We start from the raw sequence: 72,089 nt of genomic DNA on the forward strand, positions 1-72,089 counted from the left end.
AGTTCTCAAAATACCGTAAGTTAAATATTCCATCTTTTCTCCCATTATTTGTAAAGTCATCTTTGCTTTGTGCTAAACATTATACTAAATCTGCTTCAACAATCTGTATGTTAGTTCTCAAGCCTGTGGTCTCTTAAGTCTTAGAAATTTATAATATCTCTTCATTTTGGGTTGGCCAGTAACCCCTCATCATACATTTGATTCAGGAAGTTTACTGAGAAGCTTGACCTTTCTTCCGTATTCATTTGTCCACACAAATGTTAGGTTTTTGCGGGGGGGGGACAAATTTTGTGAATTTTGATTGATATTGTATTAGAGTTATAGATTTATTTCTTGACAGAACACTGGAAGTCAATAAATTGCTGAATAATTATTGAATTTCACGGGAAGAAGAACGCCATCCAGGCATTATTTCCCATGAAGATCATCTTCCGAGGGTGAGGGAAACACAGAAACATTCTCAAATGTGCAAAAATTCAGAAACAGTAACTATGTGTGTTTGTTTCAAGAAGCTCTGGAGTCTACAGGGAGGGAGCAGAATGAGAAGCTCTCGAGCAAATACGGAGGTTGCCACAAACTGGCAGTGACGTGGGAGCTCAAGCCGGTTCAACACAGCGTGCGTCCAAAGAGGAACAAAGGAAATGGGAATGCTGAAAGAATGTGGGTTTCCAAAATCGTTCTTCAAACACAGACCCCGCCACATTTGAACTATGACTTATTAGTAATGATTAGAATTTAAAACTTGAGGTTCTATGAACAAAGACAAAGGAATAGGAGGGGACGTGGGGAAACAGAAGCAGCATCACACACCACTCTTAACTAAGAGGAACACAAGATACAGACAAGTCTGCTGCAAGTGTTTTCAAAAATTCTAAATTGATAGCAAATAGAACTTTTAAAACACTATCAAAGAAAAGAGCTCTTCTAGAAGAGATGGAAACCATATTTAACACACCTTGAGAAAACCAACATGGAACCAGATAACAAAATTCAGTATTAGAATAGATGCTGTGCTCAGAAACAGTCAGTGTATCTTCATGACGGAACTGCTTTACACGGGTTCGAGCTTCCTGTTAAAAGACAACTTCCTGCAGATATGATAGAAAAATTATCTGTCTATGCACTTTATGAGAAAGACAACTAAACCAGAGAGGCAGGGGAAAGTAAAATACAAGGACAGGTAAGGGTTATTTTAAACAGATGAACATAAAAGGAATAGACTTGGAACCACAGGAATGGGGAGTTAAAACAAAGACTGTTATCTAAGACAAAGATGGTTGTTTTATATATTGATGTAGGTTCGTCCACTCCATAAAAGGAAGAGGGAGATGGATGGACTGATAACCTATGGAAATCCCCACGGGAGACCCGATGGGAGGGAAGGGTGTCTAGAGACACAGAAGAGGGCTGAGAGGCAGACGGCTGTCCTGGAGGAGAATGTGGGGTTGCTCAGACATACCCCTAAGGAGAGAGAAAAACAACAGCACAAGCCCAGCACAAGATCACCCCAGAAAGCAAGGTGATCACAACCATGGGAGACAAACCATAGAGCATTTGGTCTGGGAAAGGGCAGAGACAGGAAGATATATGACAGAGAAGGTGGCCTAGAATGACAGCGTGGCTAACCTCACACTGTCCTCTCTGCGTCCATCGCCCAGACTTTCCTGCCTGAGAAATTTGGCCCTGGGCACCCACGATCTGCCCGGAGAGCTGCTCTCTGTAGTGCAACAGGAGCTCAAGGGGGAAAACGTCAAGCTCTCTGAGCCAACCTGCATGCAAGGAAGGCTGTGAACTGTCGAGATTTTATGGAGAAGAGAAAAGCAGGAGTGTAAAATAAAGGTAGGAATGAGGCTTAACTCATGGAGAATTTTGGTTGCATGAAATGGGAACACGTGTGGGTAACAAAGGATCGGTTACAGATCGTGGACAGGGACAACAGAGGAACTGGGATAAAGGACACGGCCGGTGAGTGGAACAGCAAATCGGTGCAGCTGAAGAGTGACTCGGCACCAGAACAGGGGAAGACGCTCTGGAAGGCAGGAGCAAAGGGCAGGGCAACGGAAGCACTAAGAGAAACGCTGACAGATGGAAGAGGCTGTGGGAATGTCAGCATCTGCGTAACGAAGCTGTGGAGAGGAGGGGAAATGGAAGCAAAAGAGAGGAAACCGGAGAAATATTTAAAAGAATATCTCAAAATTGGAAAAAAAAATAACTTGCATTGAAAAACTAGTAAAGAAGGGAGAACAGTTCCAGGTTCAAAATGTTTCAGAGCTGTATCAGCCAAATGTGAGGTTTTGATTTGGTTTGTATCCTCGTTTGAGTAAGTGTAAAAAGGCATCTTTCTGATTATTTAATCAGAAAAATCTAACACAGATTAGATATTAAATGATGTTAAGGAATTAATGGAATATTTTAGGTGTAGTAACAGTATGGTGGGTATGTTAGAAAGGTGAGCTCTTGGGGCACCTGGGTGGCTCAGTCATTATGCAGCTGCCTTCGGCTCAGGTCATGATCCCAGGGTCCTGGGATCCAGCCCCACATGGGGCTCCCTGCTCAGCGGGGAATCTGCTTCCCCGTCTCCCACTGTCCCTCCCCTCACTCACGCTCTCTTGCTCTCTTTCTCTCTTACTCATGCTCTCTTTTACAAATAAAATCTTTTAAAAATTTAAATTTTTTTTTAAAAATACTGAATTTATTATGAATGTAAAGTTATGATGCTTGGGGACAGAGGACATGGTGTGGGGGGGGGCGAAGCGGGAAGAGTACAGATGAGGCTATTATAAAATTGGCTATTTGTTGGTATTTGTTCAAACCATGTGGTGGACATGGGTCTTCATTGTAATACTGTCTCTATTTTGTGTAGTGGAAAATTCCTATGAGAAATAATTTTTTTAATGAATGAACCCCCCTTTTTTTTAGGATTTTATTTATTTATTCATTTGACAGACAGAGACCACAAGCAGGCAGAGAGGCAGGCAGAAACAGAGAGGGGGAAGCAGGCTCCCTACTGAGCAGAGAGCTTGATGGGGGCCCGATCCCAGGACCTGATCATGACCTGAGCCAAAGGCAGAAGCTTAACCCACTGAGCCACCCAGGTGCCCCTATGAGAAATAATTTTTTAAATAAATTTTTAAAAAGAAATGACTTGCAGTGTGAATACCAGAATGAGTGACACACACTTACACAGACATGTGTACACACTACCTCACACTACCCCACAACTACTCACAACACAGTGAAATTTAAGAAGATTAAAGTCAAACAAATCTCTACAGGGTTCCAGAGAGAAACAAGACCACCTACAAAGGAAGAAAATCCAGACTGACTTCATACTTCTCAGTAGAGGCGTCAGATACCAGAATTCAATGGAATAGTATCTCCAGTTGTGGAATAACGGTAACTTAGAGCTTAGAATGATGTATCAAACCAAGATATCTTTTTAAGGTAAGTACAAAAATCAAGATATTTTTAGACAGGACAAACTTTAGAAAGTTTCTTTGAGAGGTCATCAGAAGGAATACATTAACAAAGGGAAAACTAAATTGAAGACCTTGTGAGATATATGTAAGGAAAGAGTAAGTTTACTCCTATCCAAATAAATAATTATCCTACACCTCCAAGTTGATTATAATAGTTAGTCAATAAAATTAAAATGAACACTATGGCTTGGGATTTGAGGTGGGGCAGTAAGCAGAAAAGGGAGAAACCAGAGGGAGATGAGCACTCACTAATGTATTTTTTTCCTATTTGATGGAAATATTTGAAAAATTTAAAATACTTGAAAAATATTATCTATCAGTGAGCCTTAAAAATAGACTGGAAAAATTAGGTATGAATTTTAACACGTTATGAAAAAGCACCAGAAAGATAGCAATGTGTAACTTTCGAACCAATGGAAAACAGAAAAAGAATGTAAAAAGACAGCGTGATGGCAGGAAAAAAGTTTTAATTAACCATGGATTACCATAAATATTTCAGATAAGAGATGCTCAGAATAAAAAAAAAAAGCATCATGTTTTCTTCAATAGGCAGGCTGGAAAAGATAGAAAAAGATTGAAAACAATAAGATGGGGAAAAAAATCTCATGCCAGTCCGAACCAAAAGAAAACCAGGGTAATAACTTTAATATGACATAAAAATAATTATAGGCAAAATCATCGTAATGAACAAAAAGAGACAATAAATACTGGGGAAAAAACACTATGCCCCGAACCATAAGCACATATACAGTTAACAATATTGTTCCAAAATGTACGTAACAACTGCAGAAATATAGAGGGGTAGGGAACGTCAGCTTCTGTGCGCCAGTCAGAAACCAATGGATCCAATGGGGGAAAAATAATTAAGTTTACCAAGGATTTGAATAACACAATTAAATAAGCTTGAATGAAAAAGGGAATTTTTTGAATTCCACATATAAAACTCAAATCCTTCATGTGTGATTAAAAATTATACCAGTAGATTAGGAAAAGAAGACTTCCTTAATATGACAATGGGTATCATCAATCTTTCTCCAAAATAACAATAAACTTCAAGTGAGGAACCCCCATTAAGCATTATCCTAGATGAGAAAATATTATGGAAGCATTCCCTTTAAAATGTGGAATTACATAAAGATACCCCCGTTTATTACTTTTTTCTTGCACATTGTGATGGCAGGCATAGCCAGGACAGAACCCAAAGAAAAAGAAAGGAAAGGCATCCAGCATTAGAAAGGAGATAATACAATTTGTCTACATAGAACATCATTCGGAAAACATCTACAAATTATTAGAAATAACAGGAGACTTTCGCAAGGTAGTTAAGTATAAGATCCATATTGAAAACGTAATCGCACCTCTGTAGAGTGGCGACAACAGATGGAAAATGTGATTTATGTAGAACACCACTTATAGCAGCAACCAAAGCCACACAATACTTGGTAATGAATCTAACAAAAGTTATGTAGAGAAGGTGTACATATCACTTATAAAGGTTCACTGAAAGGCATTAACAAGACCTATGTAAATGGAGAAATGTCCCATGCTCATGGATGGGAAGATTTCATGTAAATATCACGTTGAATTTTGATTTAGTATCCCAATTTCACACAATTTCACACTCCGTTAATAGAGTTTCTCATGGAACTCAACAAGATGATACTAAGTAGCCAGACACATCTGAGAAAGAAGAAGAAGGAGGGGAGATGGGCATACATAGAGATTAGGACCGACAGTGGGGTCGGCATGTCTAAAGCATGTGTGATTACATGGGGACACGTACATCACCCAGTGGAACACAAGAGTGAGCTCAGAAACGAACCCCTGTGTTATGGGACTTTGATAAATGACAAAGACACTGTAACAAATCAATGGGAAAAGATCACTTAATAAATTGAGCTGGAGAACATATTTATCCCAGGGGGGTTGGGAGAAGGAGGGCAGGTTGGGGTTGGGGAATTAAGCTGTATGCCTACTTTACATGAAAAACCAAAATCAATTCCAGAAGGATTAAAAGCTTTAAATATCGAAAGAAGACTGTAAAATTTTAGTAGAAAGTATTGATGAATATCTTTCTGTCCTTGCAGTTGGAAAAGATTTCTTGAACAGGAACAGGAAGCGTTAAGTATAAAAGAAAAGATTGCTAAATTTGGCTGTCTTAAAATCTTAATCTTACAAAAATGAAAAGCTGTTACAGGCTGGGAGGAGCTATTGGCCACGCACATTTAGAAGAAGCTAGACTATTCCGTAACTATTGCTGGGGTGGGGGGTGGTTCACTCAGTGAAGGGAAGTAAGTTTGAATTCCTATCGCATGATGTCTGCAAATTTCAAATGGAGATGGATTCATACAAATGACAGAGACTGATTTTTTTTTAACCTTTAAATGGCAAAGGTCTTTTTAAGCTTCCAAAAGCATGAAACTTTATAAGGCAAAATTTTATATAAGCCTCCATCAAAATTGAGGATTTCTGCTTCATAAAGGACGCCCCAGATAAAGTTAACAGAGCTGACTGGGAAGACAGACAAATGCACGGTACACAATTAAGATAGTGGGCAAAGAATAGAACAAGACATTTCACAGACAGACCGGAACTCGAAATACTGCTAGTCCACAAAGCCATGTTCAGGATCACTGGTAAGGTTATTATTAATCAATGAGGTTTCTCATCACAGCCACCAGATTCATCCCATAAGAAAGTTGAAGGCTCTATTGTTGGCAGAAATGTTAAGGGCAAAAACCTCTCCCTGCTGCGGAGAGAAATTTTGCCACCCTCCATGAACTTCTGCAGCTACAAGTACCCACCAGTTCCCTTCCTGAATGTGTGCCCTAGAGCAGTGTGCTGACCTAGGGTGGTTTTGTCCCCTCCCCGCCCCACACACCCGGGAGACATCTAGCCATGTCCGGAGATTTGTTCCGGGTACACGATTGGGAGGATGCCGCTGGCTTCCGGTGGGGAGAGACCAGGAATGCAGTTCAACATCCTAGCCCGCCCAGGACAGTCCCCCAACAGCCAAAAGCTAACTATCCAACCCCAAAGAGTCTGTCACTCCTAGGTTGGGAAACCCTGTCCTCCAGAAGCTCTCCCCCCGATGTGGAGAGGTCTCCTGTGAGGTCGGGGTTATGTGTCAGTAAGCCTTAGAAATCACAGTGCTGTTTGCAGAAGTGGGGGGGCCGGGACCCACAAGGACCAAATATGAAATGAAGTAAAGGTAGAATATGCCGGAAGCCCCCTCCAGCAGGTAGATGTGATAGAAAACAACCACCAGTACCACCACCACAACACAGAACGGATAGATCTTAAAGGAGTGTTGAGGGGAAAGGGTAGGGGCTGAAGCCGGATCCTGGCATGAGAAGATTTATAGAGACTAAAGACACACAGACACAAAGCAACATCCTGGTTTACCGCGATTTCTCATTTCAGAAGACAGCAGCAGATGCATTAGAGAAGCTGACTGTGGAGAAAGAGGGGAATGGGGGTGGGGGGGAACCAACTAGATTAAAACAAGTCAACTTCAAGGAAAAAGAATCTTGGCTTGAAGGAAGGATGGCGAAGCCTCAGGCGTGGCTGATTTGACTCTCGGAAGCTGAGGCAAAATAAACAAATAACCAGTGAATATCTTACTACGTAGTTTTTACTCACTAGGGAATATACCTTATGTTCAGATGCCCATGGGGCATTTATAAAGAATTGATGATGCATTATGTCAGGAAGAAAGCCTCAATACTTTTCAAGAATCAGAATTTATAAAAACCGCATTCATAGACATTAAGAACGTTAAAAAAGATTTGGAATAGAAACCCCATTTGCTTTTAAATTCAAAAGCGCTCTCAAGCCATTCTGGGTCAGAAAGGACTAGAAAAGCAATTACAGGCTGCATGGACCAGGAGGACAGAGCACGTGTGCATCAAATCTTATTACATGTGCTCCAAGTTTTATTCAGTATGAAACTCATAAGGCCTCGATGACTTTTATTATTAAATGAGAAAGAATATAAATATGGATCTAAACATTCACCTCAAAATGTTATTGAAAAACACCAAAATAAACCCGAGGAAAGTAGGAAGAGAGAATCTATGATAATAAATTTAATATGAAAGCATCAGAAAGGAGAAAGTACTGGTTCTTTGAAAATGAAGAAGGAGGAGGAGGAGGGTGGCAAAGAGGGAGAGGAGGAGGGAAAATGAGGAGGGGGAGGGAGAAAGAGGAGGGAGAGGAGGAAGGGGGGAGGAAGGAAAGAAAATAGACAAATCCCTGCAGATTTAGTTGGCAATGACACGACGAGAAAATCCTTCTCTGACCGGTACAGCTGGAGACTGAGGAGTGCTCACCCAGTCCTCGGTGGGAAGGGGACAGAAGCTGGTCCAGGGCTCTAGCTCATGAGACCTGGCATGGGAATCCACTCTATGCGGTTTCTCTGGGTTTGCTTGGGCTCCCAAGCAAGCACCAGGGGATGCACGCTTGGTGTCCCGTCCAGTGTCAACGTTCCTCCGAAGTCTCCTTCCGATCTCCTGCTCGGGGGTCCTGGGCGGTGAGATGCCCCCCATCTTCATTCAGCATCCTGCTTTTGAGGTTTTGCTTGTCCCTCTCTCGGGGCTCAAGCTACAGCTTCGGAGTGAGATGATCCCCGTGTTTGTATCCGTGCGGACAGCCTCTCAGCCGACTCAGGGCTGACTCTGGTCCAGTCTGTCTCCTCTGCCCACTCCCAGGATGAGAGCCCCCGATCTCAGGAAGGCAGCATGGGTGCTCTTCCGACGGGCCCCCCAGGCAGTGCCCGGCTGACTCCCTCTGAATGCCAGTCCCCCCCGGTGAGCACCGGTGCTGGCTTCCCTTCCTTGGTACAGGACCATGATGGCCTCCACAGGGTCTGGGAGGGGCAGGCAGAATTAGACCCTGCCCACCCACCCGATCACCTGCTTCCTCTCCGGTTCTTCTGATTTTCCTTGAAGGAACCTGCAGCCTGCGCTCCCGGGGAGGCCATCCCATACACCCTCCACCGTTTTATTTGGACCCAGTTTTTTAGTATTCATACCAGATACATATTCACGGATTAAGGGGAAAAAAATGCCATCAATTTTCTTTAAAAGTAATAATTTACCTACGTCACTACCGAAATCATGCATCCATACTGTAAAGAGCCAACAACAGAGAGATACGGAGAGGAAAGGACAAGCTCCCTGCAGCTCCCCCGAGGTCATCCGCCACTCCCCTCCCTCCCTGTAAGATAACAACGTGAACAACCCGGAACATGTCCTCACAGCTTCCTCCCTGTCCGCTCATACAAGTGATCGGTTGAGGTTAAATATTTAAATGCGCAGGACCATCTTTGTGGGTTGACAGAAAACCGCAGCTCCCGTCTGGTGGCCTTCGGCTTCATGCCCACCTTGCGTGGTGAAGCAGTGAGTAAAGGCCCAAAGGAATGTGCGGTCGAATCGCCAGCAGAGCCACCGAACTGGGTCCCAGGGAGCTCACCCCTGCCCGGTTTTGATGCAGAGTTTCCATCTAGTAAGCAGAGCTCACTGGGCGGGTGGCTTGGAATGCTGGGTTCTAGCAGGTGGGTCAAGTCAGAAGACTCGCGTATAACTCACTACCCCATCAGCACCTCTCCCGAATGAAGAGAATAACTTTTCATAAGATGCTAGTAAGTGGGGCGCCTGGGTGGCTCAGTGGGTTAAAGCCTCTGCCTTCGGCTCGGGTCATGGTCTCAGGGTCCTGGGATCGAGCCCCACATCGGGCTCTCTGCTCAGCAGGGAGCCTGCTTCCCCCTCTCTCTCTGCCTGCCTCTCTGCCTACTTGTGATCTCCGTCTGTCAAAAAAAAAAAAATGCTAGTAAGTCACCTCTGGTTTCTAAATGCTGTGACACCATAAGCCAGTTACCCACTGCCCCAAAACTGTCACGTGTTGGATGTTCATGACATGCCTTTGTACGACTCCATGGGCCATCCCCCTCTCCCCTGTCAACCCTAGGGAGAAGCGGAGGGATGTGACCTCCCCTTGAGTGGGAGTGGGTCAAGTACTGTCCGATGACAAGGACCAGACTTCACGGGGAGCCTTTGCTCCCGTTGCTCTGCTCATTGCTGCGTGAGCGCTCCAGTCCAGGCCTGATGTTTGCTGAGGCTTACTTACTCCCCACGGCCTGAAGCCATGCTCCAGAAAGACGGCCTCGCTCCACGCTGGTTTGGACCAGCGCAAATATTTGCAAGGCCCTGTGTATGCCGTCTCCTCGCAGGTGAAATGGATGGGAGCTTGTGAGGTTTGGAAATGTCAATGAATAGAATTGTCGGATCACCCAAAGGACTTGCTCTGTGGGCGTGTTGAGAAGTGGAGTGGGGCCGTGTGACTTACCAGCCAAGGGAGTGTCCATGGCAACCAGCTCCGGGTTTCCTTGGAGACCTTGTGCTTTGGCGGGAAGCCAGGGCAAGAAGTGCCTTGGAATGGAGTCTGGGAAGGAACAATGACACCACCTTTGCACAGGAACCCGCGGCTCCAGACGTGGATTTCACGCTCTAAATGGACGTGAGACTCTGTGGATAGAACGGGCGATAAACACATCCGAACGGAAGATTCTGGAAAAAGAGAGTCTTAAAACAGAAGCTTTCTTCACCCTCATCCCCGCTGAGCCAAGGAAGCTCTGTGATTAAACCTTTTCAGCAGTTCCTCCAAAGATCACCATGTACCAGCGAAACAAACACAAATATTTCCAAAAACTAAAGATGTGGAGTCTGGGCACAAAATTAGAGAGCCCGGACAAAATGAGCATGACGACTTCGACACCAAAGCCTGTACATCCCGTTAGACCACCCTCTCTTCCACGGAAGACACCTGTTGACACTCTCGGGTCTCTCTTATTTCTCTTTTTACCTTTGCTAGCTCCCGAACTTTGGAAACAAAAAGAGGAGAGAGAGAGAGTGCAACTGAGATCTGCGATGTCGGAATAGTGGGCAAGGCCCTGGGGAGTACGCAGGGAAATCCAGATGGGACTTGAATAGCAGCGTGGGGTTTGGCTGGTTGTGCCTTGCATGCCGTTATCCTCGCGACTAGTATCGGTGCTAAACCGAGCCAGTGTTTGTACAGTGCAGACGTGCCGGGAGACCCGGGGGCAAATCCCTTTACATAGGCCTGCAGCCCCACTGGCATTCGCTCTATATTCTGTGATGCTGTGTGTGTGTGTGTGTGTGTGTGTGTGTGTGTGTGTCCTCTCGGGGGGAAAGGGAAGAAAACAAATTTTGGTTGTTAGCTATTATTCTCAACTTGAGACCCATAATGATCTGTGTTCCTTGTTCTCAGAAAGATCAATTTTACATTTGAGGAACAAATGGACATGAAGCAACTGGAAATGCTTCTGGAAGGAAACCACAGAAAATATGCACCCACCGGCTCTTTACGGCAGCTATGAGACAAGAGAAAAAGACCTGCCCATTAATGTCACTTCAATGGAGGGCATGATGTTCCAGCTGAATGGTGTTGCTGCCCGTCATTTTTGCCCTCCGAGGGGCATTAGGAGGAAAAGAACCCTTTCTCCTATTTGAATTAAGATGCCCCATTCCCCTGTCTCTGTCCCAGACACAAAAAGAAGAGGTTTTAGCTCGGCTCAGAGAGAGGAACTAAGAATCTATCTCAAGAGCAGAGGCTGAATTCCCAGGCAGAGTGTTTGGCTGTATGAGGTGTGTGCATGTGTGTATTGTCTATTGAAAATAAATGCGAGCTACACTATGACCCAGCAATCGCACTACTGGGTATTTACTCCAAAGATACAGATGTAGTGACAAGAAGGGCCATATGCACCCCAGTGTTCATAGCAGCAATGTCCAAAATAGCCAAACTGTAGGAAGAGCCAAGATGCCCTCCATCAGATGAATGGATGAGGAAGATGTGGTCCAAATACACTAAGGAGTATTATGCCTCCATCAGAAAGGATGAACACCCAACTTTTGTATCAACATGGACGGTACTGGAGGAGATTATGCTGAGTGAAATAAATCAAGCAGAGAGAGTCAATTATCATATGGTTTCACTTACTTGTGGAGCATAAGGAATAGCATGGAGGACATTAGGAGAAGGAAAGGAAAAGTTAAGCGGGGGAGATTGGAGGGGGAGATGAACCATGGGAGACTGTGGACTCTGAGAAAAAAATCTGAGGGTAGTATTGGGGAGGAGGGTGGGGGGATGGGTGAGCCCAGTGATGGGTACTAAGGAGGGCATGGATTGCATGGAGCACTAGGTGTTATACGTAAATAATGAATCATGGAACACAACATCAAACTAATGCTGAACTGTATGGTGACTAACAGAACACAATAAAATAAAAAGAAAATAAATGTGAAGTTGTACAACCATTTGATGGGTCTCTAAGCTTCTTGGCATCTTGAAATTTTGCCTTGTTATTTATTAAAATAATCAGCTCTGTCTAGTCTACTGAAGGAAGTCCCTTCTGACTTCGTCAAGCACCTAAATATAATAAAGCATTCATAGAGCGGGGCAGCATTCCAGATTCTCTCTTGGCTAACCAAACACATGAAGGATTAGGTTCCTCGGTGTTTCAGGCTGTGGCTTTAAACTACCCAGGGGATCCCCCGTAGTTCAAGCCTGCTTGAATGCTGTTCAATGTTAACTGGCAGCTCCCTCGGGGGAACAATACCCTGATTTGTAGCATTTGCCAATTTCCATGGTGTAAAACTTCTACCATGGCTGATTTCAAGCTACTGAGGGTTTCACAAATGGCTTGCAAAATTCCTGAAAATATGACCTTCAACTCCCACAAACTGGCATGTTGTGGCTCCAGCATACCACCGCGCATGGGTATCCCAGTGAATGCTGAAGTCACGGCCGCACAGTCTCACTGCAGACACGTTCACTAAAGGCAAAGAAATGAAGATCCCCTTAGAGCTGGAGTTTAAGTCCAAAATTTAAATAACCTTTTGTGGATCTGGATTCCACAAAAGGTCCCAAGTTCGTGAAGAGCCATTCTATTTTAGTTAACTTTTTCTTTTTAATCAAGAAAAAATAGCATGATCATTATAAAACAACTGGAAAATGTCGAAAATCATGTTCTGCGGAACCCCACAACAGTGTCCTTTGGGAACGGATTTGAAAGTCACTGATAGGGACTGAGAAATGACCTGGGAAATGGAAAATCCAATGCACACTTTCTTGTCTGTCCCATGTACTGTAAATCGATCACACCAACCCTTCTTGTCTTGGAGTATCACTTTGCCTCTAACACTGGCATACAAACCTCTGTGCCTCCCAGAATGTATGTGAGTCCTGGTTCTGCAGGACCAGAAGAAATGTGAGGTGTAACAAGGTATGACCCTATCCTAGCCTCGTCATGTTGACGGTTCCCCATTTACTAAACAAAGGAGTTCCTGCAGCTGATGAACAATGAACTCGGTAACAGAGTTAGCTTCAGATCACTTTCTGTATGATTATGCAAATTCGTATCTAAGATACACATCCTCCATTTATTCAATTTTTTAAAAAGTTTTGGAGATAAAATGATCATCAAAACACAGTCTCTGTCCACATGGAATTTAGACACCCGTAGAGAAAAGAGACAGCATATAATTTCCCACAAATACATCATTATGAATTCTACCAAATGCCATCATGGAAAAAGGACAGAGTATCAGGGTATGCAGAGGGGATGCTTGACTTGAGATACAAAGGATGAGTAGGAATGTAATTAGAAGAGGAGGAAGAAAGGGAAGAATGTCCCAGGCAGAGAGTACTCTGCCTATGCAAGGACCCTGAGGTGGGGAAGCACATGGCCCTCTGGCAGAACCAGCCGTTGGCTGATGTGGTTGGAGACTGAGCACCTCGGGGAGAGCAGAGCAGGAGTGGAGGCAGGGCCAGGTCACGAGGGTCTTGAAACGAAAGCCTCAGAAGTAAGTAAAAAAAAAAAAAAAAAAAAAAAAGAGTTAATTTTGATCATAGATCTCTAGCGTTCCATATTTCAGCCACAAAGGAACGGCTATGTAGAACAAAAGGTAAGACAGAAAGGAGTTAAATTCTGCTTAATGCTTCACTTTTAGAGGGGGATCAATAGATACTAATTAATTTTTGACATTAATTGAAAAGTGGTTTTTAAAAATATTGAAATTACCAGTGACAACCACTTTAAAGTAGAAATAAAGGGTGTAATTTTCAAATGCATGAGAAAAAAAGAGAAATGGATCAAGAAAAATGATACAAAAACAAATAAACTAGAAAGCAGCCATTCTTGTCTTCTGACATAAGCCTTTGTATCTTTAAATAGAGTATCACCCTTTGGGCTGACATTTTTTCAAATTAAATATAATAGGAATGTGTTTCTAATCTTGGCTTTAAATTTAGAGAGAGGTTAAATTTTATTAAATCTTTTTTTTTTTTTTTTGCCAATTGCCATTTCTCTATGACCTACCAATGTTATTGAATGTGTTAATAAATTTTATGACATCGAATTAACCTTTCATTCCTAAAATAAAACCTACTGGTGATTTTTTTTAATATACTTTCTGGTATGACTGAAAATACTTATCATTTTACTGACGAGGCTAGCCAAGATAATAAATAAAAAATAAATCAAATAAAGACATGTTATTAATGTAGGTCATAGGAGTATGTATTTGGCTTAAAAAGCCAAAATGACCAACTAAAGAAAGTCATTGTAGTAAAAAACGAATTGGTCTAGAAAGAAAAAAGATAATCAATTTCATCTGGTATAATGCTTATGCAAGAATGCCTCTCTGTGTCTGTCTCTGTCTCTCTCTCAGCATGGGATGGACTGGATCTGTCAGATTTTTGCATAAGCTTAGAGACAACTGGGTAATCACACATTCACATAAGTTAGCTCTGGACCTCAGTCACTAAAACAAATTTCAAGTGGTTTAGAGGTAAATGTTAAAATGGAACCACAAATGAATGAGAAGAAACCATAAGCACGTGTGTGTGTGTGTGTGTGTGTGTGTGTGTGCATGAAGGGTTTTCTGACATAAATATCAGAAAGAATTTCAGAAAAACCAATTGACTCAATTTGATTATATAAAACCAAAACCTTGCATACATTTAAAAATGTAAGATACACTATTGAAGAGCAGAGAAAAATGGAGGGAGATGTGACAAACAGGCAATGGGTGCATATCCAGGTCGAGGGAGCCCAGAGAGTTCCAAACAAGATGAACTCAAAGAGATCCACACCAAGACACATTCTAATAAAGTGGTGAAAGTTAAGGATGAAGAGAGAATCTTAAAAGAAACAGGAGAAAAACAACTTGTTAGATACAAGGGAACTCCCAGAAGGCTATTGGCAGAGCCTTCAGCAGAAACATTATAAGTCAGAAAAGAGGGGCATGAAATATTCCAAGTGATGAAAGAAAAAGAAACTTCCAAACGAGAATTTTCTGCGCAGCACGGTTATTTCGAGAATTGAAGATGAGATAAAAAGCTTCCCAGATAAGCAAAAAATAAAAAGCCGTCTCATTTGCAATTGCATCAAAAAAATGAAAATATCTTGAAATAAATTGAACCAAGGAGGTGAAAGACCTGTACTCTGAAGACCGTAAGACACTCTGAGAGAAACTGAGGAACCCACAAATAAGTGGAGAGATATACTGTGCTCGTAGATCTGAAGAATTAACATTGGTAAAACATCCATAGTACCCAAACCAATCTCTAGATTCAACGCAATACCCATTAAGTTCCAATGACATACTCCACAGAACCGAACAAATAGTTCTAAAATTTATATAGAACCACAAAAGACCTCCAATAGCCAAAGCAATCTTAAACAAAGGAGAGCAGAGCTGGAGGTATCATGCTCCCTGATTTCAAACTATACTACAAAGAGATAGCAATCAAAACAGTATCATATCAGTGAAAAACAGACACAGGGCTCAATGGGAAAAAATCCAGAGCACAGATAAACCTGCACATATATGGATGATTAAGGGAGCCAAGAATGTGCAGGAAAAAGAACGGTCTCTTTAATAAATGGTGTTGGAAAAATCAGACAGCCACACACAGAAGGATACAACTACAACAGGATTTTACACCATACACAAGAATTAACTCAAAATGGATTAAGCACTTGAATGTAAGATCTGAAACCGTAAAATTTCTGAAAGAAAACATAGACGGTAAGCTCCTTGACATCAGTCTTCATGATGTCTTTGTGGATCTGACCCCAAAGACAAGAACAACACAAGCGGAAACAAACAAGTGGGACTACATGACATTAAGGGCTTCTGCACCACACAGGAAACCACTGTCACAAGGAGAAGGCAACCTACTGAATGGGAGAAGATATATGCAAACCATTTATCTGATGAGGCAGTCAATATCCAAAACAAATAAAGAACACCTTCCACTCAACCATAAAAACACGAACAACCTGATTAAAAAGTGGACAGAGGATCTGAAGAGACATTTCTCCAAAGAAGACTCCCAGGAGATGAAAAGATGCTCCACGGCACTCATCCCCAGGGAAATGCAACTCAAAACCACAGTGAGATACCTCCTCATACCTGTTAGGATGACTAGTGTCAAAAAGTCAGGAGACAGCAGGCGAGTGTGCATGCGGTAAAGGTGAGGTCCAAGGACTGAGCCTGGAAGCACTCCCTTACCGGAGGTCAGGAAATGAGGAGTAATATAGGACAGGAACCCGGAAGCCAAATGAGGACAGTGTCTCAGAAGGAGGGCATGACCGTTGTGTCTAATTCTGCCAAAAAGTCAAAAAGAGAAGGGCCAAGAAGTGACCCTGGTGAAATGTGGAAGTTCTCAGTGACCTTGACTAGAACATCAGGTGTTGCTGATCACAAGACTCGGAATTTTGACACCATTAAGGTAAAAGTGATTATTCCAAGTCTGTGGTTCTCAGAGTGGGGTCCCAGGACCAGCCACATCAGCATCACCAAAGACCCCGTTAGAAATGCAAATTGGCAGATTCTACCCGGATCAAGGAATCAGACACTTCAACAGAGTCCAGCACTTTGTTTGAAGGAGCCCAGGGGACAGCTCTGATGGAGAGTCAAGTTCGAGAACCATCACTTTAGGGGATGGGATGATTACAGATTTTTATTTTCTTCTATTTTCCTATTCACCATATATATTCTTGCCTTGTGTGTAAAGCTTCCGTAATAATAGCCTCCATTTTTAGAAGTCCTTTATCTGGGTTGAAACTGCCAAATGGTACCATTGAAATATTGTTGTATTCTTTATAGGTGAGCTGGGATACTGCAAACAGTGCATTTTGTAGTTCATGAAAATACTCCCATGAAGGCTGAAAGCCTTTATTCACAGCACCACGTACAGGTTCTAGAATTCACCCTTCCATCACAGCCCATGGATATTGTTCTGCTAAACAGGGACAGGTATATCTGACACGCTTGAAGCCATTAGCAGGAAAGGCAAACCATTTTTAAGTGCCTTTGTTACCTTTCCGTGTGTCAGTGTGACTTATCACAAGGCAGTCTGTGTCCCCGAAGCTGGTGAGCGAGGTTTGCAATGCTATGTTCTTTTCATTGAGATCGGAGGCAGAGTGCAGGCCTTTCATACTTTGGGTGTTAGTCCACATTTTGGTTTTGTAGTTCATTCATCTTGAACTTCTAAAAAGCCATCCAGAAGCTCTGATTTTTATTACATAAACCATACGGGAATGTTAAAACTCCAAGACATCATTTCTGGGCCTCCTTCCAGCCTCCCCACTCCCAAAGAGAAATAATGAAGAAATAGCTTTGGTTTCAGCAAAACTAAAAACATTTGTTTTTCTCCACCAGGAAGGAAAAAAAAAAAAGGATTTGGGTTCAGATTCTTCCTTTGTAAGATTTTACTACGAGTTAGGATTATATTTGACTGTGACGAGGGAAAAAAGTAAGCAAAACCAATGTGTCTCTAACAAGGTAATAAGTTCTGTCTCATATAAACTGGAGAGAGACTGTCCAGGGCTGAGTCATGCCTCTTGAAGCAGGATCCCAGGCTTCCTCCTTGTGTCCGACTGGACATGGTCTCCCGCCCCAGGGCCTCCTTGTGGTCCTAAATGCCTACTATGATTCCAGTAAATAATGGAAACTTAAGGATGCTTCTCGAAGTCATTTGCACAATTTCCATTTAGACCCCACTGGCAGACCTCACGCACGGGTCCCACATGGGCTGCCAGAAAGCCTGGGAAGTCTCACCTTCACTGAGGGTTGTCACAAACCCAGCTTGAACTGGGAGGGAGGGTCCATGGCTATAGAAGAAGGAGAAACAGATCTCGGGGGTACCAAGTAGTTTCTGCCATAATATCCATGTAACTCTTCACTACTGGTAGAAATAGTCAGCTGAAACGCTTATGATTTCAGATCAGGCAGCAGCGTATGGCAAAAGGCTTCCTGGACAGAAAGTCAGCAGAACAGAGTTTAGTAAGGCCACTTGTACGGAGGCTGGGAGAGCCCGGGGGATTTGAGGAGAGTTTATAAATCCATGCCAACAGCTCAGTGCCTGGAGACCGAAAACTTGGATCTGAATTCTGGCTCTCTGACTCACAGATGCGTGACTTTGGTGTCCTCGTGTGTGAAGCAGGAATAACAACCCCTTACTCACATAGCTGGTAACCAGATTAGGTGACGTGGGTCTGTCGGGCACGTAATTGTGATTTAATCAATATTAGTTTCTTTAGTCTCTTGAGCTCCTGGTTCATCACTGGTGAGTTCTTACAGTGAAAAGTTACAGATCACCATAGGAATATAGAACATTTATGGGGTAAATGTGAAAAGTGCTTATAAAGAACAACTAGAAGGTTAGGGATCTCCAATAAAATCGAGCCCAAATGGGAGACAGACAGTGAAGGTAGACCTTGGTATGCCTCTGTTGTCCTTAAGAAGAGACGTCCATCCTGTTACTGTTTACACACAGCCAGAAGCTCCAACTAATGTTTTTAGTTCTCTGTGGTCATTGTCTTCAGGTAAGTAAGAGGTCGCTCCAAGCCTAATGACAGAATTGTGGAGAACTCATGATGGAGACAGACGGCCATGCTCACAGATCGGGTCCAAAGGCTACAACAGATCAGGAAAAAGACTAGCCCCGCTCGTGTGTATGAGTGGATAACCCACCAGATTAGAAAAACATTCCAGGTTATTTAAATAGCTGTGTTCTGGGGTGCCTGGGTGGCTCAGTTGGTTAAGCCACTGCCTTCGGCTCAGGTCATGTTCCCAGAGTCCTAGGATCGAGCCCCGCATCAGGCTCCCGCTCCCGGGGAGTCTGCTTCTCCCTCTGTCCTTCTCCCCTCTCATGCTCTCTCTCTCTCAAATAAATAAATAAAATCTTTAAAAATAAATAAATAAATACCTGTGTTCTTCATTTGTTATGTCAGCAGAAATGAAAGTAACAGGGCCATATACTTGGGAAAAAAATTTATTTAAAACTTTCACGTAATGATATGGTTGACCCTTGAACAACACAACACAGGGGTTGGGGTGGCGACCTTACATGCAGTGGAAAATCGACAGAAAACTTTTGACTCCTCAAAACTTCACCCACTAACAGCCTCCTGTAGACAGGAAGCCTTCCCAGTAACACCAACAGGAGGTTTACATATATTTTGTATGTTATCTGTATTACATGCTATGTTCTTGCAGCAAAATAAGCTAGAGGAAGGAAAACGTGATTAAGAAAATCATGAAGAGGAGACAATACGGTGCTAGCACTGGACAGCATTTACTGAAGAAAATCTGTGTACACGTGGGCCCGCGCAGTCCAGACCCATTTTGTTCAAGGGTCAACTGTGTTCACTTCACCTCAGAGTTGTACGGAATAGGGTCATCTGATGAAACCGCTTTGAAAAATACTTATCATTTCCACAAGACTGAGGATTAGAGGCTTGCAAAACACTTAAAATTTAGAAGAAATATAAGCATACCTGGTTGGCTCAGTCAGTAAATCATGTGACTCTTGATCTCAGGGTCATGAGTTCAAGCCCCACATTGGGTATGGAGCCTACTTAATAAAAAAAAAAAAGTCTCTGGTAAAAAGAAAAGATAAAACAGTGACAATTTTAAGCAAAAAAGACAGCATTAAACATATAGGGGATATTTTTAGATTCTATGCCTAGCTGGTTTTATCGACAACAGTTCTTAAGTATTTAAGGACTAGTTCTTTTGAACTTGTATAAACTATTCCAGAAAATAGAAAAGGAGGAACTTCCCTCAACCAAGGGATTACCCTTATTTCTGGCTAACCTTCTGGTTAGCCTCAAAAACCAAAACCTGAGAAGGATAGAGTGAGAAAGGAAAATCACAGGCCTACCTCCTTCATAAACACAGACACAAAAGTCCTGAATAAAGTATCACTAAACCAGATCCACCAACGTATTAAAAAAAAAAAAAATAGAGCATTGACATATTGGGTTTATTCCAGCAACGCACGGTGGGATTAACATAAAAAATCTCTAATTTAACATACTGACATTAAAAGATCTATTTTAAGGTGGCGATGTAATTCACTATCTTAGGAGATGTAATTCACTTCTTAGAGGAAAAGAGAAACACCATATGATCATTTCAACTAATGCAAGAAAAAAAAGCATTCAATAAAATTGAACATCAAGTCCAGACTTCAAGTGTGTTAAAACACACACACACACACACAGCAATTTAGGAACAGAGGGAAATTTCTTTACATCCATAAAGAGTATGTGAAAAAAATCTTATAGTAAATGTCACTATTAGTGGGAATACTTACAACATGTTCCTTAAAATCAGGGAAAAATAAAATAAAAGTGACCTTCACAATTTCTACTCTAAAAATGTACTGGCCACACAGTAAGAAAAGAGGACAAAGATTAGAAAAAAAGAAAATAAATAATAGTTAAAAACAAATGATACAATTATTCATAAAAAGCCCCCTGGAATCTTTAGATCATTTCTCATTATAAAAAAGATGTAAAAATTCAATTACATTAACATTGAAAACTTTTTTGATCAAAGACATCATAAGATTAATTTTTGAAGGTACAAATAGGGAGCAGAAGCTCACAAAATGTATGACAGAAAGTCAGTTAAGTTTGGGAATGAAATAATAAATTGATAATTAAAAGGTAATTTTAGGACTGAGCAAACGACACACTCAGACGTTTTACAAAAGAACCATGAATGGCTAATGAGGACGTGAAAAGAAGCTCCATTTTATCAGTTTCAAATCACAATAATAAGACAAAAACAAGACACTGTTTCACACCAAATAGATTGACCCAGATCTTCAGGTTGGAGGACATCAGTAGAGGACATCAGTAGGAACCACTGGCCTCAGGCCCTGGGGGAGGTTCCAGGCACGAGTTTGAAAACCGGTTTGTTATTGCCTAGTGAGGGGGCTGGTGAGGACTCCGTGCCCAGCAACCCCTCGCTCTGAATCACATTTCACTGGGAAGGCCCTCCACGTCCCAGGAGACATGAGTGACGGCTGATTCCCTGCGTCTGCATCGCTGGGCTGAGGGATGCCCCGACTGCGGCTAGAACCTTATTTCCAGGTGTGTGTGTTTGTGTGCGTGTGTGTGTGTGTGTGTGTGTGTGTGTGTGAAGATGTTTCCAGAAGACGCTGCATTTAAATCATTACACTAAGTAAAGAAGAGGGTACTCCCCGAGGTTGGGGGACATCAGCCAATGAGGGCCTGACGAGAACAGAAACAGGGGAAGGGCGAGTTTGGTCTCTGCTCAAGCTGGGGACATCCATCTCCTCCCGCCCATGGATGCTGGCGCTCAGAGTTCCTTCAGGCTCGGCTGTGACTTAGACCATCGGGTCCCCCGGTGCTCAGGCCTTTGGACTGAACTACACCACCAGCTCGCCTGGTCCCACAGCTGGTACGAAGTAGGTCAGGGGGATTCTCAGTCTGCATAATTGCATGCGCCGATTCCTATAATAAATCTGTCTGTCTGTCTCTATAAATACTGGAACATTACAGAGCAGTGAAGGTAGAGGAATCCCAGAGGCATGGACCAAAATGGGTCACGCTGTGGAAGTGAGGAAAGAAAGTCGCAGAAGGACGTATCCCCACGTGCCATAGTTCGGTGCGTGCTCACAACCACGCAAAACTAACATGGACCGTTGTTCCGTGCAAACCCGTGTGCGAAGGTTTGAAGAAAGGCAAAGGAATTCCAGGCACAAGGCTCAGGTCAGAGGTGAATTCTGGGGGTTAGAGGGAGGAGGATCCCCAAAATAAAGCTCACAGCGGTGAAGTTCTAACTGCACAGCAATGCAGGGGTCACCTGTCCTTTGCACCTTCTGCACGTCTGTACACACGCTTTGATTTACAGACAGGTCCTTAAAAAAAGGCACAATATAGAGTGAGTGGGAGGTAGGAGGCTGCTTTGTCCGAGCACCAGTCCTTCCCAGGGGCTGCTGTAGAAAACCAGCTCAGTCGTACCCGGATCTTGTCTGTGGCACTCGGTGCTACGCCCCCTCCTCCAGGAAGCGCTTCCCAGAGAGAGCGCCCGCGTTGGTGGACGGCCTGCTGTGGGGTGATAACAGGACGCTTATCTTCATCCTTCTTTCCTATGGAAACGCTCCAGCCTGCTCCACGGACCCAGACAACCCGCTTTGAAGGCATCCCTTTCATTTACAAAAGCGTCTCCAAGCGCCAGTGGCCTGATTCAGCGCCCACCTGACCCCCAGGGTCCCATGCCGCTGCTGTCACATCGCTCTCACCTGTTCAGGCTCGGCTCGGACCCCACAACAGAATTCTCCCAGAGCAACTAAGTAATCCCCTTCGTCCTTCCACCCTGCCTCAATGTCTCCTTTTCACACGAGCCGTCCTCCACCACCACCCCACATTTTAACTCAAATGGAATAAACCGGTCTCCTTCCTGGCGATTACTCAGCTCTGTCTACCCATTTCCCAGATTCTGTTCAGCCCAAGCATAGAACTGGGCCAACACCCACACTACCCCCTAGAAACCGATGAAAGGTTCATTAGCAGCCTGCCTACACCAGTCATTCATTCATTCATTCATTCATTCATTCATTCATTCATTCTGTATCCTTCAATTGCTTCCGTTGGAACAGAGTGGCTCTCCCAGGCTTTCAAAGCAATTAGAACCCCGAGATCCCCATCCTTGTTTGTGCTCCCTCCCCCACCTCCCCCATCAGCAGGTCCAAAATAGGACTGTACTTGTGAGGGAATGGGCAACTGGGGCTCTGCGGTGCGGTCACGGCCGCCGTAACGTCCCGAAGGCCGAGCTGTTCTTCATTCACGCTCCCCCGAGCTTGTCTTCCACATCCGCTCCCAGGTGGAACCTGTTCCCGGGACACAGCTGGGCCGAGAGCGGGGGAAGGACTAGCGAGAGTTTCTTATACTCTGGAAGGAGCAGCCCCCACAGCTGGTGCCAAAGGGGAAGGAGGAGGGGGAGAGAACTCTAACAATGCAGAACCAAAACCAAACGCCATCCCTAGGACCCGGGCTTCAGCGACGGGTTTCTCCAAATGCGTCCTGCTATCTGCACTGCGTATATCAATGGTCTGGGCGGCTGCTCCTGGGTGAGAAAGAAGTTGAGCCTTTCTCTGGGAATTGCGGCCGATTTGGTTCACTGAGAGGCTTGCAGCCTGATGGTTGGTGGTGAAGAGGGCAGGGCCGGAGCAGGCGGTCTGGCTTTGAACCCTCATTCTGCCCCTGCTGGCTGTGAAAGCTGGAGCAAGGGAGTTAAGTTCTCTGCCTCAGTTTCTTCATCTGTGAAATGGGGTAATAATGGTATGGCCTCTGCACAGGATTACTGCCGGAGTAAATGGGATCACAGAGGAAGGTGCGCAGGACAGAGTGGACACGAGGTCAGTGCTAACTGAGATTATTACTAGGGGTCAGAGGAGGGGGCATTTCTCATAATCAGAGCCCCCAGCCCCGGTTCTTCTCTTCCATCCTGACCCCGTTCTGGCCCCACTTTCAACCCCATCATGCTCTCATTTGTCACCTGGGTGTGACCAGCCTCCCTGGACCTATGTGTGCGCCACCTCCCATATCTCCCCGATGTTGGGGGCAGCTGGGTGAGGGCCAGAGAAGAGGGGCACGGGTTAGAAGGAGAGCTCCCTGGGCTGCAGCAGGGGACCTGCATGGGGCCACGTGCCTCGGGGCTCTATCTGGAGAGGGATTTCCACTGTAGTCCCGAGGGCAGAGCGAGGGAGCCCCGCACACCTGCGGCAAGTGGGGGTGTACAGACGTGGGGAGTGACGGGCCTGAGACTGGGCAGAGCAGAGGAGTGAGAACCACAGCGGCAGGAAACACAGCGTGTGCTTGCAGAATGGGATGGGGGGGAGCGGGGGTGCTTGCCCCACAGGAAGCACCTGTGCTGGGGGAGAAGAAAAAAAATCAATGAAAGGAATTCCTCATAAGGAAGAGCCTTAAAACACGATTTTAAAAGTGTTTAATAATGAGGAGAAAGTTTGGCAGTGTCCCTGCAGAAAACACGTTACATGAAAAGGAAAAAAAAATTAGGAATATATATCTACAAGACTACACGCCCGAAAACAATAGAGCTGTATCCTGAGACTTGAGGGAGAGAGGAAAAACCCAAGTAAGACCCCCATATTTCACCGGCCCACTCACCTTCCCCGGAGAGAAAGCGATTCTTAAATGCACAAAAACCTTGAAAAGACCTTGCCCAGGTACCTTCTGTGAAAAATTAGACTTGAAACCCAAGGCACTTAACCAAGCTACCAACAAAGATGTAAAACCTAAGGAATGTGGGTGGGAGGATGTGGCTGGCAGTGTAGATGGGGGTGGGGGGGTGGCTGGCAGTATAGACAGGGGGTGGGGGGTGGTGGCTGGCAGTGTGGACAGGGGGTGGGGGTGGCTGGCAGTGTAGACAGGGGGTGGAGGGTGGTGGTTGGCAGTGTAGACAGGGGGTGGGGGTGGCTAGCAGTGTAGACTTACCTGCAGGGCTTTTCATTCAGGAATACTAGATTTGTTTTGTGTTCTAAAAACTTAATTATTCCTAACAAAACAATAGCAAACGTAGCACCATTGGAGTAATTCTAGGAAAACAGTTTTTTAAAAACCCAGCAATGTGGCAAAGAGCCACTGGAACGCTGGAACTTGACATATATATTTATGTTTATGTTTATTTATATTTATATATTTATTTATATAATGTAATTTTATATATTACACATTATACACGTTATATATAATATATTTATAAAATATGTTAAGTAGCCCATGTCATTTTGAAAGCAATAGAAGCTAACGGAAACCACGGCAGACGCCACCTTCGCCTTCACTGGGTTCCTATCAACATCCCTGGTAAAAAATAAATCAGTAGGGGCGCCTGGGTGGCTCAGTGGGTTAAAGCCTCTGCCTTCGGCTCAGGTCATGGTCTCAGGGTCCTGGGATCGAGCCCCGCATCGGGCTCTCCATTCAGCGGGGAGCCTGCTTCCCCCTCTCTCTCTGCCTGCCTCTCTGCCTACTTGTGATCTCTGTCTGTCAAATAAATAAATAAAATCTTAAAATAAATAAATAAATCAGTAGATGCATTTTGCTTTCAACTAGATAAAATTACAAGAATACACACACACCCATGAAAATGTTTACTGAGGAAGGTGGGAACCTGGGTGATCTGTTATTTTTTTCTTTACAATCTTTATCTCCCCCCAAATTTTCGGTCTTAAACTAATAGGTCTTACAGCCAATAGCATATATGATATTGTGGTCATAAAATGATATTAAAATCAATATATGCAATTAGAGATATGCTGTCTGATTAGCACCATGTGAACAACGGACTAAAAATGTCCTGAGACCAGATGTGACCACAGCTTTGCTGCCGTTTACCTCAGGCTGTGGTGCTGTGGGGTGGGGGGGGGGGTGTCGTTTTCATCTCCGGTTCTATGATGAGTACTTGATAGTTTTAAAGTGGGAGATACGGCCAAGATAAGATAAGATGATAAGACAAAACCAAACCCGGGGACCTAGCCCTGCAGGACAGAGCGGGATAGAGCCCAGAGAGCTGCTCCACCTTTGGAGCTAAAAGAAGCTCCCGGGGAATTTCTGGGCACCCCTGCCCTACCCACCCCCAGTGGCAAACACCCTCCTGCTGTTGCTGAAAGTACCTCTCTGTTGCATGTTGCGTGTTTGCATACATGGAATATATAATCGTGGGCACATGATATATATGAGTAACACGCAAGCAGTATCTCATCGCAAAAATTCAGACGGTGCACATACACCTAAAACCTCTCCCGACCTCCAGCCCCAACCTTGCCTCCAATCCAGACGGCTGGCTTGAGACTTCTCCTTTATAGAACCCCACTTGTCAGTGAGTCCCCCACGCCCCCAGCTCCTGGTCAGATCCTAGCTCGTCAGATGGTCCCGCCTGCACTTCAACAGACATGTGCCCACGTGGAGGTTAATAATGTGGCTGCGTGGGTGTGGGCTGGCAAACGTGGCATTCTGCTCCACACCCTGTCCGCTCAGCCCGGTCCCATGGGGGACGCTCTCGGCCACACCCTGCCACTCCATTCCTGTATTTTGATTAGGTGTCAGTAGCAAAGAAGCGAACAATAGTGGTTTTGTTTTTTTAATTAAGGAAATTTGTTTTACTTTAGACACTTGATAATTGGTGCCACTTTTTCATTGCAGAAGCACAGCAGGGAGCGTGTGTCCTTGCGCCCACGGAACGCAGCTCTCCGGGGAGATGCTGAGAATGAAAGGGGCGCCCGACACACGTGTTTCTAAATTAACGGACACCGCCCTGTAACATCTCTCCAGGAGGCCCCGTCACTAGCAACGTGGAGGGAACCCCTGGGCTTCTCCAGCACTTCGGAGGCTCAGCTCAGCACTTTCTGCCGACCTCATTCTGTCGGATGAAGAAGCACGGCCTTTTGTCGTTTGCATTTTCCTGATGACCATTCAGGTTGTGCCTAAATGTTTGGTCTCTTAGAGTTTTAGTCCCTCCTAAGTCACCTCTCCAGCGGCTCTGTCGTCGTGACCCTGTCACCGAGGCTGACGCACCCACTGGCCAGCCTGGGTGCTGCGGAAGTGGAAAGCCAAGGGAGACCCTCGAGTCCCTTGTATTTGGCCGCGCCTGGCAGGGATGGTGCGTGGCGGCTGGACTCCAGCTGTCCCCTTCGGGCCCCGTCTTCGGCCCCTCCGCAGTGGAGGTCCATGCGGTCATCGTGGGGAGATGCAAGTACAGGCACAGGTATTTGGCCCCTTCTTGACTCTGCGTCTCAGATGAATTGTCCTCACTTCTTCGGCTTCCAATTCACCGTGTCTGAAGAAGAGTGTTTAATGCTGAAGAGAACCACGTTCTGGGTTTAGGTGTGCCCTCCACGGATGTACGTGTGTCCCCACGATCCAAGCTCACAGGACCTTTCCAACCACTTCCGTCAGTTCTAGCCTGTGGGGACATTTCCCTTCCTCCTCCCTGTCCCACAGAAGTTTTCCACATTTCCCGCCTGACATGAAGAGCCCGTAAGCCTGTCTAGACTTTGGTCAGTGCAGTGCTGATGAACCACTGGCCAGCACAGGGCTCGCACATACGACAGCTCAGCTCGGAGCCCCTTGGTTTCACTTCTTGGTCTTCCCAGACAAAGACCCTTCCTCACCGGCCTGCTTCAAGGGCTCTGCTCTTTCTACACCTCCTGTCCTGTTCAAGGTCCTTCTGGGCTTCACTCTTTCCTCCCATCTCTGGTCTTATCTAGCTGTAGGACTGGAAAACAGAAAACTCTGCAACCGGGCTTGCTTCTGGTTCTATGTGGGATGGTGGTGGAGAAAGGGAGCAGAGGGAGAAGGAAATGCACACAAAACATGCACACACGCACATGCATATGTACGGACACGTGCACACAAGTGCACACACGTGCACATGCATGCAGAGGCACATGCACGCACATGTGTGTACATGAACCCATGTGCACACATGTGTGCAATACACACAGGCATGCATATGCACAGACATGCACACTCACAAGTATGCACGCCCACAGTGCCACATGCACACTCATGCACACTCATGCACTCATGCAGGTGCACACACAGTCATGTAAGCATGCACCCACACCCACACACATGAACATGTATGCACATATGCACACATGTGTGCGTGAGTACGCACAGATGTGCACACAGAGGCATGCACACATACACACGTACACACATGCACATGCCTACATGCCCACACATAGGCATGAACACGCACACATGCACATGTATAGACCTGCACACACAAACACATGCACACGCACGTACACATGCACGTGCACACGTGCACATATACGCACACACACGCACACAACAAGTACACGCACACATGCACAAGCACACACCCTGAGCTACAACCCTGCTGGGAGCTAGTGTACAGAATCGCGTGAGATCATTTACAGAATATGCTGGAACTCCAGCTAGTCGCAGGAGTCATTAATGCTGATGTTTTCCAGGTGACGCAGGTATGTGTTTGTCTTGAGATCTTTCACTATTCTCACCCCCTGAGCCTCAGTGGCTTGTGCTCTCCCCAGGCAGTGTGAGCCCCTCGCCCCCAGGGTCCGGGGCACAGGCTGGCCAGCGGGGCTAAGCCATACCAGACCTGCCCATAGCTTGCTGTCTTCCTGAGTGCGACCCTTTTCTCCTCCTACCACCCGCCCTGGCGACAGGAAGCCCAGCCCTGTCCACCTTGTGATCATCCAGGAAGAGGTGTGAGACACTTTCTAGTCAAAGTGAGCTCCTTTCACTTTCCAAACCTAGATGGCTTTGCTCCGAGGAAGGAAAAATGTACGGATTCTCACACACACGCTTGTGGATCAGCTCCACCCTCCAGCGGGGCTCTCTGGCCAGAGGAAGTATATGGTTTCCACATGTTCTTCTGGCCTGAACACCGGGGGCTCTGCTCACAGGCTCTGGGGCATCAGAGTTGTACCGCCAGCTCAGCCTTCCTCGGTGCAAGTCCCAGGCCCGTCAGCTGGCTTTCCACCCTGGCCTCTTAGCACAGTCTGGTGGTTTTCGGTGAATCTTCATCTTCCCGGAAATCAGCTCACTGCCTAAAGGGCTGTGAGGAGCACGGGACAGAGCAGTGAGGGGCCACATTCGGGACCGACTCAGCTGCCAGCAGGTCGCCGTGTGGCTGTAAGCATCAGCCCCTCGCTATGTCCAGGGAGTACCGTGTGGGGGGAGACGGCTGACTCTGAAATCCTGCCTCACTCTGTGCACCTCAGTTTCCCCACTTGTAAAATAAGGACAAAAGAGCACCGACACTGGGGGTTTTGCAGAAGCTAAATGACATCATATGTGCAAAATATTTAAAATCTTGTCTGGTATGTGTTCGGTCCTCGTGAACTTTATTCAGTTTCTACATCTGGAAGTCGGAAAGTAGGCTGGGCTCTTAGATGAGGTCTTATTCGAGGGGATAGAAACATTCACTCATGAGCTAGGGATGACTTTTGCAAAATAAAGACATAAGGTTAGCAGGCTTTCTTCTTCCCCACCACATGCTGATCCCCTTCTCACCATCTCCCTCGTACAACTTGTCCAGTTGACGGATTGAGCAGTCGGTCCCAAACGTGGTTAAGAAACTTGCTCGGTTAATAGCAAATAATTCTGCCCGAGGGAGCAGGAAAAGCAGCAACAGATTTTGATCTGAGTCTGGGAGAAAAACGGTCATTTGGGAGGGGAAACAAAGCCAGAAGTGGGGAGGCAAGCGCAGGACGCTGTCCAACTGGGGAGGGCATGGGATGTTTCAGACTCTAGGGCCTAGGCGGAAGGTTCCCTGGGCTCAGAAAATGCGGCTGGAGAGACAACAGGCCCACATTCTGAACATTCATAAAGGCTACGTGAAGAATTTGAGCTCCATCCTGACAGGAGATAGAGGCCGCAGGAGTCTTTAGCAGAGGACCGATGTGAAATTCGGTTCTAGAGCAGCCAGTCTAGAACCAGAGCTTTGACACCGCTGGAATGGGAGGACCGGGGCAGAGACCTGCTTGGGAGGTTGGCGAGAGACACAAGAAGCAATGTTAGAGTGCAAGCAGCACGAGCTAGGAGCTGGGGTCACATTGAGGACCATTGCTCCAGTGCATGTGGCAAGATGTAGAAATTGATTATGTGTGGATAGGGCAAGACCGTGTTCTAGCAGAGAGTAATCAAGAACAATGCAGGTCTGCGAAGGATTTCCTTTGTGAGGCCGTGGGTTTCAGATGTGTAAAGGACCCTCCCTGGAGACAATCTCATCACCTTCCAGCGCCTAGCACTTCAAGGCCATCCAAAGACCAAGTGATAAGCAAAACAATGGGGTCCCTGCCTCTGGGCAGCAAGCATCCCAGTGGGGGAGACAGACAATGCTTCTTTGGGTAGGTAAACCAGATAACAACAGGGAGTGATGGGTACAAGGAGGGAAACGAGACGGCAGGGAAAGGTAAATGAAAAATTCAAGTTTGGTGTTCCAGAGATATATTGAAGCAAGGAATAAAGGTTTAAAGTCATTACTACGCATGTTGATGGTTTGGGCTGTGTGGGGCTCATGGACCCTTTGAGAAAGTGAAGAAAGCTCTATACCCTGTCCCCAGAAAACACAGATCTCACAGATGAGAAAACTCATGATCCATTTATTAAAGAATCTGAAACTGGTTTTTTTTTTCCATGCTTATCTTTTACTTACTCCCTCTTTCTTAGTCATTTTTGATACCGTAAGTAGATTTTATAACTTTTGAGTCATCTTCCTTTCAAGCACGTAGCTCGGGTCAGTTTGCAATGTGGACTTTGCATCTGAGACCCCCTCCCTTGGTTCCCAGCATCAGCCTCTCCTTCTGTTGGGGGTGTGGCTGCGGGATGAGCTCTTGCTGTCCCCTACCCCCACTTCCTCTTCCAGCAGGATGTAGAGATGGAGGAAGAACAACATCTCCTTATCCAGCTGGGCAAAGTCACAGTACTGTCCTCTTTGTTGTCATTGTGTTCTGGGCCACACCAACTTGCAGTGAAACTCTTAGGCAATGTATGTGGACCTTTTAGGGTCTCCAGGATCTCCCCACTGCACACCTCTGAGTTCTTTCCCTGGCTTGAACCCACAGCCCAACCCTTGGTGCCCTCACCAGATGAGTGGGGTTCTGGCACAATGACTTAAACAGAGTCCCTTCCCTTGTTTGCACTTGCCCTACAGGACCCTCGTGGAGACTGGGCTACAAAGAAAGGGAAGGTGTTCCTGGACCCTACTGGCCTCGCTGTCAGCCCATCCGTCTCTTTCCTGTTCTTGTTAACCCTGCTGGTGCAGGTACGATGTCATAACAGCAGTTCTGCCTTACCTGACCTCCATCCGAAGGGAAGACGTGCCAATCTTTGTTTCCTACTGTTTCTCATGGTACGAAGTGCCCCTTCTCCCTCACTGTCCTTCTTAGAAAGGCTAGGAACTTGTGGTGGGATGGTGGGTGATGGTGAAGCAAGTTCTGCTGCCCCTAAAAGGCCCTTGGGAAGCCCTGAGAACCGGCTGAAGCCCAAGGCAGGCAGGTCTTGGGGACTGTCTTCAGGATGGAGGTTACGTCATGCTCTGTCTCTACACTCGTGCCTTGGCAGCAATGCCAGGATAAGCGGAGAAGTATCAGTCAGTTCCCTATAACAAGATGTAACCAGGGAAAGAGAAATGACCTCAACAATGAGCCACAAAGAAATTCTAATACAGGGGAAACTTATGTAAACTGTGGAGGGGCTAAGTAGTCAAACAGAGTGAGGTGAGGTCAGTCAGAGTCACGATGTCAGAAACCCGCTCCCATGAGTGGGTGGGAATGGCGTAGGAGAGGTGGTCTGATGGCAGCATGGGAAATGAGGCTCATCAGACAGAAGCTGGAGCCGTAATCGATCTGTCTTGCAGAACTGAGGTCCTGGAGGAGGTACAGGGCCTATGCAGGAAGTCACCTGAGGAGACAAGGAAGGGAGAAGCAACCTAAACTTCTCCCCCTTTGATCTCCAGTGTCTTGCCTCTATATCTCATTAGCCAAGACTAGGAGGGACATCAGCTGACATGGGAGCCTGGAGCCAGATCCTGCAAGGCAGAGGTCGGGCAGTCCCTCTGCTTCAGGCAGCGGAGCTGGGAAACAGCAAGGAATGGGATCTGGGGGGACGCACAGACCATTCACACATAAATTATTGAATACAATCTCAGAAAGGTTATCAGCCTTTGACAGTTCCTCTACTTAAGCTTAAGACTCTCTGATATGGGTGGTACGAAGGCATGTCTGAGATGACATTGTCCAGGACAACCCGTGTTGACTGGAATTGATGAGTCCTTGGGAGCTGAGAACATAATGATAATGTTCATTCCCTTCACTGCTGAACTGGTAAGTAGTAATCGGTCTTTGAGAAGGGCTTCTGTCCTCCATATTGCAATGCCCTTCACCGAAGCCTTGTAATAGAATCTGTATTTCCAATAAATAGTTCATTTTGCCTGCATTGCTCTTGGAAGCCATGTTTAGCAAAAGGACACAATCTAAAAGTTTACTGCAAACTCGAGCTAAGGTTGAGGAACTGTCCTGGACAAACCAGAGCAAAGACAGAAAACTTCCGGGGATGGGAGCATCCTGACTTCTTGTTCAACTTGAACATTTTTTAAGCCATAGAAAAGTGCCTGGCAGTTGTATTTAAGGTTAAGTTCACTAAACTGAAACAACTTTTAGAACAAAAATGACATAATACACTCAACACTCTATTATCTATTCTCAGATAACCCCAAAATCTTTTATATGGAATGCATTTTCCATTTTTGGCAGAAGATTTTTCATCATAATTATGCTTGGCTTTGAATAAGGTTTCAATTAGTTTACAGGAGTAGACAGCAGTGGTTTCAAAATCTCCTTCCTGCAACTCCCTTTAGAATACCAAAAGGTCATTGAAAAACAAAACATTTTTCAGCAGCAGCAACAAGATTTTCAGATCTTACCTTCTGAAAATCTTGGCATAAATCCCTCTCATAATTCATGTAGCAGAAAAAAAAAAAAAACAAAAAAAAAAAACAACAACCACGTAGATGGGCCTTTCAATCAGCAGGCCCCCAGCTTCCCACGTTCAGCTCTCCAGAGTCCATCCTCTCCGTCAAACACAGTCGCTGAAAGTGTAGACTCTGAAAAAAGCCTGGCTGAGTTCTGATCCAAATTCTCAACTTAGAAGTGGTGTGATCTTGAGGTGAGTCGCTTATCTTTTCTATACCTCTTTCCCCAAATATGAAAAGGGCTTAATTTTTCTAGTAATTAAAAAATGTCAATAGCACTCACGCATCCAGCTATTGATGGAAGAGCTTGTATAAGATGAAACCCCCCACCAGGAACAAATATAAATTTCAGGAATATTGCAAAAACAAACAACAAAAGAGCAGCTTGCAGGCACTGGGAAACTATCAGAGCATGTGAAGATTGAGGGGCAAACAGAAGGGAACAGGAATCTGAGGTGAGCAGGCTTTCACGACTACGTTTTTACCTTTCTAAAAATCAGTTTTATTCAGGTGACAGTGGCAACATTACAATGCATAGATTTTAAATGTGTGTTCGGTGAGTTTTGACAAATGTATGAACCTGTGTAACCACCACGACATTGAAGCGACAGAATACTTTCATTGCCCAGAAGAGTTCCCCGCGTACTCTTTGCTGTAAGGGGCCAGCAATATGCACTGCCTTGGCAGCCCCTTATGGTAATATGTCCATTACCATAACTTAATTTGCCTGTTAGAGAACTTCCTAGAAATAAAATCATCAGCATGTAATTGATTGTATCTGCTCCTTTTCCTCTGTGTGTTATTCATTGTGACATTCATCCATGTTTTGGGGTTTAACAACAGTTCACTTGTATGGATGGAACTTCATGTATTTTGAAGGTCTGTTTTTAGGTAATATGCTCGTAGAAACACTGTGTCTTCTTCGTAAACTAGCTTCTTATTATTATGACAAGATTTAATATCTTGAAGTCTATTTTCCTGGTATTTTTTAATTTTATTTTTTCAGTGTTCCAAGATTCATTGTTTATGCACCACACCTTTCCTGGTATTTTTTTTTTAAGTTCATTTATTTATTTGAGAGAGAGAGAAAGAGCAAGCAAGCTGGAGGGAGGAGCAGGGGGAGAAGGAGAGATAAATTCAAATAGTACTCAGTGTGGAGCCCAATACAGGGCTTGATCTCACAATAGTGAGATCAAGACCTGAGCTGAAACCAAGAGTCAGATGTTCAAATGACTGCACCACCCAGGTGCCCTTATTTTCCTGATATTGATACATAAGCTTTTTTATGCTTTTGATTTGTGTAGTATATATTTTTCTATCCTACTATTTTCAAATTGAAGTTTAAAGTGTAACTCTTTGTAAACAAACATGGAGTTGGATCTTGCTTTTTATCCAGTCTGAAAATCTCTGTCTTTTAGAGTGTTTAATCCATTTACCTTTAATGTAATCATCAATACAGTTGGACTTAAGTCTATCATCTTGTTATTTATTTCCTATTTTTTCACATTATTCTCTGTTCCTTATTTCACAAATACATTTTTATAATTCTATCTTTTCTATTGTTTTTAACTACCTGTATTATAATTTAATAATTGTCCTGGATGTTTATCAAGACTATAATGGAGAAATAAAATGTAATATATTTGTATCACCGAGTAAATGAACTACTGTTATGTGCAACATGGATTCCATAAACACAATGAGCGATTTCATCCTGGACCAAAAAAGACATGTTATATAATGGTATTCATTAAAATCCCAAAAACTGACAAAAATAATGTATAGTAGTAGAAGTTAAAATGTTGGTTACCTCTGGTCATGAGGTAATGGCCAAAAGAGGTATGGTGTAGTTTATAGAAAGCTGACATGATAATTTTCTGAGAGTGAAATAAGACTCACCAAAATTTAACCAGGGGGGCAGTGAAAGTGGGGAGCTTCCAATATAAGAAAATACCTGGATGCAAGAAGACCTACATTATCACTTTACTTATAATACAGAAAATTGAAAGCCAAAACAGCCCCTGAAAAAGGGTGTTTCATTAAAGGATGCTTCTTAATGGCATATTATGGAGATGTTCTGTAGCCTTTTTATTTCTCTGTTTTTAAAAAATATTTTGTTTATTTATTTTGAGAGAGAGAGTGTGCGAATGGAGGGGAGGGGCAGAGGGAGAGAGAGACTCTTAGCAGGCTCCCCACTGAGCCCGGAGCCTGGCGTGAGACTTTTTCCCACAACCGTGAGATCATGACCTAAGCTGACTGAGCCATCCAGGCACCCTTTACGTAGCCTTTTCAAAAAGGTAATTACTAAATTTAGGAGACAGAACAATGAGCAAACAAAGTAAAAAGAGACAAACCAATTAAAAAACCAAACTCTTACCAGCAGAGAACAAACTGCTGGTTACCAGAGAGGAGATTGGGGGCCTTGGGGGAAGTGGGAGAAGGGGACAGAGAGCACGGTTATCATGACGAGCACCGAGAAATATATAGAATTGTTGGAGCACTACACTGTACACCCGAAACTAATGTAACACCGTGTGTGAACTACACTGACATTTAAAAATAAAGGAATTAACATCATCATATATTTTTATATTAACGGACTCACAGAAGCCCCTCGAAGAGAGATTGTTGAACGAATGCATTTTCCAGCAACACAGGAAATGCTTAGAATATACTATGAAGTGAAAGACAAAACAAATCCCACTGAGACTATGGGTGTGACTATGTAAAAGTTATGTGTGCAGACATGAGAACTCGGTGAATAGATTCCCAGACGTGGAGAAAAGGGTTATGTAACGACAGTGGGGACTTTGGGGAAATTCAAATATTTTTTTTTCTTCTTGTTGTATTGCTGCTAGAACAGTGTTTGTGCAGTATATTACAACGTAAAAGTAAGAAACCAGCTGGAAAGCAAGAACGAGTAGGCCAGGCTCTCAGGGGTAGGGCAGGTCTCCATAAGACTTGAAATTTGATGGGATAGCAGGATCATAAATGTTCTAGAGAATAAAAGAATTTGGGTGGGGGGACTTAGAAAGAGTAAGCAGTTCTCCCGAGGTCACTTAGTGGATTGCTAGCAGTCAAGACTAGAACACAGCTATTTTGACTAAAATTAAATGAATTTAAAAATTGGACAGTTTAAACAATAACAATACTTAAAAAACAAGAAACAAACAAACAAACAAAACCCCCGAAAAAACAGCCACTATCAATTAAAGCAAAACTTGGCCAGGAATATATCGTTAAATCTATTATTCATATTTAAGTGACATAAGAAGTATACGGAGTATCTAATTTGTCTTATGACTGCGTTGTATTTATCTGAAGCATTCTCAGCATTCTTAACAATCTTCCACCACATAGCCAAATGCCCTGTAAGGACACTTGGACGAAAGAATGCGATGATACACTAAATGTGTAATGTAGTGGGGCACCTGAGTGGCCCAGTGGGTTAAGCCTCTGCCTTCAGCTCAGGTCATGATCTCAGGGTCCGGGATCGAGTCCTGCATCGGGCTCCCTGATCAGCAGGGAGTCTGCTTCTCCCTCTGCCCACCCCCTCTCACAAATAAATAAATAAAATCTTCTAAAAAAAAAGTGTAATATAGTATCTCTCTGATTCCTCAGGTCCAGAAAATGCTCATTATCCATCTTTTTCCTCCCATTGGCCTTTATTAGTCTCAGTCCTTAAACTCAAACACTTGGCCACGTTTTCACGGTGTCACCAACAAAATAATTTCCTTTTGCTTTGGTTGCTGAGAATTAAAAAACAAACCCACCTCCTTCCTGTCTGCGACTAAGTTTAATGAGAGTAGGAGAAGCTAAAAAATAATACAGATGCATTAAGAGCATCATTTTAATTTATAGGAGCCATTACCCTCCGCAGGATTAAAAGGGAGTTGGGACAAGCCCTCATTAGAAAAGCAGTGGACACACTGGAAAGAAAATTTGGGGGTGTCTTGGAAAGGTGATTAAAAGTTAGGTTTCCATGCTCCGTGCCAGTGGGTGCAGAGGAAGGAGGGAGGGTTCGGGGTGTACAGTGGCTAGACAGACCATTAAATTGGTATTAAACACTTTTCCATATGAAGGAAGTGTCCTCCTGCCAACAGCCAGCAGTCGAGAGATCGGTTTCCATGCAGATGCTCTGCAAGAGGGCTGAGCAAACCTGGAAAGATCACGAGGTGACCGGGGTGAGAACCCAGGACGCAGAGCACGTCTGGCTCCACTTCCTCACAGGCTCGGGGAACTTGGCACAAAGCAGCGGAATGAAGGGCCTATATAAACACACAAACCCACTGACTCTTTTTTTCCATAGAATTAACTCAACCAGAAATACGTTACAAAAATAGAACAAAGCTGGCTTCCATCAGTGTCCACCACACCAGCCCATAAAGGATTTCTTGTACCTTGTCCAAAGCAAAGTGGGGGGATGACAACTCAGGGCCCGGGCTGCTCAGCGGTGGTTCCCTCGCCGACCACTGCCTGACCTCCTTCCAGAGCCGAGCTCTGACAAAGACCCCATTGAGCGAAATGCAGCCCATATGGAGCAGGGGGGTCTCTCAGACTGACTTCCTTCTCGAAAATCCGCAAAGCGATTCATTTGCAAACTCTTCCTAATAAGCTCCACGTGGATGCCTGGATGCCCCTGGGGTCTGGGCAAGAATTTCCTTGTGGCGCTCAGACCCTGACCTGTCTTGACTAACCCTAGGGGCGAAATAGCAGTAGCAGCGTCACCAGTTTACAGAATGCTGTAAACATTTGGAAGGCGCTTAAAGATGGGTCTCCAACCCCCTTCACGTTGCCCGTTCGGTGAAGGCATTACACTTAGTGGGCAAAGATGGGCAAAGAATCAGACGGACCTGGACGGTGCCGTCGATGGAGAGTGACCTTCCCTAGTTATGCCAACGGTCCTGGCCTCAGGGTCTGTATGAGAAAAATGAGAACAGTACCTACTTTACGGGGTGTTTGAGAGAAGTGAGGAAGTCAGTCTCGCGTCTGACACATGGAAATTCAATGAGCCAGAGCTCCCTGCTCTTCTCCTACACAGAATCCGACCTCCAGGTCATGACGGTCTGGTATGTCTGTTAAGATTAGCAAAGGGGTGGGGGCACCGTTTGGGGGATTATAAATAATGGCTTGACAGCGCGGTCAGAAATTCCTTATAGAATGGTGTTGGAAAATGTCTCTGGCTTCAGGCCACCCCATCAGCCCGCACCCTGCCTTTGTGTCAGGGGCTTGAAAATCAGGCAGAAGTTGAGGGTGCTTACGGGGAGGTTGACTCACAAAAGCCAAAGTGAAATCGGCCTGGGCAAAGGCCGGCGGAGATGCTCAGAACAGAAAGACACGGTAACTATCATAGAATCAATGACTTCTGCACCGAGCGTGGCTTTTCTCATTGAACTCTACCCAGAATCCATTGTCTCCTCACAAAAGACAGGTTTTATAGTCGCATAAAATTCCTGCCACTGGCCAGGGCACCGCACAGAGGAAGACGATGTGTGATTTGGAGAGCGCAGACCAGAGAGGAGCCGTGGCCTCAGGAGGGAGGCTGGGCCTCTGTCGAGCGTGGACGGGGCTTTGTTTTGAAGCAGAGATCTGTCAAGCACTTGCCTCAAATGTGGGGTGCCGAAAGACGGGAAACAGTGTGAGACTCTGCTCCTGCCCGTCACAGATCTCGGGTCAGGGAGGACAGACAACCTGAGGTTGTCGGTTGGTTTGTTGGTTTGGGAACATCAAGCGATGTAAGCACATGAGCTGTGGGGAGACAAAGAACATTCCAGAGATACGTGGCAGTAGATGCTAAGGAAAGACCCGCTCCGCCCTGGCCGGAGCAAAAACATTTCTCTCGGCCACATCTAGGTCGGGAATTTGTCGATTCCCGGGGGGCGAATGGGTTGGGAGTTTCTGCCAGCATCGTATTTTAGGTTATCTGTCATCCCTTGTAAATGTATGCTGCCACTAATTCTTCAAATAAACTGTGAGGGTAGTCCAGTCCGTGATGCGGGGGTTGCTGTCATTCTCGCTAAGCTTCCCGGGGTTCCTACGGAAGGGACTCCCTCAGGAGTGGTGGGAGATCTTTATCTGAAATCAATAGGCCTAAGAAATTGTTTAGATCAGAATCCTCGGGGTAGGGGCGGAAGACAGACCCTCAGACGTCTCAGCCTTGCTCCGTGGGAACGTGAACTCCACTGTCCACAAAGCCTCAGAATGTTCACAGGATACAGGACCCTCTTGAGTGAGTTATTTTAGGAAAAAAAAAAAAATACTGGTTTTTCCTTAACCCACTGAGCCACCCAGGTGCCCCCTGGTTTTTCCTTAAGCGTTATTCCGGACATCTGTCCATGCATACATTTAGATCAATAAAGTCTATGATGTCACAAAATTGAAAAGTAAAGACCAGGAGATGGGAGGGTCTTTCAGGATGCTGAGTCACCTCTTGAAATGCAGGGTTAACGCCATCCCAACTTGAGATACGCGATTTAGAAGAAATCACTCTAACCATTGCTCTCAGGATGAAGGTGGGATTAGGCAACGGTCTACACTGCAACTTTTAGCTACCCACAAGAACCTTTTGTGTTTTATCTGGTCACCATTTCGGGGAGTTCACAGCCCTAGACGAGTCCTTCTACCCTTTCTTACGCTGATCACTGTTGCTGAATCTTGTTGCTCTTGTTGTAAAAAATGTACATTCATCTGTTATGTGCGATGAGACAGTTTTACTCTTATTATTAATTATGATTCATGTTTACTCCATCCTCTTAATTCATCCTGCACCAGTGTTTTGCTTATTGGGTTTATTTATTTATTGGTTTTTGGTACCTTTGACTGCAGTGTGCCTGCCGTGTACAGAGTTGTACTGAGTCTGAACTCTCCTACCTCTGCATCAGTGATCTCATTCCTGGTCCACAATCAGCCGGACAATAAGCCATGTTCACCACACCTGTGCGTTCAAGAAGACGGCTGGCCTGCTAGGGAGGATCGTATGAGATGCTGGAACACGGACCCAATAAACCCCAGGGGAACAAAAGAACTGGTCCCGCAGAGCTGGGCTGTAGTTCTCACATCCTGGGTACCATTTTTGTGGGGGTCTTTTTGCTGGACAACTAAAGAGACAGATTTTGGTGCTCTTGGGTGGTTCAGTTGGTTAAGCTTCTGCCTTCAGCTCAGGTCATGATCTCAGGGTCCTGGGATCCAGAGCCCGCGTGGAGCTCCCTGCTCAGTGGGGACCCTGCTTCCCCGTCTCCCTCTGCTGCTCCCCATGTTTGTATGCTCACACTCTCTTTCTGTCAAATAAATGACTAAATAAATAAATAGACTTCTTTTGATAACCACACTCCTTATAATAAAGCTTATTCAGAACAACTCTGATTTTAATCCCAATAGTCCAAGTCCAAATTCTATCTCAGATATTTCTGCTTAGGACCACAAGCTTCTTAAGACAGAAACACAACAAACAAACAAACAAACAAAAACACAACAATCAAAATCCAAGCCATCACACCCTCCACGTTTCCCCAACGTTGTGAGACCCAGTGTCCAAAAATTTGTTTGGGAAAACGAGTACCACGTCTCCGAATGACAATAATGCCACATCACCACTTATAGTTTGAGGGCTTATTGTCTCCATCAATTCCTTAAAATGTTGTTAGAGCCTAGGAACACAGTTAAAGGAGTGAGAAATTTCCCTAGGACTTGGGGGAACAGGGAAAGATTTTTCAAAATGAAGAAGGAAAAGAAAAGCAATTGTCATTCACCATCAGCGGCCTGAATACAAGTTGACATAAGTTTTGGGGAGAGAAATATGCATTAAAATTGAAGACATGTTATACCCTGGGGCAGTTCTACATCTAGAAATACGAAGCAGCCTCACGGTAGGTGCTCTAGAATAGGATCACAAAGATGATCATGGCGGCATCACCTGTCGTACTGAGAACCGGAAGACAACGTGTATCTACAGACTGACGGATGAGTGGCTGGACCCAGCCTGACTTACTCCTGTTGTGGTCTATGCTGCAACCATGACAAAGAAACAGGTATAGAAATGGAAAGATCTCCAAGAAAAAAGTTGTCATGAGAAACACATTAATAAACCCCAAATATGTCAGAATCCAAGTCTAACTGGTGATAATATCAGCAAAGATATTAACCAGTGTCTATTAAGAGTTTGCTGCGAGCCACGTCAGCTGTAAGCACTTACTGTGAGCTGTCTCTCCCTCAGTCCTTATAAACGCCTCCCTTGAGCTGCCGTTAGGGATGTTTTACAAATAAAAATAAAACCTCAAGCGCAGAGACAAAACTAAGTTGTTCAAAGTTGCATCGACCCCAAGTGAGAAAGACAGTCCTCTGAGTGTGGGGAGGAAGAAGAGGAAACTAAAGACAGAACTCCCATTTGACTCCATTTATTTTGTATTATTTAATTTTTGGATGAGATTGAGTATTCACACCCTATAAAAATTGCTTAATTGCTTAAAAATAAGTGACCCATGGGGTGCCTAGTGGCTCAGTCCATTAAGCATCTGACTCTGGATTTCCACTGGTCATGACCTTGGGGGGTGTGGGGTGGAGTCCCACCTTGGGCTCCACCCTCAATGCCGAGTCCGTTTGTCCCTCTCCCTCTGCTCCCCCTGCGCACAGGCTCACGCGCTATCTAAAATAAATAAATAAACAAACAAATACATAAATAAATAAAGTCTTTTTAAAAAAACATGATATACAAGATAACCCCAGGAATGGCAATGTACTTGGAACCCATACGAGTCGTTTCACCACCTGGAGGTACGAGTAAATTGCATCTCCTTTATTTCTGGAATTGTTGGCCTTCTCCCTCCCTGAGTCCATTGGCTTCTAACCCCCAGGCAGAGAGAGAGAAAGAAGAGTAAGATGAGCCACAAGTAGCACCATTTTCCATCAAGCTCCCTCGGTCCAGAGGAGTTTTGCCGTCTCCCACAACCAGCAGACTCCCAGACGGACCGGAGTAACTGAGGTTGACCGGGACAGACTGCTCATCCCTTGGTGGACTGGCCACCCTGAGGCCACAGTCCTGGCTTTGCAGAAAACTGATAAGGCTTCTGCTAATCACTGCTTTGTGATTGCATGCATTGCTTTCCTGTTAAATACATTTCTTTGCATTTTCTTATCCTCCATCCTTGGCATAAATGTCCTAGAATGTGTTCCATGTGTCCAAGTTCAAATATGAGTCTCTCTAAATATCCTAGCTCTGTGACACTGGCTGTCTGTGAAGATAAGGCATTTCTAGGCGTCGCTCTGGGAAGAGGGAAACGCAAAGGCACAGAACCCACGGTGCCAAAAAATAAAAATCTCCTGATACCTGCAAGAGAATAAAGACACAAGGAGCAAACTAACAAAGACTAGCGTTAGAGATGCTCTTGAAATCCTCCCGTACATCTTCACGTCTATGAGCCAAGAAAGAGACATCCTTCCTGCCTCTGCATCCCACCTTCTGAATATATTTTTCACCTCGTTTTCAAAAACTAATATGATTGTTAATTTCTTCATTAGCATCAACCGTAGGACTAAATTTCATCTTCTACGGGCGCTTGAATCCATACAGATCCTAGTTAGCTAAGAGTTACACTCATCCTAAATCCCTCAAAGCCAGCAATAATGTCAGGAAATGCAATGAAATTAATAATTGTTGCAGAAATATGCCAAATATTACATTGTTCCAAAATAAAAATGCCTGGCTCATGTAGATAAATGTTTTTAGGCCCATATCATCTCCTCAATATTTTCTCAGTACCACAAGAATCAACTAATAAGTAAGTATGTCAGCTGATAGATCATGGTGTTGGCAGACAAAAATAAGTAAAATACGGTCCTTCAAAAAAAAAATAAATGGTCCTTAAAACAAAGGCTAAAAGATATAATATTTTAAAAGTCATATTCATGACTTGCAAATAATGAGATAAAATGAAAGACTGGGAACGTAAAAATCTAACAAGAAAGGAGAAAAGGAAACAGATCTTTCAAAGACATGTTTCAAAAACATGTAAGACATGTTTTTTTATCTCTTACATTCATCTTTCACAAGAAAATCCCATGAAATTGTCCTAAAGGTATTTACTGAGTATCCACTGTGTGTCAGGCATTGCACTAGACTCCGAAGATGGCGAATAAGATGACCAAGTTCAAAGGGGAGGTAGAGACAGACAAATCCAAACCACATTGGGAGGACAATATTAGTAACAGATAAAGTAGTAATGGAGGAGAAAACAAGTAGACAAAACAAAAAAGGTACGTTTCTAATCATTAAAGAATAAGTATATACTAAATGCAAGTAAGCCTTCAGAAAGTTTTTAGAAACCAACTGGCATAGACATACAATATATGAAACAAAGCTTACAGACATGGAAGATCACAATTCTTTGGAGAGACCTGAACACACATATCAGCCTTTCTATCCATTGATCGCGGAAAATTTAGGAAAGTAATTTACCTAGGACTCTGATAAAAATGATAAAAATGCAACCATTTCTCAGGGGGATTTATCAACTGGCATAAAAAGACTCCTTCTAGTCTTTTATTTCTGTCTCATTATTTGGAAGTGATGAGTAATACATTTTTTAGTCTTTAATTTTTTAGGACCATGTTTCACTGTGCTTATACCAACACTACCTACTACCTCTGATGGTAGGCCTGACATCAGGGGCAGAGACAATGGACAAAGAGATGGTCTCTGACCCTCTCTTGGCCATGCTTCTCCCCACGTTGTGTCCATTTTCAGATGGCCACTTCCTGCACAGTCTCAAGGTGGCCAACCCATCTGGCCCACACAATTCCAGATGGTGAGGGGCAGACAGACTTCCCTGATAACTCAAACACACGCTATGGAAGTGAGACGTGTCAGTTCTGAGTGGCCCTTCCTGAAACAAATCTGTGGGTAGGGGGACAGAAGGGGAAGACATGGCTGACTTAGGTGGAGGTCACAGCCCCCAGGCTTGGAGCTGGATAAGATAGGAGCCTTGCCAGAAGCATACAGACAAAGAACGATGTGACAGAGGTAACTGGACCTCGGTCATAGCCATTCTTCCCGCCCTTCCTTCTTCCTCACTGAAAGCCCTGTGCCCTGGGAGACAGATCAATGTACCCTGCTGAAAGAAAGAAAGAAAGAAGGAATGAAAGAAAGAAATAAAGGGAGGAAGGAAGGAAGAAAGAAAGAAACGTATATGCTCTAGCATTCCTTGATGTTGGGTGCTGTTGACAAAATGTAAGTGGCGGTTTTTTGAGCAGGCTTTCTGGAAAAACTGTCATAAAGCTGGGAGGTGACCCATTTGCCATGTCTCTTCCTTCATGCTTCATCTTTATTTCTAGAAAATGTTGGTTTTAGCAGTAGAGCTTAAGTAGACACTACAAGGTAATCTTTTTTTTTTTTTAATTTCTATTCAGTGTAACAGTGTTCATTGTTTTTGTACCACACCCAGTGCTCCATGCAATCCATGCCCTCTCTAATACCCACCACCTGGTTCCCCCAACCTCCCACCCCCCGCCTCTTCAAAACCCTCAGATTGTTTTTCAGAGTCCATAGTCTCTCATGGTTCACCTCCCCTTCCAATTTCCCTCAACTCCCTTCTCCTCTCCATCTCCCCTTGTCCTCCATGCTATTTGTTATGCTCCACAAATAACTGAAACCATATGATAATTGACTCTCTCTGCTTGACTTATTTCACTCAGCATAATCTCTTCCAGTCCCGTCCATGTTGCTACAAAAGTTGGGTATTCATCCTTTCTGATGGAGGCATAATACTCCATCGTGTATATGGACCACATTTTCCTTATCCATTCATCCATTGAAGGGCATCTTGGTTCTTTCCACAGTTTGGCGGCCGTGGCCATTGCTGCTATAAACATTGGGGTACAGATGACCCTTCTTTTCACTACATCTGTATCTTTGGGGTAAATACCCAGTAGTGCAATTGCAGGGTCATAGGGAAGCTCTCTTTTTAATTTCTTGAGGAATCTCCACACTGTTCTCCAAAGTGGCTGCACCAACTTGCATTCCCACCAACAGTGTAAGAGGGTTCCCCTTTCTCCACATCCTCTCCAACACACGTTGTTTCCTGTCTTGCTAATTTTGGCCGTTCTAACTGGTGTAAGGTGGTATCTCAATGTGGTTTTAATTTGAATCTCCCTGATGGCTAGTGATGATGAACATTTTTTCATGTGTCTGATAGCCATTTATTTATATGTCTTCATTGGAGAAGTGTCTGTTCATTTCTTCTGCCCATTTTTTGATATGATTGTCTATTTTGTGTGTGTTGAGTTTGAGGAGTTCTTTATAGATCCTGGATAACCTCTTTGATATCAGCCACAGCAACTTCTTTCAAGATATGTCTCCAAAAGCAAAGTAAACAAAAGCGAAAATGAACTTTTGGGACTTCATCAAGATCAAAAGCTTCTGCACAACAAAGGAAACAGTCAACAAAACAAAGAGGCAACCCACAGAATGGGAGAAGATATTTGCAAATGACAGTACAGACTAAAAGGTAATCTTGACGGTAGAACAGTAGACTCTATGTACTAACCTGACCTAGAAGGAAGTGAGGTTCTGAGTTGCATAACTCCACACTGTTTTTACCTCTGAATTGGGCCACTGTGATCTGTTCCTATTATGAGACCCAGCAAGATACAGGGCTTCACCAAAGTGGAATCAAGTTTCTGGGTGGATTGAGGTTATGGGACAAGAAGGACAGACCAGAAAGGGGCCCAAAGGTGCTCTGAACCTTGTTTATGGGAGTGTTGATCCAGATATACACATTTCCCAAAAATTCATCAAACTCAGTACTTAACATCCTGGCCCCTTATTGCATATTACTAATAATCTAAGTTAAAAAGAACAAACAATAACAACCATGGCCTCAGTTACAGAAGGTAGATGCTGGACATCAGAAACCAACAAAAACCCTCTATGATAAGAAAATAGAGGAACTTTGCAATCTAAGTAGTGAAATGAACATAGATACACACACATATACTTTGCTTTTTATAAACAAAGAACTAAAAATGCACATTATTTTAAAAATTCCTGTGGAATGTATACAAAAATCCATCAAATTGAGGCCACAAAGAAACTGTAAATAATGGAAACTGTAAAGACCAGATTCTTTGGCCATAGTGTGAGGAAAGGAGGCATTTAATTTAAAAAAGCAAACAGGTACCCTATAATGAAACCACTTGAAAATTTAAATCTGAAACTCGCCTAACATGCTCATGAGTCAAAGACGAAATCGACATGGTTTCCTAAATAAGCTATAGTTGGAATAACCAGAACTACCTATGGAGGAAAATATTACCTATCTTAGTAAAAGCCAAATAGATGCTTAAAGGAAAATCATGGCTTAAATTTGCATTTGTATAAACTGGTAACAAAGTGACAACAAATGATTTAAGCATTTAATGAAAAGTTAGAAAAAGAGCAACATAATAAACCAAATTAAGAGAAGAGAGAATTTTTAGGTTTAGCCTCTGCGTTCGGCTCGGGTCATGATCTCAGGGTCCTGGGATCGAGACCCGCATCGGGCTCCCTGCTCAGCAGGGAGCCTGCTTCTCCTCTTCTCACTCTCTGCCTGCCTCTCTGTCTACTTGTGATTTCTGTCTGTCAAGTAAACAAATAAAATCTTTTAAAAAATGAATTTGAAAAGGAGAAAAACAACAGAACTGATAAAAATTCTGACTTTTGAAAAAAATCATGTCAAGGATTTTATGATGGTGATGAAGACATATGCTTTTTGGCTTTAGAAATTGGGCTCATCACACTAAGCATTTTCTGACACTTACCTAACTCATTCCTTCAGAGGATAAATTTTGTGTGTTTCCATACATTTTTCTCTACATGGTGGCAATCTTTCCTAACTTCTCAATGGTTGCATAATGATTTAATCCACATTTGCCAAGCCTACCTGAATGTTCCTGCCAAACTGAACATCCTTAGTGCGAGGGGCTTTCATACAAAAAAAGACACATGTACTGGATGGAGTAAACAGAAGGGAAAGTGGTGCCTCTGTCCCCTTGTCCCTGTCCCTGATCCCTTGTCTCATGAACACTCCCATGCTCAGAATGGATACAACGGGAAAAGCAGACAATGTCGACGAGCCTCTTGCTCCCAGACTTAACTGCTCTGTGTCCTTGCCAAGACCTAGCCAGGCAAAGATGACAAATTTGGTTTTGATGCCAAAGCATTATCTGAATAGAATGTATGTGCAAACTCTAACAGTTGTGTTCTTTGCCCAGGGCCAGCTCTTTGAGAGAACACCCTTCCGTCCACGAGTCCATGAGTCCATGAGTGAAGGACCACCCCCCGCACCCCCAAGGATCTTGCATCAGAAAGGGCAGTTCCTCTGGCCTCGTTCCTCTGGAAACCCATCAGGATGGGTGCAGAGTATGGATCCAGAGGATGAGGCTTCTAAGTAATAGTGGCAATTAAGGGGAAGACAAACCATTTATTCTTGACAGGTCTGAGTGAGCAACGCGAAACTATCTGATTCATTTTCTTACACCTGTTTGGAATGCTGTCTTGGATCCCATTAAACACATGTTATGACATTACCCCTACTCAGCAAACTCATCAAGGTTCGGTGTCTTATGGGTCTTTGAGTTCTCAGTGTCCGTCACCGGATTCGGCAGGCAGGTGACCCTCCGGCAACGTGCATCGAATGAGTGAATGACATTCCTGTGGTCGCCCGCATCTTCAGTGCATGATGAGCAAGGTGATGTGTCTACATTCGATGCTGACTTTTTTTCACTCCAGCCCAGAGAAGTAACCAACTGAAGATTTGTAATATTGTCCAGGAGAAGTTACGAGTGAGCCTTTGTTTCCCATAAAGACACTCTTTATGTAACATCGCAATCTTGCCCTTGAAACATGAGGGGGTTTTTCCTCTGCGGTGCCCTTCGCTTCTCAAAAGTATAATCTTGAAGGAAGAAAAATGTTACTCAGGTAGCGATATGATGTGAGATTTTGTTAAACAGCTGAGACTCCCTGAGATGCTCTAGCTCAGTCTTAAAATCTATTTCTCCACCTGGTTTATGTATTTTTAAACTATTTTATTTACTTATTTATTTGACAGAGAGAGAGAGCACACGCACAAGCAAGGGAGGGGCAGAAGCAGACTCCCCATAGAGCAGGGACTCCGAAGCAGGACTCCATCCCAGGGCCCTGGGATCATGACCTGAGCCGAAGGCAGATGCTTAACCCACTGAGCCACCCAGGCACTCCTCTCCACCTGGTTTAATATCTCCTATTATATCCAGTTTCCTCGGCCGTTCCTAACGCCGGGTGCACATTTTCTGCACTGTAACTCCTTCTCTTTGTCTGTCAGTGAAACTCTGTGGGTTTTGCTGTGCTCAGAGGATCCTCCCTGCCACGGAGGAACGATTGTAAGTCTCAGGGACCCACAGCTTCTGCTGTTTCATCCAGGACGTTCCCCTACCACCGTCCCCCGAGCTATCCCAGATGCTGGATCTTCCCTTCTCACAAGCACACTGTCCTACCAGAATGCTCATGCTAGTGTGGATTTTTACCGTTCTTCCTTGCACACACTTTCTTTAAGAAAATGGGATTTCCACTCCGTCTAATTTTTTTTCCATAGATTTTCCTAAATTTCCTTTTTTGAGCTCCCCCTTAGAAAAGAACTCACATGTCCCATCAATCTCTTTACATTTCTAGAAAAAAAAAAAACATTGTTTTCATTTATAACTGGAAAAAGTTTTTCGTTTTCTGGCGGACATAACTTCTCAGTCTAATTTTGCCTTTCTCAAATATTCCATATCCCCCTGGACTGTTTTGCATGGGCATGGCTCCAACTTTCCTTTGTGGACACACAATATTTCCTTGTTCTATTCCTCACTGTTCATAAAAACGTTGGGAATAGTGGCACGGTCCTCTCAAAAGCCAAGGCATTTGGCCTCAGCGGCCTGACCTCCCTCTCTTTGCATTAAGAATCTTCTCTAAAACTTTCTGGTTGAAAGGAGATGAGTGGCGGCAGGTCAGAAATCATCCAAGCAGCTCTGTGCTGAACAACAGACTAATTCTACTTCTTAACACAAACTCCAAAAAGCCCAGCACGTGCACTTGCTTTACGATCTCACCTCTGGACCGCCTCCCCAACACCCAGCAGGTGTCGCCTCCAATTTTACATTTTTCGTGGGCAAGCTCTTGAACAACTGCTCTCAGTTTGCCTCCTACTCATTAGTTCCTCCCCTCATCAACTCTTGAGTTTTAAAAAATGTCTCAAGCATGCTGTAGTCCTTTGGAGTCCTGCCTCTCTCCTCCCAAGCCAAGGGGCAGGGCACATCTCTGGGTCACCCTCGGTCTGTCCAACAGCTAGATCCAGGGTTGCGAGCACAGCTATGTCCCTCTTTTCTGTCCCCAGTAGGGACTCTGGAGAAGCAGTCCCTAGACCTGGGTGGCCTCATGGAACTTCATGGGTGGCTTTTAAAGATAATAGGGGAGAGAGACAGAGAGAGAAATTTTCATCAGATTGCTGCTGGATTTGAGTTACAAGTCCCTAGAATCTTTATCATTAAAAACCTGATCAGGTTATTTTAATGGTTCATTTGTAGGCAGATCATAGGCATGAATCAGAGCACAGATAATTAGATGCCAACTCTCAAGGGAGTGACCTAAATATTCTGGGTGAGTTACAGATTATCCGGGATGCTTATGATGAGCTGAGAATCTCATCGTCCTGAAACAAAAGCTATCAATATTCTCTACTGGAGGGAGTCAATGCTATTTCATCTGGTGAAATGGTATCTTTGATTTGTACTAACAAGTTCAAAGAATAACACTTTCATAATATTTGTTTTTTGATGGTAGCCACAAGATAGGTCAAATTAGCTTCATGAAATTGATCTCAGGGTCAATATCAGACCTTTCATGCTATGGTAGTCCACTTCTGAAATTCAGAGATTTGCTTCATCTCTTTAGGAAGATTACCTGTTGAAATAAAATTTTCAGGTGTAATGCATGATTTATTTTGTGAGCCCTTGCATGACTGGGGTGTCTCTGATCCCATCAAACATGCACACAGTGAAAGATCCTGAATGGGTCTACTGAAAATCACAATCTTTTCTTTCTCCTCTAGGACACCTAGAATCGTTCTATTTTATTTCTAAAATGATCTCTGCACTAGAGAAGCGTGGGGCGGCCTGATGTATGTGACTGAGAGTAAGTAATCATGTATTTTATTTCTGCCTGGACACTTGTTGGAATTCCACTTTGTCCTTTAAAAGTATCTTTGTGCTTCAAAAAATTAATCCCACTGAACCCAAGAGAGCCTCCCTTTACATTGACTTGCTCGGAATATGAACAATGTTGGTTTTATTTTCAAAATTTCTACTGAGTCTTTAGTCACGCCCCTGTTTTTGTTCCTGAAATTGCTTACTGTGCATTTCTGTTTCAGGTTTACTGCAGAAAAAGCCATCAATTTTATCTTCTTTTTAATTTTTCTTATTTCCCATTTTAGTAATTATTTTATCTCAGTTCTTTTTTTTTTTCTGGTTTCTACGGGGATCAGTTTGTTTTCGTCCTTCCATCCTCTTTCAGTGAATTCTTATTCACCTTCAGTTCAGAAAAAAGCTTCTCCTATTGTATCTTTGTGGATTCCTTATCTTCTACCTTCTAGTACTTTCTCTAGTGGTGATCTTCTGTCTGTTGAGGATGCTTTCGCTGTCATTCATGTTTACAGCCTTCTTTCTTATGAGTTCCATCTCAGCTGTGTCCCCTAAAATCTGAAAGAGAGAGTTACAAAGCTGCTTCCCACTTTACTCACCTCCTGAATCCTGGTATCATCTCAGTCTTTCATGCCTCCAACACACAACTCCATGTTAAAGACAGTCTTGGGCGGTGACCATCTTGACCTCTACCCAGGTGTTCATGCCCTTTGTACTCATCTCTCCATTTCAGCCCATTGTGGTTTTATTTCAGAATTTCTGTATCTACTTAAATTCTTTTCATCATGCAAAGAAACATTTCTAGAACTTTCCTCTTGAATACCAAAGGAAATCACGATAGCACCCTCCCTGTTCACCTTCTGAATGTGCATTCCTTTCCTGTGCTGTGCTATATATTTTCATGGGCTCCTTCTTGGTTTTCTCCTCTTCATTTATCCACAGATATTAAGAGAATTTTGTTTCCAGACTTGGAAGTAAAGTCTATTAATAGACCATGTCGAAAGAGCTCCATGTGTCCCTCTCTGCCCACTGGTACGAACAATTGCTTTAGTTCCACTTACCACCCTTCTAATTCCTGATTTCCGGGAGAGTCTCTATTGGTGTATTGCCAAAAAAGGTGGCTGGTAGTCTGCAATTTTGAACTAAGGAAATCATTTTTTTTTAATATTCCTAATATGAACACGCACTGACAGTTTCCCACTGCCAACTCTTTCTTACAACACTTCATTTGAAAGGCGCAGTCCTCTGAACATAGGCAGAGCCTGTTTTCCCTGCCTTCTGACTGCTCTCTGACATTTTGACGAAGGGCAACAGGTAGCCCGCAGATCTCACAGGATGGTGCTCTGGTTATCCCACGGAAGAATGTCGCTGAATGGTGTCAAGATGCCATCTTTTCTTTACTTTTCTTTTCTTTTCTTTTTTTCTCTTCTCTTCTCTTCCTTTCCTTTTCTCTTCCTTTCCTTTATTCCTTCCTTCCTTCCTTCCTCTTGGTTTGGGAGACGATAAATTAAACCTTCCTGACTTTTTAGAAAATACATATTTTCAATTTCGAGAAACAAAAGCAAATTGTACTATTAAACAAATAGAGAGAGCTTTCTCATTTCAACTCCATATGCCGGGCTGTTGCCGTCCAGTTTCCCCAGATAGCAGTGAGGAGCCACAGAAGGCGGCCCCGGGGCCGGCAACCCACAGAGCATTCTGAATTATCCAATCTGACTCTGCTTAGCAGACTGCCCCTTCTCCTTATGTGCCACTCTCTCTTTCTGGATTCCTCTTCTATGGACACTGATCTCTCACATTCAATTCCACATGTTTTCTCTTCCACTGATTTTCATCTCTTTATGTCCCCACCCCTCCCCCAAGTTCTGCAGAATTAAATAATGATGTGTTCTAATTCACTGACATATTTCTTGGCTTTTACAAAGTAGCACTTTGCAGGGAATATTGCCCAGGGCAAGCATTAGAAACTCTCGCACCTATTCCGGTCCTCTTAGGAACTTCTCGGTCCCACAGAGTGCCGGTGGGTTGTGAATTAAGGTACCAAACTCCGATCTCAGACCCAGGAACGTGCCTCTGACAATCACAGTACTGCATCCCAACGGACTTACTGATATTTTCAGATAGGGGTATGCGACATTTTCCCAGGGCAGAGTTTTCTCTGGGATATTTTGGGGGAACTTGGGTTTTTTCTTCTCTTTCAGGATTATGAGCTGAAAGCATATAGGCCTGGGACTTCTGAAGACGATCTTGCCAGATACTCTGAAAGTCTCTATAGGGTAAGAAAGATCTGGGGCCCAAGTTAAAGAAAAGCAGAGACAAGTAGAGCTGCAGAATAAATAAAATGGATGACATCATCTGCGTTTCGGAAACAGACCACACCTGACTACTTGACATGAAACTCATTCCATGGGAATATCCAGTTACGTGAGCCAGTAAATGCTTCAGGTTAATCCGCTCTGTTTCATGAAATCAAGAATGTTCGTTATTACATTTAATTTGCCATCATTGCCTGTTACAGTCAACTTAATGATACATTTTCCTTTGTACTGGGAGCTCTGTACTGGTCTTATAGGCTTCCTTCTCCATGACTCTGTGCTACAAGTCCATAAGTGAACTGAGAGGTTCTTGAACGTTTTCTTTCAGATTATAGTCTTTCAAAGAAAAAGTATATCCCTGAGACATCAGCTGGTTCTTTTCTTTATTACTGAATCTTTTCAAATGTCTGTTCACAAATGGGTTTTGTTGCTCACTCAAAAATAGTGAGTATTGGGGCGCCTGGGGGGTTCAGTCAGTTAAGCATCTGCTTCTGCCCAGATCATGATCCCAGAGTCCTGGGATCGAGCCTTGCATCGGGATCCTTGCCCAGTGGGCAGCCTACTTCCCCCTCTGCCCGCTGCTCCGTGTGCTTGCGCTCTCTCTGTCAAATGAATAAAATCTTAAAAAAGCAAAAACAAAATAGTGAATATTGTTTGCCAGGGTTAATTCAAGATGTGTGTGTCATTTTGGGTTTTTTTTTTTTTTGCAGTTTTTAACATTCCTATTTTGATCTTTTAAGGATCAATGAGAGAAATTTGGGGGGAAATCAATCTGATGAAACTTCTAGTTTGTAAAGTCAGGGATGCAGTGGCTGGTTCCATCAAGAAGAGCGTTCCTAACACGGGACTCATGTTTTGATTATCCTCTCTAGTTTTTACTTTGACGTGCTTATTTCGGTAGCCCAGACTTACCTGAGTCACGACTCTGACTCCTCAAGCTGTCAAAATCCCTGCCTAGTAACTGGTGATCCTCTAGCCTTATTCAGCGTGTTTTCTATACACACTTCTAGCAAAAACTGAATACTATCAGCGTATTCCTGTTTTCATGGAGTTTGGTTCTAGGTGTCAGAGCTGTGTTCTCTCCATGCCCTTGTTTAGAAGCTGTCATTACCATCAGTCCTGGCCACCCCAAGAAAGGTGTGTTAGTGGGTGGCTACTGAGAGTTGTCGCTTATCCACAGTTCAGACCTGTAGGATTCCAAGTGCTCTTGGGTGGTCCTTCTTGAGTCCATTCTTGGTAACAGTGCATGTATGATGAATTTCTTTTATTTTTCTGATTTATGCATTATAGCTATTCTTAGAATTGAGTATTACTACAAATGGTTTCCTGTTTCTTCCATCATCATTAGAAGAAGAAGGAGAAGAAGAAAAAGAAGGAGGAGGAAGTGGAAGAAGAAGACAATGAAGTTGAAGATGAAGAAGAAGACGAACATGAAGAAGAGGAAGAAGGAGGAGGAGGAGGAGAAGGAGGAGGAGGAGAAGGAGAAGGAGGAGGAGGAGGAGGACTGGGAGAAGAGGAAAAGAAGAAGGAGAAGAAGAAAAAGAGGAGGAGGAAGTGGAAGAAGAAGACAATGAAGTTAAAGATGAAGAAGAAGACGAACATGAAGAAGAGGAAGAAGGAGGAGGAGGAGAAGGAGGAGGAGGAGGAGGACTGGGAGAAGAGGAAGAGAAGAATGAGAAGAAGGAGGAGGAGGAGGAGGCAGAGGGGAAGGAAGAGGGAACAGAAGAAGATGGGGAAGAACAAGGGGAGAAACATCTCAGTTGAAAGTCTGAAAACAATAGTAGCTAAATATATTTGCAGAGGTTGCTGTCTTGAACCTGATGTACTGGGATCTGATTTCTCATGAGCGGTGTGGCCAAAATTATAAAACACAGCAGCAGTTCACTTGGTGGATTGTTGTGAGTCACCTCCCCTTTCCATAATCTCAGGCTTGCAATTTAAAAAATAGGTCTTCGGGCCGTTTAGATAAAATCATTTTTCTTCTCTACCTTCCCTGTTATTATTCTACTTTTTGAAGGCATGTATTTGTATAATAGTCATAAGGGCTTCATCACAGAAGGTGACATAATTGGCAACTTATTGAAGACATGGGAACTTTCTCTGGCGTGCAAAGTAATCGTTCCTTATAACAAGAAACACATGTGAGAGTTTTTTTTTTTAAACTATGTCTAGACTTGGGATCTTTCCCAAGAGAGTTTCCAGGTGTTTATCTAAGCATAAAGGGCGAAATGACTACATTTCAGAGGCTGGGAAATGGGAAGATCATAACAGAAGCCTAGATGTGGCAGGACAGCCTCATAATTCTAACATTAATTTGGAAATCAGAGAACCTTGAATGAAATTAATATCCTGGAATCGGGGAGGGGGTTGAATTTCATGTGAATTTCTATTTGTTAATCTCCGTCCATACTGTTCTCTCGGTCCCTTCACATTTGGCTCTGCTCGGTCACTTGGGAAATGTCAACTTCCCTAACTCGGTGCGAATGTTCCCCGTAGCTCTGTGTTTGCCAATCTCCAATCAGGTAACACAAATGCACTAGTTCAATGCTAAACCCAGGTTCTTAGTACTCACTGAGATCCTAATTCAGAAAAACCCGAACATTCCCCAGGTGACGTCACTGCAGAACACTTGTTCATACTCTTTTCCTCCTTGAATGAATAAATTAAATTTTCGGGATTCTAAAAAAAAAAAAAAAAAAAGGGCCGTGGCAGGCATTTACCTATTATTGTCTTTTGCCCAAATCCACATTTCTTTGCAGTATCTTGAGATGGGGCTGTGGGGGTCTGTTTCTTTGCCAAGTGACTTCAGGTTAAGTCTTGCCAGCAGGGGGCACTGGGGAGTCTGGGAAGGACAGAGGAAAGAGACTTCTTTGTTCTTTCCCAAGCGCTGTCCCTGGTCAGCAGCATTTCTCCCCAACTGCAGTGGACTCTGAGAAAGGATCTGAGGGTTTTGGAGGGGAGGTGAGTGGGAGGTTGGGTGAGCCTGGTGGTGGGTATTGTGGAGGGCACGTATTGCATGGAGCACTGGGTGTGGTGCATAAACAATGAATTCTGGAACACTGAAAAGAAATTTTAAAAATAAATAAAAATTAAAAAAAAAAAGAAATTAGTTCTAGATTTTGACTCCGTCCAATACTCCCAAACCTTTATCATCATGAACCTTCAGAGCTATTTCAGCTACAGCAAAAAGAATCCTCTTCTCAGGGGTTTAAGTTCAAGTTCAGTGGGGTCCTGCCTCCAAAGTCAATTATTCTGATAACCTCAAATGATTTCCTTCCTTTTCTCCATCCCCAATCCCTGCTTATGGGTGATAACTACCTTTTCTGTGTCTGTGTCTGTGTCTGTGTCTGTGTATTTTCTAGGCTCTCTTCTTCTCGCTTCTTTCAGCCACACCAATTACGATGAAACAAATTCCTTTATTAAATCCCTTCAGCTGAAATACCTATTATGGTTTCGACTTACATGACTGAACCCTAAGAAGATACAATGCTAGGAAACATATCTTCACGGATGAAATGCTGGTTTGCAGCTACTGTTGTGGAGAATCATTTCCATCCAATGCCAATCTGTAAGAACTACCAGAAGTTTTCTTTCATCTGGTAGGAACGAGAATATATATTCACGGTCTCACCACAAGTGGATCTCAAATCTCCCAAAGCTGTCCAGTAAGTGCTCAGAGATCCTAATCCTCTTCCTGTCCCACAATTATGACCCTGGCCCCCCGCTACAACAACACCACACTGATGGTGGGTGATGAACAACAATTGGCAAGTTCTTTAGATGTCTTACTAAGACACATGCCAGCCAGAAGGTGGGGAAAGGGAAGCCATAAATATTCAGATGTCTGTGACCTCAGTGAAGTTAATCAAAGTACCTCAAGCAAAAAATGAATGTTCTTTGGAGTCTCTTAGAAGCAGCACTAGGAGAATCACAGTGAAGACTGTTACTGGTTTGGTTCAAAGCCATGCCCTCATTTGTAGACTCAAGAACTAAAATTCTATTTCCACTTCTACACCTAGGCAGCCTTGAAGTTCTAGAAGGTGTCTTGCAGAATGGGAGTCTTTCCTCTTCCTTTTCACAAAAGTAGGAGTTTCTCTGATAGGCACTTTCTTAACAGCTCAAATGAGCACGAGTCCCTTGCTGCAGACTTGTAAGAAAGAACTTCTCTTGGTTGAGGAGTGATCATCTGCTAGTCTCAGCAAGTGCACACGTCCCTTTAGAGCCACACAAGTTCACCATCAGGATACGGTCAGTACAAAATATACATCCTGACTTCCTTCCGGTTTGCAGAGATATTTTTACCTCCAACAGTTTTTGGTGTATTTGCAAGGGCTTTCCCTGTTTGGTATTTTTCTGGGCGATTCAATGGAAACTTTAAAATGGAATTTGAACCGTTTTTCATTCAAACTGGTATCTTCTCCAAAGTGTGTGTGTTTTAATGGAAGGAAAGTCATAGTTTAAGGTAGTGATGCATTAGCTCTGTCAATAATGCTTTTAATGTATTAGGTAAAATCACAAGCAATTAGTACAATAGAGTCAAATCTGAGATAAGACAAAAGCTGTTTTTGAAGCAAATATATAAAGTCCCAAGGTGTAGGCATAGACTTGTCTGTTTCTTGAGAAGATAATGAACACTGAAAATGTTACTTTTTTTTTTACTTTTTTAAAAGATAATTACCAATTACTACTAATAATTACCAATCAGTGTGCACATGCAAAATCTGACCATTCTACCGTTGCCTAACATCTGCCTAGAAATGGTGAAGTTGAAAAGTTGAAACATCTGGTTTTCTGTCTCCTTCCCTTGGGTGACCTTAAACAAATTCCTGTGGGTCTTTATGCCAGTAATTGTGTTGTAAAAATAAAATAATTTTTATTTGGATGGGTTTCATGTGGGTTTATTTCTGTAGATCAAGAACTGTTCCTGGGGATTTAAAGTTCCATTTGGGGGCACTCGTTACAATGGGTGCAGCCACCAGATCAGTGCCTGTGGCTGGTTAGTCTCTTTTCTGAACTGAAAACCATCCTTAGGTTGTGGAGGGGATGGATAAACCTTTGTTTCCCCTGAAGTCAATGTGTCAATAAATCTGTAAGCCCTCAACTAGCACCTCTGTGTCCTCATCAATGTTTTAGTTACTTTAAAGAACACAAGTGTTTGTAAGAGACCATTCTTCTCTCAAGAAGGTCCCAGTCTAGCCAGGAAGAAAGAGCCCGCAGCTAGGAACAAATATGGCGCCCGACTTTTAGAGCCACAAGAACATGACGCTTATTGTCAATTTCTCCAGTCTGATTTCCTGCAGGTTCCTGCTGCTGCAGCTCTCATCCCCACCCAAAAAGGCTTTCAGATTCAACAAGTCTTCTCAGTATCTCCAGGCTTCTCCTAAGCACTTGGAGATGGTTCTGCTCTGTCAACAGCACTTTGAGAATCAGAGAACCCTCTGAAGCTCTTGAGGTGTATTCTGCCACGGATTTCTCCATACTGGATCAGGCACTCTTTGCAGAGACAGGCTACCAGAGCCAGGACACAGGACTCCCTTCTCTGAAATGCACCAGAATCCAAGCCTGAAGTCCTCTGGAAAATCTGCTCTCACCACTGCAGTATGACGACTGTCTCCTGGTCTCCATGGTGGGGAGTTAAGCTGGGACCCATCAAATATTCCGAATGCCAGTAATTTGTCAATTGCTTTTTATATGAACACAAACACTTACCAACCAAAGCACCTGCCAAAATACATATATTTTTTATATTCTCCCCACTGTTACCAGTTGTGACCTTCAAGGAATTATACATATTCAGTGTGAGGTTTACTGTTCATGGCGCGGAGTTTAAATCAGTATTTCTAATTGTTTTAATAATTTCAAAATCGTTCTGTTTCCCCCCCCCCCCAGGTTGGATTACATTATCATTTTTAAATTCATGAGGTAGCTGACAGCTCATTTTGGGAGTAGGAGATGTGTCAGCTCTGGTACTTTGTTTCTGTCTTGTGCATATATTATAGTACTATTTTGGAATCAAAGTTTCTTCCAAAAATCTTTTAAAGCCACCTGTCCATTTTTTTGACGATTGATTCAGTTAAATTTAAGACATAGAATTTAAATGACCGCTAAACCGGGAACGCAGAAATGATAATGCAGACATACAGTGAAAGGAAGTGTGAGGCTGTCAGACCCCCTCCTTGGAGCTGACCCCACACACTGATTGTGAGCTCATCAATGCTGGTCCCTTTGTACGAGCAAAGCTAATATTTTCTTCTTGGGGTCTGCCTTACATGCTCTTCCTTAGAGATCACTGTTCTCCACCACGACGACCCTTTAAGGCCTGAGGTTTTGGAAGACAATAGCCTGTTCTCTGCAGGAGTAGCCTTTCCATGACATGACAGATAGGGTGACCACGAAGGAGAAGGGTCATAAGACAAAAGGAAGTTCTAAGAAGAGAAAGGGAAAGACATCCCTGTATATAAAGATGCTTTCTCACCCATGTAGCATTGCCATGGGTGACCAGAGGGCTTTCCAGACAAGGGAGACGGGTGTACACAGGTGCTGGACTAGGTGTTATCAGGTCATAGAAGAGGATGGGGTTTCTAGGCGGGGGTATCCTGGGAGTTCCAGAAGTAAGACCCTTAGGATAAGGAAGTGCCACACTGGAAATCAGATAGAGAAACAAGCATCTGGCGCGTTTGTGTAAGACATGGGATTTGTGCGTGATCTCCCCACCTCCTTTACCCCATCCATTAAAAATGTAGCACTAGGGACTGCTCTGATTTTTTCCTACATAGGTCTTCAATCCATCCGCTGCTCTGTGTCTCCATACCGTCCCCAGATTCCTGCCCCCTCCAGCCCGTATCACCCAGGTAGGGAATCCCCTAACCAATCTTCTAGCTCAAACCTTTGCCTCAAAGAGTCTCCTCTCCCTATCCCTCCCCCGGCTCACCGCCCACTCTGGCCTCCTCAGTCAGTTCGGTTCCTGGAGTGGCCCACACTGTCCCTGCCAGCACCCCAGGGACTCGGTCTCTTCTGCTGTGTGCCGGAAACACTCCCTACCCCGTGTTCCCCAAGTCTGAACTCAACACCATTTCCTTCGGGACACAATCCCTCCATCCCCGAATGGAGTCAAACCCCCTATTATGTCCTTCCTGCCTACCTACATAAAGCTGTTGTCAGAGAAAGATGCATGGTTTTCAAAGCCTTTATTAATAAATGAAGGACATTTATATTAAAATACAATGTAAGCATTCAGTTCAGGAGGCTAGGAAAGGAGGGATATGGTCGATGGTGTTGTGACGGTGTCGCATGGTGACAGGCCGTAGTGTCACTTGCGGGGAGCTCACAGTAATGTGTACGGTCATCACACCGCTACGTTGTACACTTGAAAGTGTGTGACACTGTGTGTAACTGTACATAACCACACATGTATGTACATACAAAAGACACGATAAAATAAACCCAAAGAAGGCAGAAGGATGGGAAGATACTGGCATGTAAAAAAAAAAAATTAAAGAACCTATTTGTAATTCCGTGCAAGGAAACGAGAATCCCCATGGTGATTTCCCAGTAAAATCTAAACGATAAAAACCCACCCTAAGAGAGGAATTACACCACAATCAGAACTCCTGGGGGGCTCAGTCAGTGAAGCGCCTGCCTTTAGCTCAGGTCATGATCCTGGGGTCCTGGGACTGAGCCCTGCCTCAGGCTCCTGGCTCGGCGGGGAGTCTGCTTCCCCCTCTCCTTCTGCTTGCTGCTCCCTGACCCATGCTCTCTCTCTCTGAAATAAATTTATAAAATCTTTTAAAAAATAAAGAAAGAGAGAGAGAGAGAGAAAGGAAGGAAGGGAGGGAGGGGGGAAGAAAAAAGAAATTACACCACAATCAATTACCAGGCAAGAAGTAGAAAAAGCTTCCTAAGAAATAGCCCCCAGTACACATACCTTCACAGGGGAACCGCACAGGTGTTAGAATGCTGCCTCTAGCCCCTGCCGAGGTGGTGGTCGGGTTGACGGAGAACAGCCCCCCAGCACCCACAGCCACCTGCCCCCACACAAACATCCTTTGAAAATTAGGTCGCTGTATTGTTGGCTCCTTGAACTCCAGCTCAATACCTCTCTTCTACATAAAGTGACCATGTATTCTGAGTTTCTAAAACAGTTCTTTTTTTCAGAGTTTTCTAGGAGCAGTTAGATTTTGATTGATCATAATTAAAAGTAGCTCGATTTAACATATATATACATCGTAATTATATGCATAAAGTGATTAGACATTGGGACTCCTTAATAAATGACAATTCATAAAGTAGTGACTACATGATTACTAAAACTAATACATGCGCAATGATCAAGGTTGGATATGCTATTTCTATTTTTTTAAAGATTTTATTTTATTTATTTGTCAGAGGGAGACAGAGAGAGCACAAGCAGGAGGAGCAGCAGAGGCACAGGGAGAAGCAGGCTCCCCACTGAGCAGAGAGCCTGACGTGGGGCTCAATCCCAGGACCCTGAGATCATGACCTGAGCTGAAGGCAGAGGCTTAACCCAATGAGTCACCCAGGCGCCCCTAGATTTACTGTTTCAATAGCTAAAGTCCATGAAACTTACCAGCTGGTACCTGGATCTAAGGAATTGTGGCCTTAGGGCAGGAAAGATGTGCGCACCAGTGGTGCCAACAAGGGAATTTCGGCATGCCGTATTGCATACAATATTACGCTGCCAGAGCTCCAAAGTGTTTGAATGGTTTGAAAATACATCACAACATATTCCATTTTCATGTCAAAATGACTATAAGTGATAACTTTAAAAAAATTTACTTTTTAAAAGCTTTGCCAAAAGAACTGCATTTGTTAGACAAGACATGACAATTCATCTCTTTGCTGGTGGGGAAGCCTGACTCAAGGCAGAAAATGGGACATGTTCGATCGCAGGGGCTGTCTTCACTGCTGATTCCACTGCATCTGGCTCTTCGATGGACACATTTCTTAAGATCAAACGCAAAACAAGATTTGTTACAAACAAAGTGGGTAATTGTACATCACCCTGCAGGACCCATCCCCATCACTGATCTCACTATTGTACTCAGGGATGGATTGGTAAGTGTGTGTTAAGGAGCTTTCCGAAAATACAGTCTCGCAGTGTGACAAACCAACCCTGAAATATCGTGAAATACATTCTTACTCAATAAGATCAAGATATTTTATATTAGGAACTGGATGACATTTCATCTTTAACAACTATGAAACATCTACCTAGCCACAAAAGTAAATATGTTCATTTAAAATGTTCATACAGAAGATCTTAAACACCGATAGGTTAACTGTGTGTCAATAACACATCGGACTTTATCAAATTTAATGTAGGTTAATTTTGATAACATTAATTTTTTGTAATTTAATAGTTTCAGTTTAAGTTAAATTTATTGCTCAATGTTTCCATGTTCCTTTTGCCCCAAATGGAGGGGCACAACTTACTAGTCCCAGTGCCTTGTATAAATACTTACACTTACTCTAATATTTAGAATATAGATGAAAAAAAATCTATGCTTTCCTCACTTAGTTTTCTCCAAATAAGGAAGAAAATTGAGGGAAAATGTTGCATTTGGAATCAGCTTCAGCTGGTAAATGAAAGTTAGACTTTTGAGTCTCCTGGAATCCATCTTATGGCCACACATTCCTGAGGGGTCAAGGGGCTCTGTTTGAGAATCTGTACGCACGTCTCTGAACGCTTCTTACCCACTGACGTTGGAAGTTCTTTCCTATGTTATCAGTATCGGTAAATTTCTTATGTCAGAAATGGTCTTTTTTATTCAAGCTTGAATATGCTTTCTAATGTACTGCTGTGGTTCTTAAAGGTAAATTTGATAAACCTCTCTTCTTTTTTTTTTTTTAATAGGATTTAGTTCAAAATAAGACCTTGAGGGACACCTGGGCGGTTCACTGAATGAAGCGACTGCCTTCGGCTCAGGTCATGATCCCAGGGTCCTGGGATGGAGCCCCACATCAGGCTCCCTGCTCAGTGGGGAGCCTGCTTCTGCCTCTCCCTCAGCTCATGCTCTCTCTGTCTCTGTCTCTCTATCTCAAGTAAGTCAATAAAGTCTAAAAAAAAAAATAAGAATTTGAGTAGACTTTGCCCGAGGCAAAAGGAATCTCAAAAATGTGCTTCTTAATCTGTCATTTCTTTACTCATTCACCCATAAATGCACTTGTGACTCACACGTCCCTCTGCATTCGGCGTGCGGTCACCGACCCACTGCCGGCTGCTGGGCAGGGAGCCGGGGCTGGGGACACAGCTGAGACCAGATGGCCCAAGGCCCATCCGTCCCTCTCGTGCTGCAGACGGACTCACGGGAAGAGAGGCCGTAACCGCCAGGTGGTCACGCAGGGCTTCTCTGAAAAGGGCCGGCCAGCCCCGAAATGTGCGAGAGTCCAATCTGGTGTCCTCCTGCACGAGGAGGATGGTCTTCCCAGATGAGTCGCGTGTAAGCCGCGCCATGAAGGCTGGTGCTTCTCCTTCAATCCTGTTTCCATTAGTACCTCCCAGGGAAATAGGCAAGGGCTGGTGAGCGTTAGACACTGCAGAAAGGCCCTCCACGTTTTTATAGGATGACATCAATCTGCTAGAAATACGGGCTGGTGCAAATTCCCCCATTTATCAGAGAATAGGGTCTGGTCTTGACGAGTGATTTGTGTCGATGAACAGCTCTCGAAAGTCAGAGGAACCATCAGCGACCGTAGGAATGATTTTGTAAAACCTCTCTTGACAATTCAAATAAATTGTTCACAATCACTTAAAAGGATGTTTGGAGAAATTGAGATGAATGAAGATTGCTTGAATTTTCCCAACAACATTGTCATAAAGTTCAGAAATAGGTCAAAGAGGTAAATGCAATGACCTTTCTCCTTGTTACCAAGACCGTGCTTTAATTAAAAAAAAAAAAAATCGGGAATGCAAATAAACAGAAAGAAGAAAACAAAACTCTCTCTAGGTTCCACACTAAGAGATAAGCCCTGTTTCATCGGGTCAAGCTCTCCAGATTTGTTCATCTGTGTTTGCTGAAGGCGGAAGAAATGTGTCCCCCAGGACAGGTGTCACTCCACTGCCCTCCAGTCTTGTGCAGGAGTCCCAGGTGTTTTGCCTTTCTCTGTCCCACTTATTTTCTCTATAAAAGGGGATACATCGTAACTGTGCGATAGAGTTGTTGCCAAACTAACCGCTTTAATCCATGCCAAGTGCTCAAAATCCCGTGCTCCCTGTGTGGTCGGGCGCTCGGACATGCTCCCTGATTCTCTTTCTCTATCAGTGGGTTTCCAGCTGCAGGTTTTGAGTCATTTTAACTAGACATGACCATGATCTAGGTCTTGTGACAGACATTAAAAGGGAAGAGACGAGACAAGATAGTAGGGATTCCATAAAGCTCTTGGTTCAAGGGAGAAATACGGAATGATAGGAGACAGAGCTTTACAGAATTGTTCCTGCAAGTGTGTGTGTATTTGTGGTGGGGGGCCGTGCACCGTGTCACCAATGTTTCTCAGGGTGGGGCCCTGCCAGCCAAATTCAAGAAACACTGACCTTGTCCATCACACGGCCTCTGCCTTGGAGCCGCTTCTGTTGTCTCAGCAATCAGTGTGCCACGGACACCCCTCCACGCCATCCAGAATGCTTCTATTCAATCTTAATGGCTGTGTAGTATTTACTTATATGAATAGAGCTTAAACTGTTTAATCAATACCTGATATTTTGGCTCAAATAGGGATCTTTTTTTTTAATACAGAAGATTTCAAATAATTTATAGATTTTGTAGTCTTTAAAAAGACAATTCACTGAGTGCGTTACTATACCAGATTTAAAGTGTATGCTCTGGAGGGAACTCTGTTCAAGTATCTTCGCAGATCAGAAAAAAAAATTATTTATATATATATATATGTATATATATATATATATATATATATATGTATATGTATGTGAAACCATTTATTTTTTGACTGAGACTCCAGAGACTGAGAATAAATAAGGTGTTTAAGATAGAAAAAAAGAAAAGGTTGGGCAAGCTTTGTTTAGCTACTGCATTTGGCATAGGTGGGAAAAAAATGAAGGTACAATGTTTCCTGTCAGAACATGGAAACACGGAGACTTCTTACAGCCTTGCCATCCTACAGCCTTGCCGTCCTATGCGTTAGGATGTCTCCTGTGCAGTGTGTAGATGAATGCAGTTAGCAAGCCAGCCAACTTCGCTTCAGTGTGCTTTCTTTTCCCCCTTCCTCCTCCTCCTCTCTTTCTCTCTTCCTCCCTCTCTCCCCATCCCCCACTTTAAAAGTATATTTACAGAGGAACAGTCCTTTCTCTACCCCTAGATGAATATTCCAGCAATCTCAAGACTTCCTGCTCCACTAAGATAAACATCAAGCCAACAATAAAAAAGGACAAAATCTTTTGGTTCCTTATGATCCCAAATAGAGTCCCAGTTTAGTAGTTCCAATGTCTATTCTTATGCAAGAATCAAAACTCCAAACTAGAACCAGAATGGAGCCTTCTCTGACCTCCCCCGCCAATCCAGTGGCTCCGCAAGGGCCGGGTGGGGTAGAGTCATCCCCTCTTTACCCACAGTCCCCCTAGAGCCCCACTTCAAGCTTCAAGCCATCAGAGCTGGCGAGACCCAACCATGCCTCACATCCCGGGTCTGCTGGCTGGATGGCTTCCCCCAAGAGTCTGCCTCCCCAGGGCACACCGTGAATTCGACTGACACACATTTGCACGTTCTTTTCGTTTGTTTGTTCGTTTGTCTGTCTATGTTCAGTCAGCCAACATATAGTTTCACTCCAGTGTAGAACATGAGGAATAGCGCGGAGGACCTTTGCTCATTCGTGATGTGGCTGGGTCACGCAGCCACTTTCCTCCGTGCTCCCGGACGCTGCCTGTAGTGTGAGGTTATGGGCATTGATGTGGCAAATAAAGGCAAAAGAAAAGTTATTGGATTTCCTTACTATGTACAGCCCATCGACAAGTCCTTGAAACAGGCAGAGTGACCTTCCGCTAAGGACTCAACTGCCTCGATGTTGACACTTTGCTGAGGGTTGAAGACAATCTTACCCTGACCCCCAGGATCCTGAAAGTCGACTTCAATGTATAAAAGTTCCTTTAGAAATTTCCTTTGTCAACAAGTCCCCCAAGATATGTGTTAGCCATCATCCCCCAAACATATGGCCCCCTGGAATACATTGAGGGTCTCATGACTAAGATTTTATTAGACGGTAATAAATGACCTTTTCCCAACAACAGCTAGCCCCCCTCAAGGTCCTGGAACCCTTGCTTCCAAAATCCTAACCCCTTCCCAACTTGAAAGTATGTAATGGGCCAGTCCTCATGACCCCAGTGCAGCTCTTTCTGCCCCCAGGTCCTGTCCCAGTACTTTGAAAAAATCACTTTTTTGCACCAAAGACATCTCAAGAATTATTTCTTGGCCATTGGCTTTGAACTGTAACATTCTCTCCTACATCAGGCTTGTGTCTCACGTTGACTTTGGCAGTGGTCAGCATATCGCCTCAGCTAAAATGGAGAGGGAGAAACCCATCTCAACACACCACAAGGCTGGGAAGAAATATTAATGAGGGCAAATGGAGAGTTTGGGCAGGGACAGGGGTGGTCTGAGAAGTCCTCCCCAAGAAGAGGAGAATGGAACCGAGTAGACTCTAGCGGAAGTGAGCCCCGTGGACATCTCTGGGGAGAAGGCTGTAGACACGGGGAACTGTATGTGCAAAGGCCCTGAGCAAGGGTGGTCGGGAAGACACCAGGAGAAGAATCCAAAGGTCGGAAAGCAGGCCCCAAGTGAGAAGGAGCATGAGGAAGCAGATGAGTCACAGAGAGCAACAGCTAGCTCACAGACGGCTTCATCGTCCGTGGTAATATTCCTTAGGCTGTGTTTGAGCCACAAGAGAAGCCTTTCTTCTTTACTTCAAATAGCAGGAAAGCCCAAGAGAGGAACTCTACCCCTGGAACTAAGTATAAAGCTTAGTAAAACGAGCTGCGAGCTGGGACACGAGCCCTGTCCATGAGCTGGCCACTCGGAATTTGTTCCAGCAATCTCATTAGCACATAAAAGAAACTCTTGACACAGGAACAGAGTAAGCAGGTGCTGTTGGGCTCAGGTGACGTCCTCTGTGGTTTCCCTTTAGCGCAGGAATATCTTGTAGGGAGGCTACTTCTTCTGACTTTATATGTTCTCTTCCCTAAATAGAGGCGACTGTTCTCTCATGCCTGGGCCGTCTCCCTCTCCTAAGCATCTGAGTCCCAGGCAAAATGAGTTGTAAGTGTTCAAAGCTTTTTTTACTAATGTAGAAGTAAATGTGGATGTGACGGAGGGGACCCAGTGGCGGGCTGGGGTGGCCAGCACGTATGGTCCGCACAAAGTGTGTGGCGGGGTGTGGGGGATGGACAGGGACACTGCCCAGGGGGTCCAGCCCCAGCCACTTGTGGAGCCTCTGCCCAGCTACCTACAGAGCCCACGACACTCTGCCCGCTGGCCTCTCCGAGCCCAGCTCTGAGGACCAGCAACCGCATGAAGGCAGGTTCAAGGGCGTCCATCTGCTGGTTCAGCCATGGAGGTCCGCCACGCCGTAGGGCTGGACGAAGAGAATACCAGCGTGGGAAGTCGCCTCCAGGACTGGGAGGAGCCCCATTTCAGCTGTAGTGAGGGGCCAAGAGGGAGGAAACAGCTGGTGGGAGCAGCAAGGGCAGATTACGGGAGTCTGTGCGTTTATCTAAACATGCGTCCTCAGGTGTGGGGTGGACATGAGCCGCGTCTTCTGCATTCCTGTGAGGGGCCCGTGCGCACAAGAGGAGGGACCCGGGACATGCACGCGGGGTTCTCGACCGTGTTCCACCCTGGCATCACCTGCTAGCTGGGACCCGCCGGTGCACAGTCTCCAGCCCCAGAAATTCAAACTTCACCAGTCTGGGGTGCAAGCTGACATTGGGGACTTTTTGAAGCCTCACGGCTCATCCTCGGTCTCGGCCAAGGTCGGGATCCGCAGCTCCAAAGTCTGCCCGTGGACTTGAATATCGTTTGCCAGCTGTGTGCTGAAGGCACCCAGCGGAACGCTCAGGGCCGACTTCTCCATTAGGCACCGTGGGCGTAGGGCTTACTGCTGTGACCATCTTAAGGGGCACGCAAAATGTCATAATTTTTTTTTTTAAGTCAGAAGAAGAAAAAGGTGAATAGGGTTAAATTTGCCTTTATACCCACATAGCTGTAAAATATAATTTTTAGGATCTTTTTGGTGGAGGAAGGGGCCCATGCAGGAGAATGTCCCTAGAGCTCTCTGAAGTCCTGACGCAGCCCGTGCTGGACCTTACCTGGCAGATCTGTGAAATGGGTTACACGGAACCGCCGACCCCACAGTCCGCTATGAGAATACACAGCACGCTTCTCCTCTCTTTCCTTCCCTGGCACAGGAATCTGTCTAAAACCGACCTCACCCCTTAACAGCTGCTCTCTACCACTCTTTCCCCCAAGATCTCCTTGAGGTAGTACAAAAATACTTTAGTCTTACAGAATCTTTTACCTTGTATGAATTTGCGGGAGACAGAAAGCAAACACCACGCAGAAAAGCCAACCACAGTGCTCTGTGCCCTGCAGATGTTCAAGCAGCTTTAGTTCTTCTGACCTGGGGTGGGGGGGGCCCTGGGATGAACTCTGGAGATCAAATCTCCACAGCCTGTGTGTTGGCAGCAGATGTATGGCAGGCCGGGGATGGCAGAGCTTTCAAAGAATATCTTTCTGTCGTCCCCAAATCTGTATGACCAGCAGGTGCACCTGGGGAAGCTCAGCCTAGAGCCAGGTCTCCTCCATCAGCACACTGCAGAGCTGGCTGGACCCGTGCTCAGCCCCAGATGTGCGTAAGCATCAGCCACACTTGGGAACCACTGCTTTTTAGTGTCCCCCGTGCCAATATTCTCCACTGACACCTGCAAGCCCCCTCTCGTCCCCGCTTCTCTGTCCTGCTTAGCATTCCAGAGGCAGGCTCTTAACAACGGCATGAGTGGGCTCTCTTGCCCTCTGAGGTCTGGGTGGGTCTGACCCAGGCAGGCACCAGCAGGGAGGGAACAGGGCCTGTGTCTGGGCGGGAGGGGAGCCAAGCCTTCACTTCCCTGCCCCACCCCCACCCGGTTCCACTCGTGCCTTCAGCTCAGGACCCCCCCCTCCAGCTAGAGCTGTCTCAGGTTCTGGCCAACATGCCTTTCCTTGCCCCTGTCAGCAGCTGGACACCCCAGGGATCCCCTCCACTCCTCCATCGGGCTCCACGACCTACAGGCACCTTTGTCAACAGGCCCCTCACCAGTCTCACTGCATCTGCCTCTTCCGGACGGTGCCAGCATCCCCCCTGGGACTCTGCATACCTTCAGCCTATAGGGTAACCCCCTGCAGGGAGCCCCACAGTCCTAGTGGGGTCACCCTCTGGGCTGGGAGTGCACACGATCACCAGCACTTAGGTTTCATTATTACACTCTACTCTCAGCGGATTTTTCTTTCTTTTAACTCACATGTCTGCTCTGCTTTCTTGTACTGCTACCGTCTGTCCTGCCCCGACAGCAACTGTGGAGATGGTTAGCGGCAGCAGGAAGATGTTAACGTGCCACCGAAGGAAGGGCTCAGGCTGCAGGTGCACGGCAAGTCCATGCTGGAGACGGCTGCTCCCCCGCCCCCACCCCGTGATGATTCCTGGTGCCCCGGGGGCTGGGGGGCGGTGCATGGCATCCCACCTGGCACCTGGAATGTACTTCTCACCAGCTGGCTCACTATGGCTTCCGGATCAGAGCCTGCCTCAAGGGTACCCTCGCCTTGCTTCGAATTCTGAGTAGGGCTTCATTGAAACAGTATTTTCCGTGCGATCGATGGGCCTGAAACCCCTGCCATGATTCTGGGCGCAGCCAGCTCTTCTCGCTGCCAAGGCAGCACCATGAATACTGTGTGCCGCCACCCCAGAGCGGGAGTTCTCCAGGAAAAACTCTGGCTTCTACTTAAGTTGCATGGGGAGCTCCTCTGGAGAGCACACAGAGCTTTCCCAGCTGAATCCTTCCCAGAGAAACCCAGCCGACCGAAAGCACATCATCTACTCCAACAGGTGAAGGGGAGGGGCGGTTCTTTTGGGAGAAGCGGTACACTTTTCCCTTCTCTGTAACTGTCTGTGGGCAGACAGGAGGGTGGGCAACAGTTACATCCCTTTCCAGGAACCATGCGTAAACCCAGATGTTGACCCACAACCTGGTCCTTTCCGTTTTGCACAAGAAACACCGGACAGGATCTCCAGTCGGCCTCGCTGCCTTCCTTCGCTGTCCTCGGTCCCCTCATGCAAAGCTTGAGCCAACAATGTCCACTCCGAGGGAGGCCAGAAGGATTGCTCCAGGTAATCAGAGCGGACACTAGCTTTCCCATGCACGATCTCTTGGACCACATGATTAAAAAAAATACTTTTGTGTTGAGTTTTCCTCTTTGATTCAGATCACGTGGACCTGGTCCCTCGAGCACGTTTCCGTCTTTCCCCTGCAAGTACATGATCCCAGGGAGGCTGAGCCCGCATCTTCGCCCAGTCCAGGTACTGGGGGCTGATGTCAGCATGGCATACACCTCCCCTCTTATGGGCTGTGTGACCGGGACTGGCCCTTTTTTTCAAAATTTGGAAAGCTCTTCAAAGTGAGGATAGCAGAGCTGGAAACGAAGCATAAACGGGGTGCTTCTGAGTGTGGGGCCCCGTGCGCCTACACGTGACCTTGTGCATGACTTTGAGGAGTTCGGTTAGGTGCTCTGGACCTTGTAAGTGAAAGGAGAATGACTGTCAGGGCCGGTGGGCCTAGCACAGGCCTTGGCACAAACAGAAGTTCGTAACGCAGAGCTATTCCTCCGTCATTCGTGGTCCTTGCTGGGTGGTGACATTTGGCTCCGGGTTACAAGCAATGCTGAACCTCCCCCCCCACCCCTCAGTTTATTTCTTACATGAGTCTCTAGTCCTAGCACAAGAAGCAGTGGATTCAGTGGGACAATGGGACACTAGATCCAGATGGGGTGGGCTTGGGGTAACTGCCATTGCCAATGTTGATTATTATGAACACTTAGGGCTGAGTCCATGATAACTAGCATAAGAAATTAACATAGGGACACCTGGGTGGCTCAGTCCTTTGGGCGTCTGCCTTCAGTTCAGGCCATGATCCTGGGGTCCTGGGATCGAGTCCCACATCAGGCTCCTTGCTTGGTAGGAATCCTGCTTCTCCCTCTGCCTGCCACTCCCCCTGTTTGTGCTCACTTGCTCTCTTTCTGTCAAATAAATAAAGAAAATCTAAAAAAAAAAAAAAACTATTATCATAAAAATCCTTTTTAAAATGAGTTAAAGTGTAAGAAATCTAAACAAAGAAGCAAGACATAACCTCTTTGAGCATCACATTCCCAATGGGCAATGGCAGGTCACCAGTAACCAGCAGTTTGTAAAGTACCCCTGCTACCTGCTTTTATAAATAAAGTTTTATTAGAACACAGCACATGCATTCATGTACACACTACAACGATAGGGCTGAGTAGTTAAAACGAGACCATTCGACCCCCAGAGCCCAAGACAGCTGATCTGAACATGCACACGAGGACTCTGCCAAGCCCTGCTCAACACCGTCTTGGCCTCGTGGCCGTGTGCACGGACAAGGGGAGAATTAAGGTGTCTCATGAAAGGAACCCCGGGCACAAACACAGGAGTCGATGGGTTCTTAACACTGACCCCCAGGCTGCTGGGTCTGCTCTACGGCAGCTTCCTGCGTGAAAAAAATGAACACTCAGGATGTGAGTAAGTGACCGACCCGTCAACACCTTCTTGGGCACCACAGGCGACACACTATGAGACCTGTCACATCAGGGATGCCATTCCCGGTTCCCCTTGCCATACCGCTGGAGAGCCATGCCAGGGCTGCCGGGGATAAAACAAAGGAAAAAGAAATCAAGGGAAATGGGAGCTTCCTTCCAAAAAACCAAACCTTGTCAATGTCTTATTGTAGTTTCTCCAGCTGCTGAATAGTTAAAACCACAACTGGGCATTCTGGAGTGGGGTGGGGGTTAGGAGGTGGGAGTGGGAGTGGGTGGGAGGGGACGTCCCAGTGTTCCCAGTGCTCAGGCAACATTGTGAGTCTCTGGCCCTGGAGCCCTTGCAGTCTGGGGTGGCGATGAGGAGGCCCACATTGTCCTCCACCAGGAAAGGTTAAATTTCCAAGCTGCACTTTTTGGAAGGGCATGTTTAATGTGGCTGCTCGGCCCCAGAAGTGCTAGAATCCCTAATCAAGGTAAATCATGTGTGGTTTTCCAGCTCTCCCCCAACCTCCACCCCCTGTGTGCTTCCCTGTTGAGCTCAGGGTGAACATTCCGTGGTGCACACAGAAGCCAGATTGCATGAGCGAGACGTCTGCTGCGGGGCTCTGGGCAGCCTTCCTTCATTGTTAGGACCGGCAGAGCCCCGCGGGGCGACTCACCACAAGGAGGCTGAAGCCAGGGTTTCCACCCAAAGTGCATCGAGTTCTTCCATCTCCAGTCACTTGACCACCACCGGCCCCTTCATCTGCACACCTGGTCCCCCCGCACCCGCATTGTCCACCATCCTGCCAAGCTCAAGTCACCAGCACCAAAGCAGCTGCTGGTGCTGGATAAAGCACACCTTCCTCGTATTTCCTCTCTGGGGACAAAGCTACGAGCGGAAACCTCCTTTCATCCTGAGAGGGGCTGTGCCCACTGACGGTGACAACTCGCTTCTGAGTCTCTGTCGACGTATGCAAATGAGATGATTAAATTCAGGGAGAGCCACAAAAGTGATCGCCTTTGTCACACATCTTACAATCCTGTCTCAGTGATGATAGCCTTGTATTCAAGAATACCGATCCCTTCTTTGAGACTCTGTAGACCTTGGAGGTCCCTAACCCACCTTGCTGTGTCCCGGATTACTGTAATAAATCCCCACCTCTCAGGAGAGGGCTTCTGACCTCCATGGACCTCCATGGACTTCGTCTCTCTGTCAAGGTCAGATGATGATAGCCACTTCCTGCTTGCCGTATGAGGATGCTATAAACACGCATGAGGTCATGTCTCTGAACGGAGCTCCAGAAGTGAAACTCAGAGCCTGTTTTTACCTCCCCTTCTTCTCCACTCTCTCCTGACCTGTTTTTCTCACTTGTGCTCCCAGAAGTCCATTCCTACTGAGCAGAAAGTCCCCGAGGC

Source organism: Lontra canadensis, unplaced genomic scaffold, assembly GCF_010015895.1.
Source record: "Lontra canadensis isolate GAN:19392208 unplaced genomic scaffold, GSC_riverotter_1.0 scaffold94, whole genome shotgun sequence".
NCBI lineage: Eukaryota > Metazoa > Chordata > Mammalia > Carnivora > Mustelidae > Lontra > Lontra canadensis.